The 72089-nt window shown below is 36.6% G+C and overlaps 4 protein-coding genes across 6 annotated transcripts; 3 read left to right on the forward strand and 1 right to left on the reverse strand.

Moving 5' to 3' along the window:
* Positions 1 to 10239: 10239 nt before the first annotated feature.
* Positions 10240 to 13610, forward strand: LOC149391196 (Mitochondrial transcription termination factor family protein). Of its 2 annotated transcripts, XR_016300045.1 has the most exons (4): positions 10240 to 10366; positions 11014 to 11090; positions 11376 to 12051; positions 13450 to 13610. XR_016300045.1 is itself a non-coding variant. In XM_089618777.1 (3 exons), the coding sequence occupies exons 2-3, from the start codon at positions 11016 to 11018 to the stop codon at positions 11949 to 11951; spliced, it is 651 nt and encodes a 216-aa protein (XP_089474903.1). In that variant the 5' UTR covers positions 10240 to 10366; positions 11014 to 11015; the 3' UTR covers positions 11952 to 12181. The 2 variants fall into 2 exon arrangements, 1 of the variants encoding a protein (XP_089474903.1); XM_089618777.1 differs by lacking the exon at positions 13450 to 13610 and having other exon boundaries at positions 11376 to 12181.
* Positions 13611 to 19351: 5741 nt separating this feature from the next.
* On the forward strand, positions 19352 to 21278 carry LOC149391197 (Gibberellin-regulated family protein). Of its 2 annotated transcripts, none has more exons than XM_089620413.1 (4): positions 19352 to 19590; positions 19705 to 19746; positions 20083 to 20140; positions 20808 to 21278. In XM_089620413.1, the coding sequence occupies exons 1-4, from the start codon at positions 19537 to 19539 to the stop codon at positions 20987 to 20989; spliced, it is 336 nt and encodes a 111-aa protein (XP_089476539.1). In that variant the 5' UTR covers positions 19352 to 19536; the 3' UTR covers positions 20990 to 21278. The 2 variants fall into 2 exon arrangements, with proteins under 2 accessions (XP_089476539.1, XP_089476538.1); XM_089620412.1 differs by having other exon boundaries at positions 19358 to 19590; positions 19705 to 19758.
* An 8594-nt stretch (positions 21279 to 29872) lies between these two features.
* On the reverse strand, positions 29873 to 34056 carry LOC149391198 (putative alkaline/neutral invertase D). The gene is made up of 5 exons (XM_089618620.1): positions 33881 to 34056; positions 32967 to 33382; positions 32172 to 32603; positions 30923 to 31481; positions 29873 to 30388 (listed from the first exon to the last, which is right to left on the reverse strand). The coding sequence occupies exons 2-5, from the start codon at positions 33351 to 33353 to the stop codon at positions 30093 to 30095; spliced, it is 1674 nt and encodes a 557-aa protein (XP_089474746.1). The 5' UTR covers positions 33354 to 33382; positions 33881 to 34056; the 3' UTR covers positions 29873 to 30092.
* Positions 34057 to 43858: 9802 nt separating this feature from the next.
* On the forward strand, positions 43859 to 45197 carry LOC149391199 (uncharacterized). The gene is made up of 2 exons (XM_089619955.1): positions 43859 to 44404; positions 45186 to 45197. Exons 1-2 carry the CDS (start codon positions 43859 to 43861, stop codon positions 45195 to 45197), a joined length of 558 nt encoding a protein of 185 aa, XP_089476081.1.
* Positions 45198 to 72089: the final 26892 nt, after the last annotated feature.

Below are 72089 nucleotides of genomic sequence, written 5' to 3' on the forward strand. Positions count from 1 at the left end.
TGAGCAAAAATGTTTTTCATAAGATTATAAACATGATGTGTAAGATTAAAATGTTTTGATTTTTGAAAGTTTAATTGAAATTGAATTTTTACAAAACTAGTTTGAATTTTGAAAAACCGTTTTCGCTTTCAAACTTGAAAAATATTTTGTCATCCAAATCAAATAAATTTTCAAAATGTTTTCAAAACTATATCTATATCACATATGTTCAAAATCTATATGCTCTTGAAAATTTGAGTGGGAGGTCTCCTTGTAGACAAGCCGAAAAATTAAAAGATGTGTAATCTCAAACTTTCAAGTGTTCGAGTGAGTTGAAGTTCACACTTCCCTCATGCACTTTCCCGAAATAGAAAATAGGAAAAGATCGAGTATGTACCTTGTGCCTTTATGCACTAACACTACTCTGAACATGATGATCTAGGATTCTCTTCTAGTTGTTCGCTCTGTCGCTCTCTAACTAGGAAATCCGTTTCCGAACTTACAAGAGTCGATGAACCAACTCCAAAAACTAAGTGGGAGGGTTATATTTGTTGTTTGTAACCCACGATCCCAAACACTAATGAAAGAAACAATTAACGTGGGATTAAGAGCCGCTCTTGCGACCCTCTCTTAAATGGGAGTACTCCAAGGCGTTTTTGCTTCGATCATTGCTCAATGAGCTACGTCCGAGAGTGAGACGATGATGACAAGGCCTCCCCTTGGGGGATTGTTTTTCAAAGTTGATCTTTTGGACTAAGTGGTTGGTTGCACACTTAGGCTCAATCCCTAGTAATCCTCCCTTGAGGCTCTGCGAAAGGATGTGAGTGATCAAACCAATTTAAAAGGTGGCTAGTCAAAATTGATGTATTGACATCTTGGCTAAGCATTAATGATGTGTCATTTGGAGATTTTTTGCGGCCTTCTCTTGAGGGAGTAAATTATCGTTTGGTTTATAACACCTTTGGATTTTATCAAATTCTTAAATAAAACTTAAATCCTAAACCTAAGACTAATCATAAACTTGTTTCAACTTAAATAAGCAACATGTCTCTCAACACTCTCTCGTTCATCCTTTCCTCGATCAAACTCGAAACCAAAAACTACGTTAATTGGAAACATAACCTCGATATCATCCTTACCATTAACAAGCACAAATGAGTACTCACCACCCCATGTCCTCCTCTGACGAATGATGATTCGACTCAAGAGGACAATGACGCCTTAACGGCCTGGCTTTGATCCGATGAGATTGTGAGGTGCTATATCTTAGCATCTATGAACAATATGCTGAAAAAGCAACATCGTGACATCGAGACTGCCGCCGACATGCTCTACAATCTCCTTGAGATATTTAGAGGGCAAAGGCGTCAAACAAGGCAACAAGCAGTCCGACAGTTTATGAACTGTCATATAAAGGCTAGGACTCCTGTTAGAGACTTTATGATACTGATCATTAGTTTTCTGAATAAAATGGAAATCCTATGATCTGAGACTAATGGGAATAATGTCATAGATATGATCTTAGAAACTCTCCCCGCATCTCTTGATACCTCCAAGATGAACTACTCCATAAACAAGCTAGAGTACACTGTTGCCAAGCTTATAAATGAGCTTCATACTGCTGTAGGTCTCACTAAGAGAAAGAGGAATCAAGGAGAGGCATATGCTACTGAGCAAAAGCCTCCGCCTCTGGAACTAAGAAGAGACCTCACAAGGCCGATAAAAAGAACTGTCATGCCTATCTCAAAGTAAAGGAACATAGTATTGTACTAGTTACCGAAGCATGCTTAGTAGCTGATAATGTATCAACGTGGATTCTTGACTCCGCTGCTACTAACCATATTTGTTGTTCCTTGAATGGTTTCAAGAAAACCAAAAGCTTAGAAGAATGGGAGTTCTGTTTCAAATGGGGTGATGGGAGCCTGGTGTCTGCGAAGGCTGTGGGATCCGTGACGCTGTCTTTTGAAGACCGCATTTTAAATTTGAATAATGTTTATTTTGTTCCTACCTTTGGGTAGAACTTAATATCCGTTGCTCGTCTTCTTGAGCAAGATTATTGTTTAAAGTTTATAAAGAATGGAATTCGTATTTCTTTTTCTAATTCTTTTGTCACTGATGCATGTATGAAGAATGGTCTTTTTTACATTTATCCCACTCAACCTTCCATCTTAGACACCGAAATAGATAATGATCTAATTAGGGAGCCAAAGAGGATCAAACTTTCTGAATCCTCCGATCTAACAAAATCAACATACCTATGGCAATTAAGACTTGGTCATATCAGTCTAGATAGGATTAAGAGACTTGTGAGGGACGGTCCACTCCAAGCCTCTGCAATAGGTTCACTACCTACTTGTGAATCCTGCATAAAAGGAAAAATGACTAAGCGACCTTTCTCCGATAAGGGTCGAAGAGCCACTGAGTTACTGGAACTAGTACATTCTGATGTATGTGGTCCGCTCAGCCAACAGGCACGTGAGGGATACGAATACTTCGTTACCTTCACTGATGATTACTCGCGATATGGATTTGTCTATTTGCTCAAACACAAATCCGAGACCTTTAACGTATTTAAGGTCTTTAGGGCTTTATAGTGGAAAAGCAAACTGGCAAAGTGATCAAAACCCTTCGATCTGATCGAGGTGGTGAGTATATGTCTGGAGAGTTCGATGACTTTCTTAAAGAAGAAGGTATCGCTTCTCAGCTTACCGCACCTGGCACACCTCAACAAAACGGAGTGTAAGAGAGAAGGAACCGAACTCTTATGGAGATGGTTAGATTAATGATGAGTTACTCATCACTCTCTCCTTCCTTTTGGGGATATGCCCTCGAAACAGCCGCTTATATTCTGAACCAAGTTCCGTCCAAAACGGTTCCTGGTACTCCCTATGAACGATGGACTGGCCGTAAAGTGAATCTTGGCCGCATCAAAATTTGGGGTTGCCCCGCACACGTGCTAAGGCAAAAGACTAGCAAGTTGGCTAGTAGGTCAGAATTGTGTCTGTTCGTTGGATATCCAAAGGAAACCAAGGGTTTTACTTTCTATAGTCCCGAGGACGATAAGACTTTCGTTAGCACGAATGCTCGTTTCCTTGAGGAGGACTTTATGAAGGATGCAAAACCTAGAAGCAAAATTGTGCTTGAAGAAAAGTTGGGTGAGGAAGCTTCTACCTCATCTGTAAGAACTGTTCTTACCCCAACTGAAACACAACCTAACTCATCAGAATCTCGTCAAGTAGTACTTCGATGTAGTGGGAGGGCTACTCAAAAGCCTGACAGGTACATGTCTTATGGAGACTCTCTCGTAGCCGTCTCTGACATGGATGATCCTGTTTCCTATAGCCAAGCGATGGCTTGTTCTGAATCAAACCTTTGGCTTGACGCCATGAAAGTTGAAATGCACTCGATGTATGTCAACAAAGTCTGGAAACTTGTAGACCTTCCTGAAGGGATTAAACCCGTAGGGTGTAAGTGGATATACAAGAAGAAAAGGGGTCCTGATGGGAACGTCGAGACGTTCAAAGCACGACTTGTGGCGAAGGGTTATACCCAACAAGAAGGGATTGACTATGAAGAAACCTTCTCGCCATTCGCGATGCTTAAATCCATCCGCATACTCCTATCCATAGCTGTAGCTCTCGACTATGAGATCTGGCAAATGGATGTCAAGACAGCCTTCCTGAATGGCAATTTTGACGAGCGCATTTACATGGCTCAACCAGACGGTTTCGTGGAAGAAGGTCAAGAGACCAAGGTTTGTGAGTTACTTAAGTCCATTTATGGACTAAAGCAATCATCTAGGTCATGGAATATTAGATTCGATGAAATTGTAAAGAGCTTCGGCTTTGAACAGTCAATAGATGAGCCTTGTGTTTACAAGTTAATACACGAAGTCAAAGTTGTGTTTCTGGTACTATATGTCGATGATATACTACTCATTGGTAATGACGTGGGTAAGTTATCTGAGGTTAAGGTCTGGCTGGCAAAGCAATTCGATATGAAGGATCTAGGAGAAGCCGCGTACATTCTGGGGATCCAAATCTTTCGAGATAGGAAAAACCGGACCCTGTCGCTCTCTCAAGCATCTTATATTGATAAGGTAATGGATCGCTTCTCGATGCAAGACTCCAAGAAGGGCCAAACACCCTTTAGGCATGGAGTTTCACTCTCTAAGGACCAGTCTCCCAAGACTGCACAAGAGATTGAAGACATGAGGAAAATTCCTTACGCCTCTGTCGTAGGAAGCCTCATGTATGCTATGCTTTGCACTAGACCTGACATCTGTTTCGCCGTTGGCGTAGTTAGCCGTTTCTAATCCAACCCTGGACCCGAGCACTGGATTGCTGTTAAGCATGTTCTTAAGTATCTTCGAAGAACTAGGAACTTGATGCTTACATACTCAGCTACTGACCTGAATATGACGGGATATACCGACTCCGATTTTCAAGTGGATAAGGATTCCAGGAAATCCACTTCGGGATCTGTGTTCATCCTTAATGGTGGAGCTGTTGTGTGGAGAAGTATTAAGCAATCTTGCATTGCTGACTCCACCATGGAAGCAGAATATGTGGCTGCTTGTGAAGCATCCAAAGAGGCTGTATGGCTTAGAAAATTCCTTAAGTATTTGGAAGTTGTTCCAAACGTCGACGAGCCCATGACCCTTTATTGTGATAATAGTGGGGCTGTCGCTAACTCAAAGGAACCACGAAGCCATAAGCGCTCTAAGCATATTGAGAGGAAATACCATTTGATTCGAGAGATCGTGCAGCGCGGAGACGTGGAAGTGAAGAAGATCTCAACGGTGGACAACCTGGCAGATCCATTCACAAAGGCCCTAGCGAACAAGGTCTTCGATCAACATCGAGAGGGATTAGGCATGAAGGACTACACACATCTTCTTTGAGTCAAGTGGGAGTTTGTTGTCAATGGTGCCCACAAGAAGAGTTGTAATCTTTATATTGTACATTTGATGTAATAAAGTCTCATGAAAACTCTTACTTGTAATTGCTTATCCATTAATAAAAAGTTGAAACGTTCATTCATTCTTCCGTGTCTGTTTGAAGCTTTATGATAAAACATTAGTCTTTAGTCCATAAACAAACTAAACAACTTACGAAGAGACAAATGTAGATTTGCATGAATAAACTCTTCGTAGTTTGCTTAAAACGATACATTCGCAATCTAAGGGTCAAATGACTATTGACCCCAGTATGATTGTTAGAAGAATCTATGATGCCTGGTTATGAGGCATTGAGAGTTGGAGACTCTATAGTTCTTCTAGGTATCTTCCGAAGGTACTGAATTGACCAGTGCACTTCTAGAGACAAGATAAGAACAAACCATTTAACCTCTTATGTCTCGAAGTCACTACGTATTAATTGCATCGTGCTTACCTTAATCCTGAAATGAGACATGCCATTTCACACCTTACGTATTCTCATTTGAGAAAGTCAGAGTTCGGACTCACTATGTGATTCCGAACAAGGCCTATTGGTGAAGTACTAAGTTGTGAGAACGTCATGAGTAACTTTGTGAAGTTCTCATAGATGTGGAATTCATGTACAAGATTCCTGAAATGCAATGTATATCACCTCATGCTTTGTTCCTTGGAGTGTGAATAAATGAACTGGCCAGTGTCCAAATTGAGTCTTGACTCTTTTGGATGAAACGATGTGACTTGTTAGCTCCTCGTTAATACATTGTTTCTAACTTATTCACAAGCAACAAATGAGTTGAGGAAATTACAGCTAGAAGGGTAAAATGGTAATTTTGTAAATCCCGACTAGCTGATGATATTCATGAAGGGTAAACACTGATAATATTCTATGGATCCACTCATTACAATTAGGTTGAATTCTTGAGTAGAAAATAAATTCATTTGAACCGAGAGATTTTCAGTGTCAACTTTTTAGTAGAGTCAGTTGACATTAAGCTAAACTTGGAAAATGTTTGTGAACTTTTGAGTCCAAGTATTTTAGCTCAAGCTTTGTTCATTTGGGTCCATGAGGTCACTGTCATGAATCACATCGAGTAGGAATAGTTAAACTGGAAGCTAAGTCAAAACAAGAACGAAAATTGTCAAAATGGTATTTTTGTCTTTTGAGACATAGGATGAAATGAATGTCAATAAATTTTTTGACATGGTCATTTGATGACAAGTAACACTCGGCCATAATAAGATTAATCGGGCCTTGTGGATTAATTTCATTTCTAATGGGCCTTTTTCATGTTGTCATGAACAAAATGGAAAAGCTTCTAGAAGCCTCTTCTAGAAGGTGTTAGGCGCCCAACACACCCAAGGAAAGAGAGAATATTTTGTGCATAAATGTATCAAGATACTTGCCAAAAGAAAAAGAGGAAACAAATTTCCTCTATGAGGAAACAAGTATTTCGGCCAAGGCAACCAAGAGGAAAACAAAAGAGGAAACTAATCCCTTGGGGATTGACTTGAGGTAGGCGCCCATTTTGGAGATTTGGGCAATAAGGGATTGCTCATAAAGGCTTGGAAAATAAGAGGAAACTACTTTTTTTTCCAAGGCCAACCCTTCTCCTATAAATAGGACCCTCATTCCTCTCATTCCATTCATTCCACATAAGTTAGAGATTGAGAGCATCTCTCTCTAGAACTTGTGGTTGCCGCCCCTTCCTCTCTCTCTCTAGTTTATTTTCGATTTTTTGTTTTGGCACCTAGGTCCTCATTTGACCTAGTGTTTAGCTCTGCGACTTCAAGACTCGTTCTTAAGTCGTAGTGCTTAAAAGTGCCCACTCAATAATTCCTTTATTTCGAGTGATTTAGTGATAGAAACTTTCGTGGTTGCTCGAGGTGCCGAGGAAAGAAAGAGAGACGTGCTGCGAGGGGAGACGAGCGTTGCAAACTTTCCAAAAGCTTCTCAAAGTTCAAGCTTCAAGAAAGGTTAGTAAACTTCTATGCTCATTATAGCTTTTATTTATATGTACTTGCTCTTTGTCTAGGTTAGTAAAAAACTGTTTTTACTTGAAAAGAAAATTTTAAAATTCCGCCGCTTTGCGAAGCGTTAAACTTTTTCTTAAACCCTAGATCAATTCCAACACATTCATCCACTGATCATTCATCCGGTTGCGAAGACGATTCTTCACAATAGTCATAGCAGAAAATTCTCCCTCAACTGTAGCGGTAGAAACGAGAAGAATAAGTGTCAAGTATAAAAGCATATAAACCAAAGGATACACTTGATTTTTTTTTGTCTTTGCCATTTTAATGGCACGATCGTCAATACCTTTTAGTTGTGCGAAATATGTGCTCGAGCGAATATCACAAATATAAATTTCAAGTTGATCATCGAGCTTCAATATTCCGTTAGAGAAAAGTCTGCGGGATAGTGCTTAGCAAGACATATCAATCTTTCTTTATCAAAATAATAGAAAGAATCACGTGGGCATAAACAAGCTATACAAAAAAGCAATTTCATGTTTACCTCAGTAAAACGGTCATTTAGCTCTGGAAGTTACATATCGATAATGACATAAAATACATCAACTTGAAAGTAACACATGTTTGTATGCTCTTCAGTATTGCGCCATGATCGACCTCGAGTAATGAACTTGTCATTCGTGTTTGGAATGTCTATATTGTATTTTTTTGCAAAAAGAATGGACATTACTGCATAACGGCTCCCATTCTTCAGCTCTCATCCTTTGTAGCCGTGTCTTTGTTATCTTCACAAGATTCATTGCATTCACAATATCTTGATCTTTTCGCTGTAATGCATTCGACAACTCATTTGTAGCCCCCAAGATCTTTCTCATCAAATGTAAACTAAAGACAAACTCAAACGACAAGATCACATCCAACAGGCTATTGACTTCACATCTTTGTTCATTGGTTAATTTTTCATCCACAATCTTTTTCAAGAACATCAATTATAGACGGAAACATGTGAATCATACTTATAAAAGTATCATAATGTGAACTCCAACGTGTATCACCTGACCTTTTAAAGGTTGTAGATTGATTTAAGCCTTTTCCACTTACCATATCACCACTCTTTAATGCCTCAATGGTCACTCCAACTTGTTTTTCTTGAAGTATGTCACAACACTTTGAGGAAGCTACAACGACGTTCAACAAAATAGAAATTGTACTGAAAAACAATGCTATGTGTATCTGTTTCTTTGCCATGGCTACAAGAGCTAATTGAAGTTGATGAGCAAAACAATGAGTGTAGAATGCGCATATCCTTGCTAGCCCATTAAATTCACCTTGCATATTGCTAGCCCCGTCATATCTTTGCTCACACAATCTTGATACGCTCAAGCTATGTCTAGAAAATAATATGTCAATTGCAGCCTTTAACGAGAGAGAGGTAGCATTCGCCACGTCTTCAACACTAACAAATCGTTCGACTACATCTCCATTCTTGTCTACATATCACAAAACAATAGCCATCCACTCCTTCATAAACACATTTTGAGATTCATCTACTAAAATGGCAAAAAGTGCATCACCAATATCTTTCATATTAACTTAATAGTAAAAGCAGCAACAACAGATACAATAGCTTGCTGAATATCAGGTGACGTTAGTTTGCAGTTTTCTGGAGCCTTGTCTAATGAGACATTCTTTACATCATCATTGTGAGCACTTAAAAATTTCAACAACTCCAGAAAGTTACATTTATTGATTGAATTTTCAAATTCATCGTAGCCACGAAACACAAGACCTTGTCGTAGAAGAAATCGAACAATATCAACAGATGCATTTAGGCGAGTTCGATATTCACTACATGATATCTCTGTTTGCTTGACCAAAACTGTCTTAATATGTTGATCTTGATTTTTCAAAGCCTCGTAGTTTTTCCAAGCCTTGTTATGAGCGTTGCTTAAAATTTGAATATTTGAACCCAACGAAAGAATCATCACCTGATTGTTCTCCACAGCTTGGTCTAAAAAGATAGTAACATAAACATGCTGCATCTTTTTCAATAATATACTCTAGCCAATGTGCCTTCGCCATCGATCACCGACACAACCACAACACGATCCTCCATTCGATGTTCCACATTCACAATAACAACCACAACAAAAGAAAAAGAAGGATCGATTTAAGATGTTGTCACATATCGAACAAATTAGCGAAAATAAGAAAAGATGTGGAAAATGCATAACTTGTAGCCAAATCGCGTGACAAAAACGATAAGCAAGATTCGTCTAGCTTGAGATACCATCACAGGAAATATTTCAAGAGTGGCTCCTCCTCCAACAAGTAAGTACACACAATCCCATAAAATATAGACGAGAACTAGTGAATCAATGATGTTGAATATGAGAGTTTTATTAGATATGTTTTTACTTGTTACATGTAATTCAACTTGTTTCTAGAAGAATGTTATAAAATATTTTTGAGAAAAAAATGAAAGCCACTAGAACCGAAGCGAAAAGGTTTTTATTTTTATTTTGTTTTATTTTTTTATTGATTATTTACAACAAGAGTGGTTTAGTATGATAGTATAACAAAATTAAAAAAAATGTAACAATTTAACAACATACACCATCAATTAAATAAAAAAGCTCCTTTAATTTTTTTTATTGAAAAAATGGCATGAACTAGCCAATTCAAACTATGGCTTTTGCAAAATAGCCATAGTTTCATTAGGTTAGGCAAAATAGCCACCTCTAATAGGAAGAAGAAAAAAAAGATAATCCACAGAACGAAGAAGAACGCCGGCACCGCCGCCAAATTTTTCCAAGAGCTCTTCTCTGCAACTTCGGACTCATCACTCCGAAGAAGAACGCCGGCACCGCCGCCGGAGGCAAAGTCCAACGAACCTTTCCAGCGAGGAAGCCCTCCTCGTCGCCGTAGCATGACGGAGAGTCCCGAATCTCCGTCGATCTCCTCGCCTTCGCCGCCGTGACGGAGAGTCCGACGGGAGGTAAGATCGACGGAGCGATCGGGAACATCGCGAGCGTCGAGGACGCAAGAATCGCGTCGCCGAAGAAGGAGATGTTTCGGTTCTGCTTCAGATCCTCGATTTCCAGATTGTCATTAAATTTAATCCTGTCTCGATTAATTTTAATCCAATCCTCATAAACCTTACATTATGTCTTTATAGTTCGTTGGGATTAAATTTAATCCAACCTAAATTAATCTTACTTTGGCTAATTTGCTTATAGTTAACAAACTATGGCTATTTTGCAAAAGTTTAAGTTCTATTTGACTATATAGCCGCTTGACCCTTTTTTATTTGGCTTGAAACTCCTTTGAGTTAAGAGTTAAAAGTATGTGGCGAATGTAATGGTAGAGTAGGGTCCACTTTTCCGCGGAGAAGTGAGAACCAAAGGCGAGAAGGCTCTCGCCTCGACTGTCCAACGAATTCACCATTTGTCCTCAAATCGCTTCCGCTTTCGCCAGGTACTTTTGCTTCTTTGACTTACTGCGTTACTCAGTTCAATTAAATATGGAAAAATCCCATAATTTTGGCTGCGAATTTGGATTCTTCTGTCACTTTTCATTACTCGCTTACCAGTTTTTAAGCACCCCAAAACTCCACCGACTGCCCAATAAACAGAAACCCAGAAACTGTTTTCTTGGGTTCCTCGTGCAATGAGGCTTTTGGATTGTAATTTCAATAGAAGGGGATTCAAATTAAGGCTTGAATTTGTGTATTAGGACATAAGATTTGAGATTCTCCTAGAGACTCTACTGTAATTTTATTTTTCTTTTTGCCTATGAGAATTAAGTGTTTTAGTGAGAGATTCTTTCTGTAAAAGCTATAATTAAATGAGATACATAGTTTTTTTTTTTTTTTTTTAATTGAAACTTCAACACTCGCGTAATTTCAATGATAAACCTCTTAGGAAATAAAATAAATTAATAGGAATTTGTGATATTTGAGGAGAACAGAGAATGAATTTCAACGCCACTAAGCATATTTTGTTTCGAAGCCCTGGAAGTTTCAGTGTGTAGCGTTGCTTGTTTACCTATCCACATTTTATAATTTTGTATTACTTCAATGAAGATTGTTATGCTTTATTGACTGAAAACTAAAAATATAACAGAGATGCTAGGAAAATCTTTGGCTTCTTCTCCGTTACTGACCGGCATTCATGCACCGAGGCTACCGCGAATCACCACTGTGAGTACTGTTTCTTGATCTGGCCTTGCATCTGATAGAACAAAAAAGCATGTTTGTGGTATCAAAACCCTATGCCTTGACCTTTGGGAGAAATGCTGTCAGACATTGTCAAGCAGTTTTGAAAAGAGTTGTGTTTAGGGTTAGATTGAACAAGATTTATTGGTCTTGAGATGAAGCCTAATTATACTTACCATAGTACCAGAGCCCACAAAGCTCATCTGCGAACCTTATACTTAAATGTCTGATTTTGAAGCTTTGGCTTATCCGCAAACCTTTTTTTTGCAGCTCGAAGTTCCAGCCACTAGACCAAGCCTCAGGTTACCGATCGTCAACGCTCTATCTCTGAGCACTGCTATATCATTATCTTGGAAGAAATTAGATACTCCTTCGAAGAAATGGGCACTACAGTCAGCTTCCGAAGCCGAGACAACGACGAGTTTGAGCGTGGAAGAGGACGAGAAGCCGTGCAGAGAGGCTCTGTGTAGCTTCGGTTTCAGCGAAGAGGAGGCGGAGAAGATGCTCGGGAAAGCGTTCGGGCGGGTTCACTCGCCTTACTGGGGCGAGGAGCGCAAAAGGGTCGCTCCGAGACTCGAGTCCGTGAACGAGATACTGGACTACATGAGGAGCCTAAGCCTATCCGATGAAGATCTCTACAAAGTGCTCAAGAAATTCCCGGAAGTTCTCGGGTGCGATCTCGAGGCCGAGCTGAGGAACAATGTCGGGATCTTGGAGAGCAAGTGGGGGATCAAAGGGAAGCCTCTCCGGAACCTGCTTCTTCGGAATCCCAAGGCTTTGGGTTATAATGTCGATTGCAAAGGAGATTGTATCGCTCAGTGTACCCGGTGCTGGGCTCGCTTTTAGTCCTTTTTTTTTATTACAAATATAGCTATCAAAGATTTGTATGTATATTGTATGTAATTGATTACACGTTGACCATGCAGATGTGCTCATTTTTTTATGGGTAAATTAGCAAAATAGCCAAATCAAACCTTATGATTTGCTATATAGCCAAGGTTTTGTAAATACTAAGTAAATAGCCATTCGGATGACGTGGCCCAATAATATGTTTTTTCATTTCCAAATTTACCCCTGTTGCGTTTGAATTTCGAATGTTTATGAAATTTCTGATTATATAACTTCCCGGTTTTTTTGAATTTAAATTCCTCATATAAGTGTGAACATGATTTAGTCAACTTAATGATTCCCTTTATTTTAGGAACTAATTTGGACGTTGAACCTTGGCAATTTATTTGTTTCCTATTATATTATTTTCTTATATTTACTGCATGATTTATCTTGTCTCGTTTTATTATTTAAATTTCTTGTTTCTAACGCACATATATTTCAAACGTTGTTATATCTCTCTTTCACGCCAGGTTCATCCCAGTTTATTAATGTATTTACGTATATTTACATACTGTTATAATGCAGTATATTTACATGCTGTTATTTACGTATATTTACATGCTGTTATAACGCACATAAAAGATGTTCCTGTGGCGGCTATGAGCATGATTGTTTGTTTGATCGACATCCTTGTAAATCCAAAAACACCAATTTTAAACTCATTTACAATGGTATTATGTGTAAATAATGACTTACAAATAATATGGGTCTGTCTGACATTTACACATATTTACTGCAAAATATGTCAATCATATTTCCTTCTAATATCCAAAGACACGAATTCTTCAAACACATTTACAATGGTATTACTCATACACTAACACACATTAAAACAGAATCAATACACTACTCAACAAGATCTAGATATAACACATCAAGTTTTAGACATCATACCCAAACCTGTGAAATTTTTCGGATAAATGAACAAAAATCCATTGATTCATTACACAGAGGAAGAAGAATAAGCAATACCATCTTATTTCATAACCGATTCCTAAAAAAACACTTTTTCCGTGTTTTAATGTGTAAATCGATGTTGAACATTAGTAAAAACGAGTTACAATCGGAATAAATTACACATGCATACATGTTTGAGATCCCCTCGCCGAAATCGGTAGTCGGAGAAGATGGATGCAGTTCGTCGGAGAAAGTGACGCGAGTTGAAATTTTTTTTTGGGAGAAATCCTTTTTTTTTTCTTAATTGCCGTGTGATAAGAGGTTGTGAGTTGATCGGTTTTAAATATGCAGTTATTACTCCCCTCAAATATCGGAATCACGTTTTTTTTAAAGTCAACTGCTGTGACTATGGGCGGGAATCATTTGGGCGTTTTTGTAAATTTAGGAGTGTATTAAATGATATCTGGCTATTTACTTAGTATTTACAAAACCTTGGCTATTTAGCAATTTTAAAGGTTTGAGTTGGCTATTTTGCTAAATAATTATTTTTTTAAAGCTACTCTGAGTATTATTATGCATGTGTGGAGTATTAGTATATGATAAATGCAAATGTATTCATTGACTTTTGAGAGTTACTGAACTATATCCTTTTGGGTTTGTAAGGTTGAATTGAGGTGATACATTTCCTGATAATAATCTGCCAGTACAGTTGATGCTTTGACAACTCTCTAGAGTGTTTGTTTATTTATTATTTTTTCTTCACATATTGGTCTTTTGTTATTTTTATTTAGGTGAGCTATATATTTGCAAGTTAGATATCTAAGAAATATTTGTAGTGGATTTACGGGAATATAGATAATTTGCGAAAATAATTTAATAATTTACTTGGAAAAGAAGAAATCATTAGGAGATAAAAAAAAAAAAAAAAAAAAAAAAAAAAAAAAAAAAAAAGATAACATGGAAGAAAAATTACAAGATGACAAATGATGAGTGTGTTTCACTCAAGTGAAATATAACCTTTTTACGCGAAAACTAAAGCTAGTCCTTAGGTTACTTGATAGTTTTTGGTGGTTTCAAGTTCAAGAGAGCATAGGAGAGTTTTGGTGTGAAAATAGGCAGAAATGGAATTTAACGGCCCGAGAAACGACACCCGAGAGTTAACGTCAAAGCTAGAGAAGAAGTCAACACAGCCTTGCGCGTCGCACAAGACTTAGAGCGCGACGCACTGGAGGTTTCAGCATAGCGCGACATGCAAAGTTCTTACGCGTCGTGTAGCCATACATTTGAAGGCACCTAAAGTTATTGAGTCTAGCGCGTTGGCCGCACAGACGAGAACGCATCACACGCAACAACCACATGACGCGCCTAAGAACCTTTGCGTCGCGCAAGGTGACGAACCAGATTTTTAAAGAACTCGATTTTGAGCTAATGAGGACCCTTGGATCTCACCTAATGGTCTAGGAGACTCCGAAATTAGAGAATCTAATGACATAAGTTCCTAATCTTGTCCAAATACAAAGGGAGAGACCCATTAGGAAATAGACCAAGTTTTGAGAGTTTTTGAGAGCCATTGAAGGAGAAAGAGCTTGAGTTTGGAGAAGAAGAAGAAGGAAGAGAAAAAAAGTGACAACCTCCTCTACCATCTACCTCTACCTCACCTCTTGTTATCTCTCCATCTCCATCTTTTCTACTTTCATTGTTGCTACTTTTACTTGCTCTCTAAGATTCTTGTGGTTTTGGTATTTTTGGAGACTTGATACTTGATTTAAGTTTTATTTTGTTTTGCTGATTTGAGATGTCTTTTTACTTGTAGTTGGCGAATGGGTATATGTGTTGGTTCATGGCTTAGGATAGTGTTCTTCAAGAGAGAAAAGACAAAAGAGGAATTCCATGGGTTGTGGGTGTTTTTAATTATCCTAGTTAGCTAGCTACCTAATTAGTGAGTGTTGTTCCATATTTTGAGACCACGAGGTAAAAGACATGAGAGAACTACTCAATCCATCACCAATTCACCTAGATCTATAGAAAGACTAGGGGAGTGGTGTAATCGTTTGAGCCTCGATCTTAGTGCGGTAGGTTGTTTTAATAGAGCCCCAATCGATAGGTGTAAGTTCGTCAATCTATTAGGTCCCTAGAGACCCGAGAGAGGTTAGTGGATAAAACCGAGAGGTGAGATTAGAGCTCTTAGGTTTTCCTTATTCCATTTAAACTCAATAGCCAACCGTACCTTGAAACCAACAAAGTCGTGTCCCTCATCTTTTAATATTGTTAACCTCGCTTAAATATTTGTTTGGTTGACACTTTTGAAATCCAACGTTTGAAAACCCCGATAGTGGAAATTGACAAAGTCTATGATTCGAACTAAATAGTCCTCGTGGATCGATACTCGTGCTTAGCACACTTTACTACTTGATAGGTTCGTACACTTGCGTTCCGATGTTTGGTGTAGGAAATCCACCGATCAACAACATAAAACAAAACTGGACTAAAAACCTAGTTTACAAAGAGGAACGTAAAGAAAAGGAAATTTTGTCGTGGTCCGTTGGAAGGTTTTATTGAAGCTTTATCACCCTCCCATGGGTGTTGGAATAGATTAGCGAGAGTCTTCCATGATACAACGACAACGAGACGAGCGATGCACCAAAATGATCATCTCTAGTGAATTAGAACCATGTGTTAGTTCCACCACAAACTACAAAAGAAAAAATGAACCCAATTTCCGGAGGAGAGGAAATGTTTTGATGTTGAACTTCGGTCTTTTCAAATGAGAAGTCCGAGGGTGCTTTTTAAAGGTAAGGTAAGCAAACGGTTTCAACCTTTAGACCATGCAAATAAGAGCATGCTAATGCTCAAATCCATTTGAACGTTTAAATCGCCAACGTTAAACATGGTTAATGCACGAAAGTTAGGCTCAACCCAACTGGTCAACTGGACGGCGGCGCGTAGGTGTGTGTGGTGGTGATGGACTTATGTGCATTCTAGGCCATCTACAAAACTGGCACCTTAGGAAGATAAAATGCTCATTCAAGATAATTTCTATAAACTCTACAAAGTGAGTTTTCCTAACTACGTGAGCCTTATGCATGTTCATTCTCATCTAATTTCCGTCATGATTTTTGATATTTTTCAACACATTTTGGGAATCAATTTTACATTCACCTTAGCTCTCTGATATTGAAAAATAAATAATCGATCTTATATCACTCGTAATGAAGAATAAGAATGTGCTCTAAATTTTAGATTCGATGAGAGCACACTCAAATATTGAACATAAATCAGCCACTTTATTAATAATATTGCGCTTGCTCATGGGCTTCTTCAACACATCGGCACTAAAGTTTCGGGAAGTAATATTATCGCCAAAATTGACATGTCCAACGCATATGATAGAGAGCATAGGATTTTTCTCATTCGTGTGCTTAGGAAGCATGGTTTCTCTAAAAGTTTTGTGGATCTGACTATTTTAAGTCTACTCGAGGACTGAGGCAGGGTGATCCATTCTCTCCGAGTCTGTTTGTCATATTGTGCATGATGCGTTGAGTAGAAGACTTCTTCATGAATACGCTATTGGTCGCTTATTCAGCTTCCATGTTCCCCGGCCTACATTCATGGTTAGTCATCTCATGTTTGCCGACGATATGTATTTATTTACTAATGGAGGTAAGATATTGATGCATTGCCTCAAACGGATCTTTGAAGAGTACAAAGAGGTACGTATCAGGGCAACTCATGAATCCAAATAAGAGCATGTTTATCCCTCTATCTACACTGGCCATTTTGACTGTGCCCAAAAAAGTGGCTAACGAGCTGGATCAAATCTACTCGAGCTTTCTTTGGAATAACATAAAAGAAAGACGTCATCACTGGGTCTCTTGGGACCATATATGTCGGCCTGGAGGATTAATTATCAGAAAATGACACATATGGCAGACTCTCTTATTATGAAGATGGAAAATATTTGGACGATTTTATGCGTAACAGATATAGCTCCGTTCATCATTCCAACTCTAGAAACATTTATCATTTGGAAAGAATTAAGAACGTTATTCCTGAGATGCTGGATAATTCTCAATGGAGCATTGGATGTGTGAATTCTTTCTTTTGGCTTGACAATTGGTGTGGTATCACCCTTGAGCTTTATTCTCTTGATGACTATGATTAGGCACTTACTATTTCACAAGGTCTCCAAAACCCCACCCTCTTGGATCATTTGAAACTTTTGATTCCCGCTGTTAATTGGGATCATATCACATGTAATTTGGTCTTCTCCGCAGCGGATAAACTCATTTGGCTTCCTAGTTCTTCTGGTATTTTTACCACAGGTCAATATTATACATGGAAATTTTTCCAAGATCCCCCTGACTCTACTTTTAGATGGAATAATACTACATTGTGGAGTGCTAAAATCCCTTCAAAAATTAGTTTTTTTTCATATGGAAGTTGTGGCATCGCGTAATTCCTACTAATGATCAAATCTCCAAGATTGTGTTCACCCGAATAGAATTGCTAAGCCTCCCAAAGATAAGCCTCCCAAAACAGTCTCAATGCTTTGTTGGATTCCTCCTAATTCTGGTTTGAATTTGAACATTGATGGCTCTTTTAGTGATGGGCGTGGCTCTATTAGTGGTCTGATCAGAGACAACACTGGTAAGATTATTGTGTGCTTTTCTGGTACTGTTAATGTACATTTTAGTATGGAAGCTGAAGTGGAGAGTCTTAGTCATCTTTTATCTGAAATAACTATTATTGAAAGTGACTCAAGAGTTCTTGTTGATCATCGGAAAAATGAATCCTCCTTGGATCATTAGACGACATCAATATTTTTCTCCGAGAAAGTTGTGAAGGATTTGGAACTCAAGCATGTTTTTAGAGAGAAAAAAAAAAAAAAAAATATGACAGCTGATGTGCTCAGCAAGTGAGGTCATTTGATATTAAATGTGTATGTTATTTTGTTTTTCGATTTTCCTTTAGATATCCGTTGTAAAATTGTAAGGGATTGCAAGAGGTATAGATGTATAAAAAAAAAAAATTGTGTAATCTATGCCTCTTACACTCCTCTTTTTTTTTTTTAGGAAAAATGGTATGAACTAGCCAAACTATTGCTTTTGCGAAATAGCCATAGTTTCATTTGTTTGGTAAAATAGCCATCTCTCAAAAACTTTAACCAGATAATTGAATTGGCTTCGTCCTCATCGACGGAATCGGCTTCACTCTCGCCGCCGGGGGAATCGACTTCGTCCTCATCGGCGGAATCAGCTTCGTCCTCCTCGACCACCACTCCCTCCGCGATCTCGCCGCCCTCGCCGTCTCCGTCATCGCCGCCTCCGGTGACGACGTTGCTCGGAGAATCGTCTTCGAAGAAGGCGCCCTAAGACCGTCGAGTCTTCTCCCGCAGCGATCCGGTTTTGCCGCTGCCGTCGGAGCGATCGGGAACACCGCGAGCGTCGACGACGCAAGAATCGCGTCGCCGAAGAAGGAGATGTTTCGGTTCTGCTTCAGATCCTCGATTTCCAGATTGTCATTAAATTTAATCCTGCCTCGATTAATTTTAATCCAGCCGTCATAAACCTTACATTATGTCTTTATAGTTCGTTGGGATTAAATTTAATCCAACCTAGATTAATCTTACTTTGGCTAGTTTGCTTATAGTTGACAAACTATGACTATTTTGTAAAAGCTTAACTTCTATTTGTCTATATAGCCGATTGACCTTTTTTTTCTATAATTTGTAACTACGGTGTTCTTCCACCACTAAGTGAAGGTTAATAATAAAATTTCTCGTAGTATTGGCCTCGTTTTTATATAAAAAATAATAATAATAATAAACCCTCTATAATTAAATCTTCCCAACAAGATAACACCAAGTTTACTACACTTTTTAAAGCAATTATTTTTTTTATTTTGTTTTGTTAAAAAAAAAAAATTTGCGTCCGACTGCGGTCATATGTTGACGAAAGCATGCGGTTTTTTTTTATCATAAAAGATATCTTTGATCAAATGATTCATATTTTAAAATTTTTGATGACGACGGAAATCAAATTCCACGAGTCATAACTTTTTGTTCGCTTTACATTGTAGCTATGCACGGAATGCAACATATAACACTGCTACAACGTTTATAGGGGGTTCCAAACCAAGATGGAGTTTATTGTTTCAGTTTTGAATATTACTGGTTTAACTCTTCTGATCAACTTAATTGTAGAAATTTGAAACCAAAAAATTTATGGTCTGTCACTATACTACAAATTAACTTTGATTGTTGATTGGTCGATAGTTGCAGGACTAGAAAGTAGTACATGAAAGCAAACAAAATGGCGTAATAAAGAAGATGCCAAGCTTAGCCAACTGTATATCGTGAGAGGCTTCCGAAAAGAGCTCGCTGGACTTTAATTATTACTTGTTATCACCCATTTTCTCCCATCAACTTGCCTCAATCGTTGCACGTGAATGGCCTTTTATAGCTCACCCTAATAGTGAAGAAAGAAGGGGAAATCTTTACATGTGACTGAGTGTAAAAAGATAACAAGTGGATATATGTACCAAAAGTAAACCGAGGAAAAATAGAGTCTATATAAAGACATTCTGTTCCTTCACCATTTTGCAACCAGAAATACAAAAACAAACCTTATCGTTGTATATACCTATGAACATGAAACTCTTCTTGGTCTTCGTTATTGCTACACTGCTTCTGGTGCAGGTAAATTAAATACTTGTAACTAACTCTTTAGTATCATTACTGAAAAGTATTTGTCAATTTTATTTTATTTTTTTATTATGGTTTTGGAACTAATTTGATTTACTCTTTTGTCAGGCTCTTGCAGAGGCTTCACAAGCTCAAGATGCTGGGAATTCTGTCAGTCATACTGTTGAGTTTTTTTATGTTTGACTATTTTATGTTTTTTTTTTTCTTTCTAATAAATGATAACGTTGAAAACATGACATTATTTATTTTGTGGTATTAATTCTCAACCAGCCACGCTTTTATTCGAACTGCTTGTTAGTAATTAATATTCTCCAAAAGATTGATGCTGTATATGCTACTGTTAACACATCTTTTTATGTATGTTTTATGAATTAAAAAGAACTTTCTGAACAAATGTTATCATGTAGATTTAATTCATTACGAGAAAGAAAAAAAGTGTTAAATTAAATGGCCTAATGTACATTTAATTGGTTCTCATTTCTGTAGGTTGATGAAGGAAATGCTATGGTAGCTCATCTACACAAGAAACATCATCCAAAAATCAGTAAGTGACACGTCACTTACGTTGGTCTTAATTGAGTGTGCCTGTATTGATATACAGAGCCATGTGCTTTATTATGTAACATAAATTTTTATACATGATACGGATGGGTCTCTTTCAATTTTTTTGTTTTGTTCGATACAAAACAAAACATATTAAAACAAGATAATAAATTGAGAAAACAAAACAAAAAAAGAAAGGTAAGAAGATGGGTACTTGTCGTTCTTCAAAAACTCAAAATAATATCTACAAAATAAATTAGATTAGTAAGATAAATTTTTCTATGCATAAATTAAAGTAATGAATTGAATTATTAAATCACATATAATTAATTTGAAACTGTAGTAAAAAACTCGACTAAAATAATATCTACAAGATATATTAGATTACTAAGTAGCAAGAGCTTATAAAAGTCATGGATTATATATTCCTCTTATTACCAATTAATTTTGAGATGTAACTCATGATATTTCACATGGTGTCAGAGCATATTAAGCTCAAACGGATATCCGGTCCAATCGTTAAGATTTGACCTAAGAGGAGCAAACATATTGGTTTTGAGATGGAAGCTCATGATACTTTTACACTAAGATAAATTTTCTATGCATAAAAATAAAATTTAATGTAATGAATTGAATTAATAACACATAATTCATTTGAAACTATATAGATTGCCACAAAGCGTGCGGAAAAAGGTGCAAAAAGGCGTCGAAGAGGAAGAGGTGCATGAGAGCATGCACAACGTGCTGCGCTCGTTGCCACTGCGTGCCTCCGGGAACGTATGGCCACACGAGCGCCTGCCCTTGCTACGCTCGCCTCAGGACTCACGGCAACAAACTCAAATGCCCTTGATTTTTCCTTTATCTATATAATCATGATTATTATTTATTATTATTATTATTATTATTATTATTATTCTACATATAATAATAATAATAATAAAAAGAGATGTTATGTGTTCTTTCATTATTAGTAGTTCAATAATTCTTATGATGTAATAAGATGCTGGATTGGTTGGTATGTTTACTGCTGCTTTGTGAGTGAGAAATAATATTGTATCGTAAGTACTTGCTATTAATTATTCTTCATATCTCTATTTGTAAGTTTGGACTACGTTACAGTATTATGTGAGTGTTTTATATATAGTTGGCCTTTGGTGTTCTTGTGATTTAATTCCAAATTTGAATGTTTTGTGAGTTCACTTTTTTTTTCATTTTTTTTTTTTCATTTTGAGATTCATGTTTAAAAATGCCTCTATGTTCTCCTTTAGTAACATGTCTTATTATAATGAATTCCGATAAGATAAAAACTATTATTAATGAATTCGGATCCTTAATTTCCTTTTTGTGTGAACTTCTGCGTCCACTTAATTAAATAATGACACGTTGTCATCTCTAAGCTATTTTTATTTATAACGTTTTTTTTTTCAGTTCTGCTCGAATAACGTTTTTTTTATTTGTTTATTTATAGAAAACATGACAATGTGTCCTTGTTCAGTTTGAGAAATTTTTTTAATTTGAAACACAAAGAAGCGAACGAAAATGAGACTGAGGACCGAGGGCCTGATTTTTGTATTAATAGGTAGCTTAATATGTTTCGTGTTAAGACTAAAGAAGAACGACAACAATAACAATAAGGGTCGTTTTACAACATTGTGTCGTTCACACGTTTCTCAGAAGAATATTCTGGAATGACTTGAAGATTACCGTTACCCTTTGGATAAGAAAGGATGCGTCGGATTCCTACGAGAAAGGACGATTATAACTATCAATGTCAGCCTTTAATTATGAATAAATGTTTCTTATTTACTGCCTGTTTTCGATGTATAAAAGAGGCAAGCCTCCTAGGAAATAAATACTGAATCAATTACAATGAATGCTTAGTAAAAGATTTTATTCTCTGCCAATATGTTTTATATTTTTCACATGGTATCAGAGCTTTCTTAGCCTCTATAAATGGTTTGAGCAACAAAACCAAAATCCTAAGATTTTAAATCCAAGTCATCTTCCAGCCGAAAACCAACCAGAAATACCAAACCCCCCTCTCGCTCTCAAACTTCATTAATCCAGGTCACCATGTCCTCACTATTCGCCTCTCTGAGTCAAACTACCTCCCGTGGCACCAACAAGTTTTGGCTGCCATTAGAGGATATGGACTCACAGGTTTTGTTTTTGGCACCACACCCAAACCACTCGAAACCATCAACAACCAACCAAATCCTCCTTTTGACCATTGGGAGCGTCAAGATCAACTCCTGGCCTCCTGGCTTCTTACTTCGATCAGTGAGGCTGTTCTTGTCACTACCGTTGGCTTGAACACCTCACATGAGATCTGGACAGCTCTTGCTCAAGCTTTCGCGGGTCATTCAAAGGCCAAAATATTGCAATATAAGCTGCAAGTCCAGATCATGAAAAATGGGTCAATGACAATGAGAGACTACCTTTCAAAAATGAAATCCTGCTTTGATTTTTCGTACTCTGTTGGCTCACAAAACTCTTAAACACCAAGTCCCACCTTCTGTTAGATTGATACAGTGCTCAGGCCGCCCTTGATGCTACTCCAATCATAGGTAACTAATCATGTTCCCACTCAAGACTCTTTGCCCACTCCTCACACACCACACTCTCTACATCACCAAAGACCAGCCCACTTTTCAAATCCCGATCACTCAAACACATGCCCATCAAATCCACATGAGCAACAAACAATTGAAATTGATACAACACATCCCGTTGATCCCATTAGCCACCACATGATTACTCGTGGGAAGGCTGGGATTAGAAAACCAAAAATTTACTCGGTTGTTACCACTGATGTGTTTGGTTTGTTTGAGACAGAACCTAGGTCAGATGTGGAGGCTCTGGCGACACCTCATATCAGCAATGCTTGCTGAACTTAGTGCTCTTAATCGAAACCGGACGTGGACTCTCACTACTCCTCCATCTTCTGCAAATGGGTGTATAAAGTCAAGCGACACTCGGACGGCACCATTGCACGTTACAAGCCCGCCTTATCGCCAAAGGTTTTCATCAAGTCCCTGGTTTCAACTATACCGACACCTTTTCAACGGTGGTGAAACCCGTCACCATACGAGTGGTGTTAACGACGGCTCTTGTGCGAAGATGGTCGATAAACCAGCTTGACATCAACAACACCTTCTTAAATAGAGACCTCATTGAAGACGTGTACATGGAACAACCCCCCGGTTTCAAAGACTAAGACGAGTTGCCCTCAAGTGTGCAAGCTTCACAAAGCCATCTACGGCCTCAAGCAAGCACCAAGAGCGTGGTTTAACAAGCTCAGCTCGACATTTTTCCATCTCGGTTTTGAAGATTCCAAAGCTGATACATCACTGTTTGTTCGGTTCACAAAGGGTTCGGCAATATACCTCTTGGTGTACGTTGATGACATCATCATCACCGGAAGCAACAACAACGAAATCAATCAAGTAGTAGGTGTGCTGAACCGAATATTTTCTCTCAAGGATCTAGGCGCCCTTAGCTACTTCCTTGGAGTGGAAGTCCAACACTCAAAAGATGGAATCCACCTCTCACAGCGCCGATACATCACCGAGCTTCTCACAAGAACCAAGATGATAGAAGCAGCCCCTCTTCCAACTCCACTGATAAGTAGCCTTCGTCTCTCTGCCCATAATGGAGATCCCATCGACGATGTTACTCTTGTTAGGAATTCTTGCCCACGAGAAGATACTTATGTAAATTCTCGTTGAAATTATTAATAAAATAAAGTTTGACATTTATTATCTATTTGAATTGAAAGCGTTATTTCTTATTTAATGAGATTTATTAAACATTCATTATTCCATAGCCTCCGTATCTAACTGAGTCACGTGCTGGGCACCTGAGTTCGGGCGGTGTGCTAAAACATGGTCGATGACTGATATACGCCTGGAAAACTATATCTAAAGTCATATATGTGGAACACATTGGTGAAGGCTGATCACTATGTGGGAGCATTCTACACTTGTGGTAAGTGTACGACCTGGACAGGTCTTGGTGTAGATGTGTCGTTTAAGGACCGTTACGACACACTAACCGAGGCCGCTATGATGGTCACAGTGAGACTTGATCTAAATCCTGAAGTGATCATGGACACTGGGTTATGTTACTGAGCTCTTTGACTCATTCGCTAAAAGGCTATTCATGCTAATCACAGCTTATGTCTTGGGAGTTTTCTCAGAGCATAATTCGAGTGAGAAATGATTTACAGATACGGAATCCAGCCTTCCTGAAAGAAGGTTAATGTTCTCTCACCTAAGGGTTGATTCCAGAACCGATAGATTGCGCGCACTTTCGAAGTAAGTAACGTTCGAAAGAATCTTTCGCTAGGGAAGCAACAATGCTTAGGGCTGATATGTATCAAGGGAAGTATAACGGAATAAATTGACTTCTCTCGATACGGGTTGAACCTGGAGGATCTTGATCACGAACTGACTATATCAGTGGACACTCGTCACGATGAGTAAATATAATTCTAGTATAAAGGAGAGTTCAGTCTTGGCTTACAAAGTGGAGTATTTGACCAAGATTAAACGAATCGATGGAAAAAGAGAAATGACTATTTCGTCTTTTTCATCGGATTTGTTAAGCTTCTATTACTAGGTCCATAGTCCCCGATTCGGCTATGATAAAGGCGGATAAGAACTTTTGTATAATAATGTTTATCATTATTAATCTCACTTGCTGTAATTGTGATTGACAGCATTAATTCTAGAAAACGGGTATTTGCAGAATTAAATAAATATTTATGGTAGAATTGTTTATTTATTGTTTGATAAAGTAAATAAACAATTATTAATTATTTGTTTATTGTTGGACCAAGTAAATAAATGATTAATTGGGTTTCTAGCAATTGGACCTTGCACACATGGAAAAATCGAATTGGGAATTTTGGCATAGGATTTGCGCAAATCCTCTTGGCCGTGTGCCATCAAATCCGATTTTTTCAATATTGGTATTTATCAATATTTTCTCTTTAGTTGTTTAAATAAATGAGAGAGAATAATATGATATTGTCCTATATTTCTCCTTATTTAAAGAAAAGTATTTAGGAGAATATATTTAAAGGGAAATAATATATTCTCCTTTATTCTCTCACTAAATAATATATTCTCTATTTAAATAGAGAATAATATCTCATAGATATTGATCTGATGGATGAGAGAAAAAGTATGATTCACTTGTTGAGATCCAATGGCCTAGATTTAATCCACTAGTGTGAACACAATAAAAGGAAATAAAATATTCTGGAAGATTCCATGAATATCTCCTTTTACTACTATAAATAGGGGTTCATGAGAAGGCAAAAATAAGCAATTATTTTGTGAAAATTTCGTGCATCACTAGCCTCCCTTGGCCGTGCATCTGCCTCTCTCTACCCTCGGAAATTCGTTTCCATTCTTAGTAAAATAAGAGAGAGATCTCGAAACACCTAGTTTCGTGATCTAGTGAGATAAAGACTGTGCCCACTCATCTTTCTTATTCGTCTCGAAGATTACGTTACGGAAGACTAAGGTGTCATCCTCGAGTCCTTCATCAAGACGACGCAAGGAGTACGCGATTGGATTAGGAGCGTTCTGTAGCTGAACCGAAAATCAATGTAAGTACTCGTTTACTCTTATATCGGTTGCTTGACTTATATGCTCTCGTATAATTTTAATTAACGTAAATCTAGATCTTGTCATATAATCATTGAATTAATTAGCTCATGATTAGCGTAATTAATTACTTTTCCGCATTAATATGGTTATATGGGGGAATCATCCCCGACAACTCTATATCGGAGCGTTGTTGGTGCACTGCAATACGCCACAATAACACGACATGAGATAAGTTTCAGCATGAATAAAGCAAGCCAGTTCATGCATTCTTCACTACAACCCCATTGGAAGGCGGTGAAGAGAATACTGAGGTACCTTCGAGGAACCTTACACTACGGGCTATTCCTTCACAAATCCACGTCACTGAACATCACGGGTTTCTCTGACTCGGACTGGGCAACCGACATCGATGATCGAAGATCCACCAGTGGAATGTGCATCTACATGGGAAAGAACCTGGTCATTTGGAGCTCCAAGAAACAACCAACTGTTTCCAGATCTTCAACAAGGGCTGAGTATCGAAGTTTGGCAGCAGCTACAACTGAAATTCTTTGGCTTAAGTCATTGATGAGAGAGCTGCGAATTATCACCACACAAAATCCAGTAATTTGGTGTGATAATTTGACCACGGTGCTACTCTCAACAAATCCCATTCAGAACTCGAGGACCAAGCATATGGAGCTCGATCTCTTCTTAATTTGAGAAAAAGTTCAAGAGAAATCACTCGAAGTCCGACACATACCTGCACAAGACCAGATCGCAGATATCTTGACGAAGCCCCTTTCTCACGCTTTCTTTGGAAACCTGAGAAACAAGATAGGGGTGATACTGTGGGGGACGCTTGAATCACGGGGGAATGTTAAGACTAAAGAAGAACGACATCAATAACAATAAGGGTTGTTTTACAACATCGTGTCGTTCACACGTTTCTCAGAAGAATATTCTGGAATGACTTGAAGATTACCGTTATCCTTTGGATAAGAAAGGATGCGTCGGATTCGTATGAGGAAGGACGATTACAGCTATCAATGTCAGCCTTTAATTCTGAATAAATGTTTCTTATTTACTGCATGTTTTCGATGTATAAAAGAGGCAAGTCTCCTAGGAAATAAATACTGAGTCAATTACAATGAATGCTTACTAAAAGCTTTTATTCTTTGCCAATACGTTTTATATTCTTCACATTTCATATCTTCCCCTAAAACCTTTTTTAATCGATGAAATTGAAAGTCTCAATACAAAGATCGATTCGATATCAAGATAAATCAGACTCATCAATATTAGATGTCAAAAGTGTGTTGGCTATTTCCAATAGTACAATGCTCGATATATACATGATACTGAGCACATCATCGACTCTGAGAGAGAAACATGTAATTTATGATTAATCAAGAACTCCACCATGGAACTCTGCAAGATGACTAATCCATCAATCAATCACATACATTGGAGAAACAACACAGACAAATAAATTAAAACGCAAAAAAAAAAAAATATATATATATATATATATATATATATATAATGAAAATAAATAGATAAAGAGAATATGGCATCACCTGATGAACAAGCCATGAAGATGCCCAAGACAAAAGAACACACCGAAACATAATTTATAGAGCAAATCCCTCATCTAAAATTTTCTTATGTTGCTCGAGCCCAAAATTTCTAGCCTTTTCTGACCTTTAATCTCTTGACTTCGACACTCGTCCTTGACATTCATTATTCATATCCCCAGAGAGATCATATTGATTATCAAATTAAAAAAAGAAGAGGTGGACAATGGTGTTACGAAGCAGAGTATTTATACACATCAGCGGACATAGATGAGACCCACCTGACATGTGGTTCTCACTCCCCCTCTCACATCAAAATCATTTTCGTACGTAGCCTTAGTACCCAAAAAAATATGGGGTCAAAGTTGCCTCTAATAGAATATGTAACCCAAGTGATTGCTCTACATAAGTAGATAGCATCTTGCAATAGAGTTTCTCTAAGAAGTTCATAGAGAAAATTAAGAAGAAAAAAAATTCTATTTCATTTTTTACATCACACATATAGTGTGGAAATGTTAAATTATATATATTCAAGCACAAACTACATGGTAAGTCTCCTTTGAAAAAAAAAACTATATGGTAAGTTAATTTAAATTACGTTAAGACATATACTCATTTTTAAAGTGTTTTGAACTTTTAGATCTCATCCAAACGCCCATATGGTTCTGAAAATCAGTCTTCAACCTATAAATATAATATTATACTTTACACAACACATCTTTCCTTACTTATCTCTTTGTTTGTCTTTTTAGAAAACTTTGGAGCTTGTTCTTCATCTTCAAAAATTTCTATATTCTCATTCTCTTAACTCTTTAATTATGTCTTTGTTTATTATTTTACGTTTTTATGTTTTTAATTATGCATTAAGTTTTTTTTTATTGGGGCTATATACGCTGATGATTCTTTGGCTTATTTATATGTTGTCTCGAATCTATACATGTTTGCTTGATTTTAGTCGTGCATATTGTTATATTTATTAATTGGCTACCTTTGAATTGTAATTTGGGATTGTTTAGAGACCGAGAAGTGATAAATAATCGTGTTTTTACTATAATCAACATGGATGATCTAGGTTATTAGAAAACTCTAGGCGTTTTTTCAATCTTATGAATTCATGTGCTTAATACATGTAGTTTTGATAAGACTTGATGCCGAGAGGTTATAGCTCGTCAATTATTTAGGATAGTTATTCATTCGAGAGAGGTAAGCATTTATTTTTGTGAATTTAATTGGAAACATAGGAAACAAGGCAATGACAAATAAAATAGGGATAATCATCGTAGTCCATATGTGGAGTAGTTCCAGCCATGCAAAAATTTTGTCGTCTTTTATACTTGTTTTAATTTGTCGTGTTTCAATTTAATTAGCCCTTCTCTCAATTATTGTGCATTCAATTCGTGATATGTGTTAAAGTAATTTGTTGTTATTAACTAGTCTTTGTATGATCGATACTCGTATTCGTTTATACTATATTACATGAGTCACACACATACACTTGATTGAGTGGAATTATCGCAACAATCCAAAGACCACGACTCTGTAGAGGCTGAAGTGGAGGAAACACGGGCTTGCCAAATAAAAGGCTCAAATTCGTAGACGGATGAGGCAAATACTCTCAAATGGCGAGAATGATATGAATCCATATTAAGAAGACATTTGATCGGTACATAAGCGTTACTAAAAAAGATAGACATTGGAGCTGGAATTCACAAAAGACTATTAGATATGAAATGAAAATTACATATAATCACGTGTGTGTCTATATATATATGTATATATATATATATATATATATATATATATATATATATATATATATATATATATATACATACATGTCGATTATTTTACAAAGATGTTGATTTTTTTGGTAAATGTCGATTTTAAACCAGCACCCGGCCAACAAACCATCCCGTCGATAAGCCAAAAAAATTAATGTTTAATTTTACCGTGAAATCAAAACTGAGTCATTCGAATGGAAACATAAAAGTATTTGATACGCATGCAGCAACTGACACTGAGACCCATAACAACTCAAAAGAATAATTTCAAAATTCAAATGACCAGATAAGTAAGCATGATGATGATGTCTTTTGATCACATAAGCAAGCATGATTATGGCGACTTTGGTATAATAGTTTGGTTTGGTGTGGTTAATTTGTTCCGTGTATTTGATTGATATTGTTGGTTACTATAATTTAATCCGATTAACAAATATTTTGAGCAAAAGAAATTATACAAACGTCAACTATTGTCAAAAACAGAATAGAATAAATAACGCATTAATTTAGAATTGATATATTTTTAAAGAAACAACAATTGACAAACCACTATTTTTTTTTTCAAACATCCAATACAACGAATGATCTAAATGACCAATTTAATTTTAAATCATTTAATTTCAAATGTTCGTTTAAATATGCCTAATTCGGGAAACTATAATAAAAAATAAAAAAGAATGAGTAGTTAACCGGTATATATATCAATTGCATGGTAAACAATTTAAACCTCTCCCGAATCAAGATAATTAGGCAGAAATAAAAATAGAAAAATAGGAGAGAAATAATCAAAAGATGCATAAATATAAGCGTATCTCTTATTTGAAGGACAAAATAGAAAAGTAGTCTGAGCTCGATCAAATACACAAAAGCAAACCTCAAAATCATCAAAGGACAAACCCACCAATAGTTTTTCACTTGGCAACCAAAACACTTTCTCACCATTGGAATTTCCACGCGAGTCTTGGAGGGAGAGAGCTTTTTCAGAAGAGTCTCGGCTCTCAACAAGTCCAAGACGCGGATCTCTTGAGAACCGGCTTCATCTGTTTGTCCTCTTCGAGGGAGATCATACCCAAGTGCGACGGGTCCTCGAGCATCATCTTCGCCACGAGATACCCTGCGATCGACCACGTCTGATATTTTCTCGCTTGTTTTCCGACGTACCTTCCGAGCTTTCCGTCGTAGTACTCCGGCCAGCTGTCCTTGTGCAAACGGCTCTCGGCAAGCTCGATGGCTTTCCGGGCGATCTGAGGACGCCCCGTCTTGATGCACGCCGCCGTTAGAAGCCACAAAAGCACTGCACTCGCAGAAAAAAGAAAGAAAAATCGTTGCCCGCAAGAAGAAGAAAAAAATGGCCATAACTAAAACGAACAGAAAACACTAGACTAGTCGCGGATGATATGGCTTCCCATAGACAGGAAAACAAGCTTGTTCCTTTGCTGATGGTAGGGCTGGCGAATAATGAATGTTGAGTAACAAGCAAAAAGCCGGTTAAATACTCTAATGATGAAGGTAAAGATGGTGTATAGTGAACGTTGGGTAACAAGCAAATCACAAGTGGGTTCAGTCCTGCGCTAAGGTCTCAGTGGTTCTTTGGCGACACCTTTATTGGTTGGTCTAGTCGGTTTAGTGACGTTAAGTGTTTTGTGGAATTCCAATTCTTCGTAACTTTTCTCATTAGTAGCATTTAGGACCGAATGGATTTTCTTGATGCAAAAAAAAAAAAAAAAAAAAAAAACACGAATTTCGACAGTGTAAATAGCAAGCATATTCAGAGAAAGAGTAATGATGATAAGATATCATTATGAAGGTGAAGAAAAGAGGGTGAAACCTGGCCAAGATCCTCCATTGTGGTAACTCCATCTGGTATTCTTCGGGTCGCAGCCAGTAACGATTCTCCACTCGTGACTTTCAATCGCGGGATAAGATATCTTCAAAGGCATTTCCCCGACCAGCTCTTCCCAGCGGGACTCAATAAGATCCATAATCGCCATCGACTGTTCCGGCGTGGCGAGAGAGGACAGGATCGCTACACAGTTACCCAAACAGAACCAACGGAAATCCATTCTCGCTGGACTGACATTACCGATAAAGTATCCACCGCGAGTCGGCATGAAGTCAAAGACCCAGTCAGGGATCGAGTCGGGGATCACGTTAAACTTATTTACTGCCGTGTGCGAGTACTCCTCTGTCTTGTAACGGTATATGTCATTTAGTTGTTGGAAATCGAGCCAGAAGTAACTCCGCATGTGATAGCTTAGAGCGTGCAAACGCTTAACAATTAATTCTATACAGTCTTTTCCTTCGGCATCATGTTTTAGCAATTGCAAAGCACATCTCAGCGCCATGAAGAAAAGAGCTTGGATTTCAATAGGATAGCCGTATATGCCCTGAATGGAATCATTCCGGAAGAAACTTTGGTTAGAGTAAATCAATAAAATAAATTTATCAAAGGGCTAACTACTAGGGTGCCTAAACATTCTCCAGAACCAGCATTCTCAACTCACAATCTCAGCATAGCAGGGTCAAGGAAATGAACACACATGAAAATCATAAGAGAAACTTGAGAAGTACTAGTATGAAAACAGTGATTTTCGATGTAATGTTATAAAATATGCATGGAGACACATACCCATTATCAACATCACCAAAATCATGTCTAAAGCTAATACAGAAACCATCACTACCTAAGAACCAAAAGGGATAAACCCGTTACAGAAAATTTAACAGGAAACATAAATTTATGTTTATCGTTGAGATCTTCTCTTTGAGAGACTGTCTGTATATGTCGTAGCGAAATAAAACAATTCAAGAATAATACCGATCAGCTAAATGGGAAAAAAACAAAATCATGCAAAATAGTCGATACTCTACCACTATTGAAATAGACACACAGTGCAGCAAAAGAAACAATTCCAAATCTGACAGACACTGAAAGTATAGATGCTCTTTAAAAGGTATTTGGTAAAAAATATAATAATAAAAAATAAAAAGTTGATGAAAAGATAGGGTAACAAGGTTGATTAAAAGATAGTAAAGATTCCGAGAAATAAAACATAACAGTTTATGGAATATCTCACCATTCTTCGATCAATCATAGAGCATCCATCTGCACAAAGCAAAGTCGGGAAAGTGTCGAAACCCTCGGACAGACAGAGAGTCAAGATTAGCTTCATTCCCTTTTGGCACTCCGGCATTTCCGCAAGAGTCATATCCCCAGTGGACTTGGTGTAAGCCCGAAGCAGGATGATCCACCAGAAACCCGAATCCACCGGAGCAACTCTTCCGATCGCACTCTCACCGAAATCCGCAGCGATGGTGTCCGTTTTCCGAGCAGGGTCGTGAAGGACTTTGAAGCTAGCCGGCATAACACCCTCCCCGAGCTTGAACCTGTCCACCTTCTTCTCCCAGCTCTGGAGCTGCAGCGTCTTCAGCAGAAAATTCTTCACTATCTCCGGCTCCCCGTTGATCAGGAACGCCATCGCACTCGGCACAAAATCCCTCACAAATACCTGCAAAAAAAAAAATCCCAAACCAAACTCTATATTAAAAAAAAAAAAAAAAAAAAAGACTGTGCGACAAAGACCAGACCTAAGAGATTTTGCTCTATTGATCAGGCCGAAATGTGAGGGAAATTTCAATCATATTTTTACCCCTCAAATTTTCCAGGTTCCAAAATTATCGTATCAAGAAAATAAACAGACTTTACAGCACTAGCCCCTCGAGGCTAGTGACAAAGACCAGACCTAAATATTGTTGGCCTATCGGTTAATTTCCAAGAGGTCCCGGGATTCTAGCCTCTCTAAGGCTGCGCTCGGAACACGGAATTTACAATGGAAAATGAAAAAATGCGAGGGACACTAATAGAGTCGGACCTGGTCGTAGTTGAGGACCTCCTCGGAGGCGTGGTCGTAGGCGGCGATGGTTCCGACAGGCTGGCTCCGGAAGAAGACCATGGAGCGGCGCAGAGCCTCCCAGGCCTCGCCTATCATGGGGTGGGGCTCAAAGGAGTTCCGGGCCGACGAGGCCGGGGTGTCGAAGCCCGATCGGTAGCCGGGAGAGTTGTCGTGCCCGTCGAGCCCGGCCCGGCCCAGCCCGATCGACAGCTCGCTCAGCGATCTCTCGTCGAACGACCTCTTCCGCTCGATGTTCAGCCTCGGCCGGTCCAAGAGCCGCGTCAGATCGTAGTCGTCGTTGTCCGAGATCGAGCACACCGACCCCACGTTCCTCATCCCCATCGTCGGCTCTTTAGTCCCCTCCATTTCTTCTTCTTCTTCTTCTGATGCCAAACCTGACTCCGTAAAGTGAACAGAGCTTGTTTAGTACATGAGAAGAGATGACAAATTAGGGACATAGCTTTGTTTTTCCTTTTTTTTTTACACCGAATTAACAATCTAGGAGATGAGATTTGTGAGTTTTTTTTTTTTTTTTTGGAAAGGTCAACTTAATTAGAGTAAGACAAGCACAGGAACGAGGTTGAAATCTAAAGCTCCATTAACTCGCAATAAAGTTTTCGATTCTGTAACTGTAAGATAATTCCTTTTTTTTCAAGTATGTAGTGATTTTCAGACAAGAAAGGGACATTATCCAAAAATAAAATAAAAGACACAAATTGTGAAAAATTTAAACTGCGAAATTAAGATTCGAAAAATTAAAAAACGAGAGAATATTCCGACGTATATCGAGATCTACCATTACGAACACTCTTGCAAAACTAAAATAAAATAATCCAAAAACAATTATATTAAGAACGCAGATTCATTTGAGAAAACAGTAAAATAGGTTTTACCTTGCAGAAACAGAGTGAACGGGTGAGGATTCCGACGGCTAAGATTTCTCCGGCGAGTGATCCAAAGGCCGCCGGAGAATTATCTGCGGTGAGAGATGTGAGAACTAGAGATTTAGAGAGAGAGGAGCGAAAAAAAGAGCACTTTATACGAGAGCTTCTATTTATAGAGAAAAAGGAGAGAGAAGACAAGACAGGCAAGAACTCAGAAGGAAAAGGAAGTGAGTTTTGTGTAACCGGTAATTGCCGGTCAGATCAGCACGAGGAAATTGCTTACGTGGACAAAACGATACAGTTCTGAGTTTTGACCTTTATTTATCGTTCCTAGTTGGGATTATGAATTATTATTTTTACATAATTATTACTAGTTTTAAAATGAAGAGAACCGGTAATTGATTGATAAGCGCCTCTTGGTTAAAAAAGTTAGGTCATTGTTTGTAATTATAAAAACGAAGAAATGGCTACGAAGTGCGTGACATAAATATATATATTTTTATATTACACAAATAAGATCCTATATTATATGACTTACCAAGTTAATTTGAGAGAGAGAATCCAACTATTGTATCTTGAGAACATAAATACATGCAATAGGCTTCCGATAATGTGTACTTGGAATATTTTGATACGTGCATATATACATATAAAGAGAGAGAGATATATATATATATATATATATAAAGAGAGAGAGAGAGAGAGAGAGAGAGAGAGAGAGAGAGAGATTATATTCCATGCCTAAAATCAAATTCAAAAGATCGGGAAACTATATAAAAACAAGCAATTGTTTATATAATTGACGTAAGTATATAATTTACAATATGATCTCTAATCTCTATTGCCCTAATTTAGGTCACATACAAACAAATACAAATAATAGTCAACTTGCCCTCTGTAGTGGTCCCCTCGTTATACGGTCTCTTGGTTACATTATTTATCATACAAGCCAACGAACCTCACGTGTACTGTAGTTATTTATTGTTATCTTTATGATTTTATTTGCGTGTGAATAAATCTAATATAATGCATTTGATACCAAGTGCAAATTATTCGAGAGGGGCCTAATGAATTCAATTTAATTTTTGCGGTGTTAGGTAGGTGAAGTTATTAAAAAAAATTGAATAAATAAATAATTAAATTATTTACACCCGAGTGAAAACTAAAATGTTATGTATGTCTTGAAGTTTTACTCTCTACATATTTATTAAATAAAGTGACTCAAATGTGTCAACTAATTAATACTACACACACCTAACGGCTAACGTAACGTTGTTTGCAATTAAAGTTGAGAGTCCGGCTTTGACTTTAAAAGATATATATATATATATATATATATATATATATATATATATATATATATATATATATATATATATATTGCTCTTCAAAGTAGACATAATAATTTGGGTATGTTAAAATTTATTTGCTTGCTTGGCGATGAGTTGGAATGCCAATCCATATACCTGTTTCCCGAAAAAATTCACGTTTAGTTTTCCGGGAAAGTATTTAAGAGTGGAACAACATTTTATACGCATAATGAACTTTTATTAATGACCGTACGATGCAAATCTAAGGGCGGGGAGAACTGTCAAAAATATAAGTCTTGATAATATATACTCGTAGACCAAAAAAACTCATTTTTGTTTGAAGTTACCAAATAAATGACAATTAATAGTTACCGAATTCATCTTCTTATGTAGAAGTTTTTTAATTTCTTTTGCATCATTTTTGTAATCTAAACCTCTATGTTTTATCAATATATCTCTCATTTACAAATAATTGGCAGCTTAAGCCACGGAATGTGTAGCAATTTATTTTTTGCCAACGTTTTGTTAATAATCCGTAAATAGCCTAGTTGCTTACGTGGCTGCACATTTATGAAGGATTTTTTTACAAATTTGCCCTTGTATACTCGGATTAGTAACTTCTTATTTTAGGCAGTTTTTTTGTTTAAAATTTGAAAATGAATTTGGCAAGTATTTGAATTTTTGGGCGTGTGGATATGGAGAAATTTCAGCGTTGACTTAATTAATTTGTTTCATTTAGGCAGTTTTTTTTTTTTTTAATCAAACCGATTAGGAAAGTAGTTAACCTGGTTTTTTGAATTTTGGACGTGTGGATTTGGAAAATATTCTTCATTTATTGATATTATTTTGTTTTTCATATATTCATAATTTTAGAACGTCCAAAATATTTCCAGAATTTTTTCCAGTTTATTTACACGAATATACTGTAAATATGCTTTGTATTTACAATGAATATACTATAAATATGCTTCTTATTTACACGAATATACTGTAAATATATTTTCTATTTACACGAACATACTATTAATGTGAGCAACAACCAAAAAAAAAACTGTTCTTCGCGGTGTCCATGATTCCGATCGGGACCTTGGACGTAGATCGCGGAGAGGAGGACGAAGTGACGTTGGACGGCGGTGTGACGTGGTGGTGGTCGTGATTAGAAGTGGTGGCGGCGGCCTGAAGGAGGTGCTGCCTCTCGCGAAGCTTGGAGGCTGGGAGAACCATTTCACACGCACGCACGGCCAGAACCATTTCACATGGCCAAGACCAAATTTAAACCCAAGCTCGTCCAAAAATGAAGAACAAACAATCTCAATCCAAAAAGCCCCAATTTCAAATTCATAAACCCCAATTCTCATTTTTCGGCCAAAATCAAATCATAACCACCAAATCCAGCAATTCACAACCCAAATCTAACCTCTATTTGAAGATTTACGCTCGGAATAAGAAAAAACCCAATCTTGAACCCTAAATTTAAAACCCATTTTGGAGAAGAAGATTTATCACCTTTATGGCTGTGAAATCAACTCTCCGGTGCTCTCTGCGTCGTTTCCCGGTGTCTCCTCTCGGTCCGGCATCCTCGGCGGCTCGTGGCTGTCCTCGTCTTCTCGGCTGGAACACGCGCGGGTGGTGCTCGGTCTCGGCCATTGATGGCGCGCAAGGAATGAAAAAGAAGATAGGAGAATGAGATGAAGGAGACGATGACGATGAGAGAGAGGAGGGGGGTGCTCGGACTCGGCCATTAATGGCGCCAAATCCTTTTTTTTTTCTTCTGAAAAGCAGTAAATAGCGTGTGAATGCAGAGATACGGTTATAATGACCTTCCTCGATTTTAGCCATCATTAATGACCAAATATTTGAGCTGATGATATTTAATAACCGTGATCACAAAATGGGCGGGAATAACAAAGGGCAATCTCGTCCCATTTTGACTGTAAATAAATCCCAATGGCTATTTACCATTAATTAACTAAATGTGGGCTAAAAATAAATTGCTTATTTTCGGGAGGTCATTTAGTAAAATTTGTATAAAATAAACAAAATAGTTACACTTAAGATAAAATTCACAAATTACTTGTGTCAATTTGCTCATATGCTTAAACTGGTTTAGTTCGGTACAATTTTGGTCCATTTTACGAACCGAAAACCGAATTTTCGGTTTTCAAATTTTTGGACCAATAACCGAACCAAATTGGTCCAAAACCGAAATTTGGTTATACAAATTTTTGGCTAACCGAATCATGAAAATCGATATCCAGTTGAAAACCAAATTTGAAAAGCGGTTATATCTAGTTATGAAACTGGTTATCCAAAAAATCGGCTATCCGTTTTCATAATGGGTTATCCGGATCAAACCAATTTATTTTCTTACAATTTTGTACTACTTTAGAAATAAAAAAAAATAAAAAAAAATTGATTAATAAGTTTCAAAATTGGTTGTCCGATTGAAATTGATTATCCGGTTTTATAATTGGTTATCCGGTTCAAATCGGTTATTCGGTTTCAAAACTGGTTATCCGTTTTATATAATAATAAAAAATTGGTTAAATAACCAAAAACCGAATATCCGGTTATTCAAAATCGATAACCGATCCAGTTTTATAAACCGAATTGGTTAACGGAACTAAATTTTTGGTTTGATGACGTGGCACCAAATTTCGGTTTCGGATCGATTTAACCAATTTTAAGTTAATTTTTGAACACCCATTATAAATTTATGTACGAAAGAAAATGTCTTATATACATGTGCCAATATTTTCATAGACATAGTTCACCTTTGAACATTAATTTCTTAAAGAAAAACATAAATCTTAGCTATTTTATTTGTAAAAATATCACTTTGTGTAATTAACTATATGAATACATAGTTTGTATAATTTATCTCAAGTTTATCCACGCGTTATTAAAAATGTACTATCATTGATCTATAAATATGTGATGATTAACTATCACGTTTCTGGTATCATGTTATTAATAAATTTGTTAAATTGTCACGCATCAGTAGTATTTTGCTGACTCAAATAAAATCTTATGTACACAACTTAAATCAAGGTTATCCGAAACAAATTTAATATTGAACACATGTATATGTGTTGAACAAATATATATGATACCATTATTCCACGCAAAAAAATCTACGATATCATTACAATCTATTTTAGTTATGGAAGGTTGGACTTACAACGCAGAAAAATTCCTTTCTTTACAATCTTTCCAAACACTACATATATAATTATTAATTTCATATGCTGAGTAGGATAAATTGAGTAGGTGTTGAAATAGCAGTGTCTTTAAAGAAAAATGGTTAGGTGAGAAACGATAGACAAACATGTCAAAATTCAAACTTAAAAAAAGTGTGACAAATTTGAATTGATCCAACCAGCTTAGTTATGTTGCTTCCTCGCCAGCTTGATTAGTTCATAGAAACATGACTTCTAAAACGTACGATTTGTTGCCCCATTCTTGGAATTGATTAAAAAGCAAACTTTTAAGCGGGATATGAATAGGACAATTCTTTGGGAATATTCCATTCATGGATAAGAAGCTCTAGTTATTTGAGATTTCAAGGTGGGAAAATAACACATTTATACCCTATGTTTTAGTGAAATGTCGAGTTTAACCCTCGGTTTTCAAAAATGTCGAGTTTATACCATCTGTTTAACTAAAATGACGAAATTATACTCTATGTTTAACTAAGATGACGAAATTATACCCTGAAATAGACAACAGTGTCACAAATACTCTTTTTATTGATTTTTCATTGACGCTGACTATAATATTTATATATAAACACCAATTATCTTTATTCATTCGCGCCATATATGTAATTTATTTAAAAACTAAAAAATAAACAACAATCTCTTAATCGTGAAGAACACAGAAAGAGACAAATGGGTAAACATCGATAGTTGATAGTCATCAAAATCACATATTCGAACAGAGAATCCAGGATTTAAAGTTACAATTCGAACGCGGAATGAAGTCATTTCTTAGGAGGTACGAGTTTTATTATTTAATTTCAATTTAAGGCTATTTTTATTTCAAAATTGAGAATTTGGAAGTTAGAGCATTGATTTAGATTTGATTTGGTTTTTCTTATATAAGAGTTAATATCAATGAAAGGGAGATTTGTGACGCTGTTATTCATTTCAGGGTATAATTTCGTCATTTTAGTTAAACAGAGGGTATAATTTCGTCATTTTAGTTAAACAGAGGGTATGAACTCGACATTTTTGAAAACCGAGGGTTAAACTCGACATTTCACTAAAACACAGGGTATAAATGTGTTATTTTCCCTTTCAAGGTTGTGTTTGGTTTTCATTCCAAAAACTGTTTTTCACTTTTTGAGTTGAAAAAATTGAAAACAAAAAGTGAAAATATGTTTGTTCTAATTTTTCGGAAAAAAATTTCAAAAAATTTTGAAGTTGTTTTGTAAAAAAGTAAAGAAAACTGAAAACAAATAAAAGGTGTTTTTGGAAAAAAAAAATTTATTTCTCTTCTCTTCTCCTTCTCCTCATCTTCTCTTTTCATTCTTTCAAAAACAAAAATGAAATCTATACCAAACACTTTTTTCAGTTTTTTCACTTTCTCAAAAACAAAAATGAAAACTGTACCAAACAGCTTTTTTAAAACAACTGCAAAATAATTTTTCAGTACAACTACAAAAATTAGAAAATAGAAAACAAAAACTTTTTGAGTTAACTACCAAACACAACCCAAAGTTCTCTAATTTTAATGTCTAAATTGATTACATAGGTAAAAATCTTGCGCGTGTTTCCTTGTTTACACCTCTTTTTTTTTTCTTTTTTTTTTCCAAAGCAGCATGTTGCTTTCCTTCGACTCTCTTCGAATACGAGCTCGACAATGGGTAAATGAAATTTTGCCAGTTTGCCCTAGTTATAAAGGACGAATGAGTTCTCGAGGAAGCTCTTTAATGAAATGTGACATGTATAGAGAAACAAAATAAAGATGGCTCACAAGGTTGCATTGGTTGCTTTAAGCCGTTATTCTTCCAAATTCGATGTGTTTTGTGTGTAGAGTTTGGCGGGAGACTTTGTGGCTGAAACGTCATTCACAATGCGGCAAAGCTCTAGTTAGGTCTATTAGCTCAGATTGTGCACGTCACGGGTTGGTCCGCAAAGACAAAATTATAGATTTTGGGACTCGCTTTTTTCGTCATTGTGACTGTTACAAATTTGCCACTATCCATCGACTTGCTTTTTTCGTCATTGTAACACTAAACAAATATTGTTAAATTTTTATATAGATAATGTTAACGATCTTTAATTTTTATATAGATAACGTTAACGATCTTTTACTCAATTGATGGACTTCTATTGTTTGGATCTGTCCACTAACTTTTAGGACAATTTTAAAGAGACGTATAAATACTCATATTCACTACACTCCTTGATGGTTTTCTTTACTATGGAAGCTTCACACTAGTCGTACAATTATATCATGTGATATACTTTATCACACTCAGGTTTAATGCTGCATTGTAAAAAAAAAATGTTTGAAATTTGTACATATGGGTATTTCACTATGAATTCTAATAGAAAGTTGCACTAATTCTTTTTTAGAAAGCTAAACTTAAGTGTGCTAATTGAAACTTATTTTACTTGACATAAACTTTGAACTCACTCCGACTATTTTTTTTTTTCTTCTGCATTTAGTAAAAGAAATATCACGGATAAAATTATTAGACAATCCTTTAAATAAAATAATCAATATCTATTACTTACGATATGAATGTAATAGTTCTAGTTAATATTACACTATTTGAATGTGACAGGTACAGTTATTCATTAAAATTGGATGATGTAAGATTTTTTTTTAAAAAGCAACTTAAAATAGTGAAACCAAGTCAAACAGTAGATTCCAAAAGATCGTAGTGGTTAAAGCGCATATCTTTCCGCCTACCCGGAAAGATTATTCTTGCCCAACAATACTACAGGAAAAAGTAAATAAAAACAGAAAATATATTGTGCGTTTTGATCTTTGACAAAACTTTATTTATACATTAAATACTGAAATATTCGGCCTCTATTGTGGTTAATAAAGTACCTATAATATATTTCTAGGAACCTATCACTTTGGTTTTGATAAACAATCACGTATATCAAGTAGACTCAAAAGTACAATGTCTTATATGCTACTGCTTCTTCGCAGTTTCCTCTGCAGTCTCTCCTTTAATAAATAAAGTTAAATTGAGTTGAGATTCCATCAATTTAAATATGTATATAAAATAAATTTTTATTCAATTTTTTTGTATATATATGTATATATATAAATCATTCAATTTTTTGTATAAATTTTTATTCAATTTTTTATATATATATGTATATATATGTTACGGGATAAATTAGTCGGACACCGAGTAGAATAGTCGGACTCCCGAGCAGTAAGAGGAATCCAGCACCGAGCTCAGGCTAAGTAAACCCAAGGGCCATCCATTGAAAAGGAACGAACCGTTCATAAGTTAAGAACGAAACCCACCGATCAGAACTTCGGAGAGAAGAGAAGAACGTGGGTCAAAGACTAGTCAAAACCAAAAGAAAACATGTTTCAAACTATAAAACGCACACCCCGACGGTTCAGGAACCATACGAAAAGTATTAACCGTCCACCTCAGCGAGAGGTGAGAGACAGTTACCCAAAACCGTCCAGAACGTGGGATTGATCACCCCACGTTCCCCAGAATAACCGCCAGAGACACGACCACGAGGCCACACCAGACGAGTATAAATAGAGGCTGCGACACAGAACTAAGGGCGAACTTTTACACACACTTGCTTTCACTTGAAACCTCTAGAAAACATCGCTCTCTTGTATTAGATTCGTCTGTATAAAGAGAAAGTCTTGCCTAAATCATCTCTGTACTCGGAGCCTTGTACTTGGAGTCTGTGTATTTTCGTGAGATATTGTTGTACTAATTTTACAGGTCAACAGTTGGTGCTAGAAGGAGGGAGACCAGCTGAAGAATATGGCTAGTTCGTCTGCACCCGTGAACGCTGTCTCTAACCAGGAAACGGAGATAGAGCACCATAACCGCACCCTGCCTCTCACCTCGGAAGAAATAGCTGAACTTTTTCCGGAGCCCAGCCTTGAAGAACGATTCAGACAGATGCAAGAGCGTCTCTCGGTCTTAGAGGCAAATAACAGGGAATTGAAGAGAAGGCTGCAGGCGAAAAAGGTCACACTGCGAAGCGCGATAGTGATCCCAGATGAAGAGCCCTCACACCGATCAGGGAAAGAATCCATCGAGCAGGATCCGCAGGTTAAGAAACCTCGGAAACATGCTAGAGATCGGTATGAGAGGATGGAAGATGATTCTGAGTCCGAGAAGGAGCAGTACAGTCAGGAAAAGATTCCTGATCGGTACCAGCCCATCATGGACAAAAGTCATTCAAGCACTTTCAGGCACAGCTTAGAAAGCTCGGAGACTGAAGACAGTGCAAGCACCAACAAAACAAATCTTAGAAGATTAGAACGTCGAATCGAAGAGGTAGCCCTAGGTCAGAAGGAGTCTATTTCGAAAGTTGGAGAAGCTGTCTCCCCTTTCACGGCACGCGTGTTAGAACACCCGTTGTCTGATCGTTTCAGGATGCCAAGCATCCCAGTATACGATGGAAAGACCGACCCGAGAGACCATATAGACACCTTTTCTTCTTGGATGCTGCTGTAAGGAGCCGGACCAGAAGTTATGTGCAGATCTTTCTCTATCACTCTAACTGGCTCAGCCAAAAGGTGGTACAGAAAACTAAAGCCAAACTCCATAGGATCCTGGAAACAGCTATCTAGAAAATTCATGGAACAGTTTGTCGGCTCCAGCTCAGGGAAAACTCCCAAAGAAAGGCTGCTAGCGGTGAGACAAGCCCATGACGAGTCTCTAAAAGATTTTATTAATCGCTATTCGGAGCAAGCTCTTCAAGTTGACGATCTGAACGAAGATTTTAAGCTCTTCGGGATCTCCTCCGGCGTCCGAACATAATCAGAATTCTGGTGGTCACTTCAGAAGACTAGTCCAAGGGATTACAACGATTTTCTGAAAAGAGCTCAGAAGTATATCAACGCGGAGGAAGCAAGGCTGGCGGCAAGAAAAGCAAAGCCACCAAAGAGCTACCGAGAAGAGCACAGGGAACGACATTCTGAGGACAACCGCCCACCGAAGAAGAGTCGGTCGGGAGCGGGACCTCTAAAACCTTTTTCCAGTAAGTTCGATAAATATCATAAGCTCAATGCCCCGATAGAGGAGATATTTAGTCTTACACAGGACAAGGAAGATTTCCCTAAGCCAAGGCCGATCAAGAAAGATATCTCAAGGAGAGATAAGACAAAATATTGTGCTTTCCACGCGGACATCGGTCACCGCACTGCCGACTGTTTCAACCTCAAAGAAGCCATAGAAGCTCTAATCCGAAGAGGAGCGTTGAAGAAATTCAAGGCCGAGCAAGGAGAACAAGAGGAACAAAAAGGCGAGGCGTATGCTGAAATCTCACTCATAGTCGGAGGACCACATGTGGGAGGAACTTCAAGGAGCACTCAAAAGAGCTATGTAAGAGAAGCCTACGCAGGACCCCGACAAATCTTATTTACAGCCGAGCAGAGGCCTAACAAGATAGCCAAACCTAGCTCGGAGCCTATCACCTTTACGGCAGAAGATGCTCGGTGGGTGATGTATCCTCACAACGATCCATTGGTCATATCGGCTCTTATCGGTAACAGGAATGTACACCGAATATTGGTAGACACTGGGAGTGCTGTCGACGTACTTTATGAAGACACGTACGACAAAATGGGTCTTAAGCAAGATGCATTAGCCCCTTCTCCTGAAAATCTTTATGGTTTCACAGGAGACTCAATCCAGCCAAAGGGAGTAGTACCACTCCCAATAACTGTGGGAGAAAGCCCGAGGAGCAAAACCATAAACACGACGTGGGTGGTGGTCCCCGGAAAATCTTCATTCAACGCGATCATCGGCAGGCCTACCTTGCAGTCCCTCGGAGCTATCGCCTCCGTAGAATATTTGAAGATGAAATTTTCTACCGAACACGGGGTAGGCGAAGTAGTCGGGACTCAGGCTATCGCGAGGAGCTGCTATGCGAATTACCTCAAAGAGAGTCAGGACAAAGATGTCCACAAAGATATGATGATCGACTCGGACCTCGACCCACTCCTTCCGAGCCGAGAAGAAATTGGCCCAGGAGACGAAGTCAAGGAAGTCGCTCCAGATCCGAAACAACCTGAGAAGAAGCTCAAGATTGGGAAATATCTTGAATCAGGTACCAAAAGTAACTTAATTGCTCTCCTATCTAATAGCTTAGATATATTTGCCTGGTCACAGTCCGACATGACGGGGATAGATCCTCAAATAGCATGTCATAGGTTAAATATAAATCCTAAAGAAAAACCTATCAGACAAAAAAGAAGGGCTTTAAACTCCGAAAGGTATACAGCCCTAAAAGAAGAAGTAGACAAACTGATTTCTAACGGATCAATAAAAGAAACTAAATATCTTAAATGGGTAGCCAACCCTGTCCTGGTCAAGAAACCTAACGGGAAATGGAGAACTTGTGTGGATTTTACAGATCTGAACAAGGCTTGCCCTAAAGATAGTTTCTCTATGCCGAGAATAGATCAGTTAGTAGACGCCACAGCAGGCCATGAAATCCTAAGTTTTATGGATGCCTACTCTGGCTATAATCAAATCCCTATGTATGGTCCCGACCAGGATCACACGGCATTCATAACTGATCGAGGGCTATACTGTTACACAATAATGCCCTTCGGGTTAAAAAATGCTGGAGCAACATATCAAAGATTAGTGAATCGAATGTTCGCTGAATTACTCGGGATTACGATGGAAGCATACATCGATGACTTGCTAGTTAAAAGCCGAAAAATAAATGAGCATACGAATGATCTTAGAAGATCATTCGAACTTCTAAGGCAATATCGCATGAAACTAAACCATCTAAAATGTACGTTTGGTGTCTCTGCAGGTAAATTTTTAGGATTCATCGTTCATGAACGAGGCATCGAAGTGAATCCAGAGAAGATCACAGCCCTATGGAACATGAGACCACCACGAAACATCAAAGAAGTGCAAAAATTGACAGGATGCATAGCTGCATTGAGCCGTTTTATCTCACGGTCTACCGATCGAAGCATTCACTTCTTCAATGTACTCAGAGGCTCCAAGGAATTTGAATGGACCAAGCAATGCGACGAGAGTTTCGAGTCTCTAAAAGAGCACTTGGCATGGCCTCCGACTTTAAGAAAAGTGCAGGAAGGAGAGCCCTGGAAATTTACCTAGCCGTATCGGAGCATGCAGTAAGTTCAGCGCTGATCAAGAATGAGGGAAAACACCAGGCCCCGGTTTATTATACTTCTCGAAGCCTTAACGAGGCAGAAGGAAGATACCCGGAACTCGAAAAGCTAGCTTTCGCCCTCATCACTGCTTCTCGGAAGCTAAAACACTACTTCCTCGCGCATCCGATTACCGTCCTCACCAACTTCCCACTGCGCCAGGTGCTGCAAAAACCTGACGTGTCCGGAAGGCTTATGAAATGGTCGATAGAGCTGACACAGTATGATATACGCTTCAGCCCCCGACCAGCAATCAAAGGGCAGGCAGTTGCTGAATTCATTGCAGAATTCACATACAGACCAGTTGAATTCCCAATTTGGGACATGTATGTAGACGGAGCAGTCAACGAAAAGGGGTCCGGGGTCGGAATTGCGCTATCCAGTCCAGAAGGAGACAAGGTAAAATTCGCTTTAAATTTCGATTTTAATGTTTCAAACAATGAAGCTGAGTACGAAGCCATGATACATGGGCTACAAATAGCAAAAGATTTAGAAATCAAAAAGCTCAAAGTATATTCGGATTCTCAGTTAATTGTTAATCAAATGAAATGTGAATTTCAGGCAAAAGGCGAAAAGATGTCGCTATATGCCGAGAAAGCTAGAAACCTAGCAAGCAAATTCGAACTATGCGAAATCACCCAAGTCCCCAGAGCCATGAACGAAGAAGCCGATGCACTAGCAAAGCATGCTACTCAAGGATCCGGCTCGGAATCAATCCCAGTAATCAAAATTGGGCAACCTAGCATTGAGCAAGCTCCCCATGTGCTTCAAATCGATCGACGAAAGTCATGGCAAACTCCGATCAGGGAATACTTGCAGCACGGAACTCTGCCCGAAGAAAAAAATGAGGCTAGAAGCTTGAAGTTCAGAGCTGCTCGATATTTCCTAGAAGGTGAGAATCTCTACAAAAGAGGATTTTCTCAGGCTCTACTCAAATGTCTAGACGAAGACGAAGCCGAGTACACTCTCAAAGAGATCCACGAAGGGATATGCGGAAGCCACATCGGATGCGAAGCATTGGCACAAAAAATCATCCGGCAAGGACTCTACTGGCCAACAGTCAAAGCCGATGCTCGGCGCATGACACAAAAATGCGTCAAATGTCAAAAGTTTTCTAACATCCCGAGGCTTCCACCTAATCCACTCATCTCCCTCTCATGCCCGATCCCATTCGCAGAATGGGGAATACTAATCGGAGCTTTGCCAACAGGCCGAGGCGGATGCAGTCAGACCACAGTCCAACGGCTTGGTGGAAGCAGTCAACAAGACAATAAAACACGGCTTGAAAACAAAGTTAGGTGAGCAAAAGTCAGAGTGGGTGGATATGCTCCAAGAAGTTCTCTGGTCGTACAGAACCACCGAGCACTCCTCAACTAGCGAAACACTTTTCTCCCTCGCATACGGTTCCGACGCGGCCATACCGACCGACGTCTTAATACTAACAGTAAGGAGAGAAAATTATTCAACAGAGGTAAACAACGACATTCTAAAAATTAACCTAGACCTGTTAGAAGAAAAAAGAGAAAAAGCCAGATTAAGAAATCTAGCTAACCAGCAAAAGGTTACTCGGTATTTCAATAGGAAAGTCCGACCAAGATCATTCAAAGTCGGCGACAAAGTCCTCAGAAGAGTTTTTCTCCACATAAAAATCCACCAAGAAGGAGCCTTCAACGCAAACTGGGAAGGACCCTACATCATCCGAAAAGACTTCGGAAACGGGGCCTACCGACTACAACAATTGAGCGGAGATATGGAGAAAAACCCCTGGAATGCTGAGCACCTTCGTTGATTTTACGTTTAACTTTTTTATCTTTCAAACATTCAAAAAGCGGCTTGGTCGCAAGTGTCGTTTTTACTTTTCAAAAAGCGGCTTGGTCGCAAGTGTTGTTTTTACTTTTCAAAAAGCGGCTTGGTCGCACGTACTCTAAAAAATTCATAAGTTATTAATTTTTTGCTCCAATACCCGGTGTTTAAATTACATAATTTCTGTTACTCTTGGAAAAATAAACTCGGCGGCAGGATAATCAGCAAACACTTGTTTCAATTGCTTTAAAAAACTTAAAGAAAATCTACTTAGTTATACTTTATTTTGCCAAACTTCATAAACACTTTTTACTCTTTTTTTGCCAAAGACAGAAACTATTATAAATCCAACCACAAGTCAGCTAGTTAAAACCCGAACGGGTAAGACAAAAATTACATAATAAAGATCCGACCACGGATCAATCGTTCAAAACCCGAGCGGGTTAACAGAAAGTAAAAATAAAAAATAAAAGAAAAATCCTAATCCTGGTCGCCTCCTCCACCCAAATCATCGCTAGCCCTTGACTCCGAGTCGAGATCGAGATCCGTCGCATCCAGAGTAGGATTCTTCTGACCAAGGAGCCGAATAGCCTCGGTCATTCCAGCGGTATAGAGATCATCGCGCATGTCGCGATAGTCCTCGGAAGCTTTGTACTCTTCCACCGCCGCTAAGCGAGCAGCCTCAAGATCTGCTCGGAACTTCCGGGTTAGCTCTGACCGAACCTTGGCTGTCTCGTCCCTGGCCGCATCTCTCTCCTTGAGGAATCGATCATTCCGTTGTCTCAAAGAGGTGAGCTCGGAGCCTAGCAGTCCGACAAGACCGGTCATGCTGACAAAGCTCTGTGATAAACAAAAGGTCAGTCACAACAAGTTGTCAAGAAAGGGAAAGATGCCGACTAGATGAGTAAAAACGTACCGAAACCACCGAATCAGTAGCCTGGTTAAGCCTTTCCAAAGGCTCAGACCCGAGAACCCCCTGGACCTTCTCGGCAGGAAAACGCTCGTGAAGGAAGGTAACAACCGGAGCCAGAGGGTCGGAGGCAGAAGAAGGCTCGGCCAGACTTTTCACCGGAGAAGAGCTCGGAGGCTCCGAAACCTTCGAAGCAGACAAGGCCGCCCGCTTGCTGGCAGTCGAAGCCTTAAAAGCCTTAACACGTTTCGGATTGGGAGGGATCAGCTCGGGAGCGGATTTCTTTTTCGCCATCTGGGCAATCTCTGTTAAGAAACAAAAAAATGAAAACAAGAAAAGATTGGAACATATGCCAGTTGATAAGGGACAAATAGAATACTCACTCGAATAAGGGTAATAATAATATTGGTCGAGCAGGTCAGGGTCCGACAACACAAATGTCGACCGATCAGCTTCTGAAATATCGAAGATCTCTGAGTGGAGTGGTCGCTCGTCCTCGGGATATTGTGGAAGGGAACCTGGAACCAAACAGAAAACATATGAGGAAACCAGAACGAAAACCTGGCCCTAGTTTATCAAATAAGAATTCTGAACCAGAGTCACACCCAGTTCCAAAAACGAAGCCCTTATGGGGCACCTCTCATAAGAAGCGTTCCCTTCAACCCAAAAGAAATAGTCTTTCCAATTCTTCTGGCTGGTCGGAAGGCGAGTAACCACCTTAGACTGGTCATCATTAGCCCGAGCATAATAGTAACCATGCTGCCCCGGAGCCGACTTAAACGAATAATACTGCGAAAAATCTTGCAAATGGACGGGGCGATCATAGACTTTCGCTCATAACACGGTCATCCCAACAAAAATCATATACACGTTGGGGACGAGCTGAGTATGGGAACAACCCAAGTCAGAAACAAACTAGGAAATTAGAGGATGCATTGGCAACCCTCCGATCACGTTCAAAATAGCCTTATTGAACGCTATCTTAGCGGCAGGAGGCTGATCGGCCCTCTCATGTTCTAATGGCGCCGAGATAATAATGCCCTCAGCTATCTCAAATTCCTCCATCAGCTCTTGTATATATTTCTCGGTAACCCGAGAAGTCCAAACCTTAGCCGAAAATTGGCCCTCTTTCCGTTCAAAGACCAAGGCCTCGTCCTCTTCCTCTGGGAGATCGATCCCAAATGTCCTCCCACTCGGACCCGGAATGCCTTGAGAAGAGCCCTCTCCTCGGTCTTGCGAAAGAGATAGGCTCGTTGAATCACGAGATTCCGACCCGCTCTCCCTCGAAGAAGCGGACGAAGACGATATCTCCACAACCATGGAATCCCTACACGACAGGGAAGACGAGTCAAAAACCTTTTTTTCGTTATCAACCCCCTCGGACTCAGGACTGGGATACACGCATGATTCATCGAAAGCCATTACGGGGCGGTCCCATCCTATCTCTGGAACGTGGTACCAAACGCGACTCCTGAGGAAAGGAAATGAGGACCCATCCGACAAGATAACACTATCAGGATCAGGCTCCGACCGTCGAACGACGCGGGAGTCAAAACTCAGATCAGGACGCGCAAGTCCTCCCATAGCCCTAAGGAAGGTGAGAGACTAAGATCCCTAAAGTCCAAAGGGTCCGAATACGAGAAATAAAGGAAGATACAGATCACCGAATAATGATCTCAAAAATGTATCAGATCAATGATAAAAAAGCCTTACCCGCGAAATTGAAGGTCGGAAGATCCGAGCAAAAAGCGAGAAAGCTAAGAGCACAGTCTGAATAAGCAGATCAAGCCGAGAACGCTCCGAAGCAAAAATTTAGAAGAAAAAGCAAAATGAAGCCAAGAGTTGAGAAGAGGCCTTATATAAAGACCACATGAACGGCGAGGATTAAGCTTGTCCAAGAAGCCAAACACATCTGACCGTCGAAGCAAAGGACGCCACGGTTCAGCAATACCAAAAGACAAACGACGTCGTACGATGTCCTGCAAAAAAGAGAAGAATGTAGAATTCTACTCGGAACATCCCGAGACAAACAAGCAAAGATGAACACGGTCATGAGTAAAACCGAAATAGTTCCTTACCATTTTTGCTAATAATACTAAGAAACTGGAGGGCAGCTGTTACGGGATAAATTAGTCGGACACCGAGTAGAATAGTCGGACTCCCGAGCAGTAAGAGGAATCCAGCACCGAGCTCAGGTTAAGTAAACCCAAGGGCCATCCATTGAAAAGGAACGAACCGTTCATAAGTTAAGAACGAAACCCATCGATCAGAACTTCGGAGAGAAGAGAAGAACGTGGGTCAAAGACTAGTCAAAACCAAAAGAAAACATGTTTCAAACTATAAAACGCACACCCCGACGGTTCAGGAACCATACGGAAAGTATTAACCGTCCACCTCAGCGAGAGGTGAGAGACAGTTACCCAAAACTGTCCAGAACGTGGGATTGATCACCCCACGTTCCCCAGAATAACCGCCAGAGACACGACCACGAGGCCACACCAGACGAGTATAAATAGAGGCTGCGACACAGAACTAAGGGCGAACTTTTACACACACTTGCTTTCACTTGAAACCTCTAGAAAACATCGCTCTCTTGTATTAGATTCGTTTGTATAAAGAGAAAGTCTTGCCTAAATCATCTCTGTACTCGGAGCCTTGTACTCGGAGTCTGTGTATTTTCGTGAGATATTGTTGTACTAATTTTACAGGTCAACAATATATAAATCATTCAACTTTTTGTATAAATTTTTATTCAATTTTTTTGTAAATATATATATATTTTTTTAGAAATGCGTGAAATTTTTTTATTAGAATAAGTGTAAAACACCCATTGATACAAGTGAATAACATCTCAGACACGGCTACTAAAAAAAAAACATCTCACACACGACATGGACTAGGTCAGAATGAATCTAACACTAAGTACATGTGTTCGCTCATTTTGTGTATACTTCCGACAATTGAAAGAATATAAAACACATTACAGTTCGAGCACTCGTTTGGCTCTTTCAAAAAAACTCAAAATAGTTGATGGAGAAATTCAAACAATCGTGGTCCGATGATCATGAAAAAGACGAATCTTCAGCCTGTATAGATAAAATTCTAACAGAAAATTCACACGAAGATGGTGAAAGGCGGCTAGTCCGTCTCCAATCTAAAAAGCATAACAACACTTACATAAACAACATATAATTAAAATCAACTTGAAACTATGGAAAGATAAACAAAAATGAAAATTGATAACTGAAGATCGTTGCCGCATATTTTTTAAATAGAAGCAAAGGATTTGAATAGTACATCTGCAAGAGGTTTTTAGAATCACATTCCTAGCTTTACACCATTAAACTTTAAGTAAAAACAAATAAAAAAAATACAAAAACAAAGGAAACTTTAGCTAACAAATATGGGTTTGGGAAGAGACAAAGAAGATACATTGGGAAAAGACGGTTGGAAAGAGCGAGAGCCGAAAAGAGGTTCTGATTAGTGAGTCCAAGTAGATCAACAAATCAATTAAAAAGAGTATTCTCATTTTTAATCTCCAGCTCTTCCTACAACCACATACAACTTCTTATAAATCTATAGTGAGGCACATTAAAAGCAACATTAAATTATACAATTTGAGACACGTCAATGTATATTAGAGGAGAGACCAGACCTTAAAGCACTTGTGCAAACAAAGTTAGAAAAACGTACACGTTCACGAGACAAATATATTTTAGAGACATTTCAGAGTCAACATCGCAGAATCTATATCACAAACTAGAAATTTCGGAACAAAATTAATAGAATCCATTCAACCACAATCTCAAACAAGTTCCACAATTCAAAACCATGCTTCAAATTGGAGAAGAAAAAAAAATCCGAAAACCCCAAATTAGATAACAAGTTCGGACCCAAAAAATTAATTGTACAACTCCGACGAGGTCCATTCCTTTTTCTTCTCCACGGTATCACCTCGAATCCAACGAATACCAAGGAAAACCGAGAAGGAAAGAAGAGAAAACTCAAACCCTAGAAATTACACTTGAAATTCGAAGAAGAAGAAGAGGAAGACCATGAGACCTACTAAAACAAACTCCGGTGGTTGAACAATGCCCTCCGACAAATTATCTCTTTCGTGCTCTCTCTCTCTCTCTCTCTCTCTCGGCATTTCGTTCGCTCGCATCCATTCTCTCTCTCTCTCTCTCATTTGTTCTAGTTTTTCTTATTTGTTCGAAAGAATCAGCGAACAATATAATTTAATTAGAGTCTAAAAGTTAAAGTTAAAATAAATGAGGGAAAAATTGACGCGCTTAATTTTTGCCAAATTTAGAAGCGATGTCGCTTCTAAAAGACAAAAAACTTAGAATTGATATTTGTCGTTTTCAATCTCAAAATTTTCATTTTTGAAAGACCGTCGTTTTAATACCTCGTTGAAAAACTTAGAAGCGACATGTCGCTTTTAAAAGTAAAATATTGCTTCTAATTAGAAATAACTTGTCACTTCTAACAGCTGTTTTTTGTAGTAGTGTACATAAAAACCCTTGGTTTTATTTTGGGCGTTGTTTCAAGAGAGAGCCTTTCGTAAGTTTTATGTGTGAATGTTTGTTGTAATATTTCATGCAAGTATGTGATGGAAGAATGAATAATGAGAAGAAAATAAATGTATAACGTTTGTAACAAGCTCATAAGCTTCTTTTGGAAGAATTGATATTAAAGAATATTTAATATCTACTGTGGTTGATTTGTGGTAAACATTCATGAAATTCTGATTAGTCACAGAGACAAGATGTCGCACACAATGTGTGGACAATGTGTCCGACAACTTGTTTGAACACAGATTATGGATAAACAACAAACAGTGCAGTAAACAAAATACACACGATATGGTTACCCAGTTCGGTGAAACACACCTACGTCTGGAGGCACTCTGCCAGTGGAAAAGATTTCACTATCTTGTAGTCAATAGTACACAGAAGGTTTATATATGATTACAATCGACAAATCAATAAAACCTAGAGACTATTACCACCAGTGATCACCTAGACAGGGACTCCCCCTGAATTTGAGCTCCGTCTCAATTCCTACCTTCGAGCAACCGCCTGGCTCGGAAGACCTTCAGTCTTCAGCTGTTCGTGAACCTTCAATCACGTGAACACAAAACCCAACTCTCACAGACACTCAATCTTTGTGGAATAGTGTTTGAGAGAATACACCGCGATCAACAAAACACAAAGTCTCCCAGTCCGCCGGTCTTGCACGTCTAAGAGCTCTAAGTGTTTTGTCAAAAGCGTCGAGGCTGCTAAGGGGAAACACATGGCTTTTATAGCAGCTTTACAAGCCTGGAAGTGAATCTCGGGTTTCCTTACCCAGCCTCCAACGAATATCACATAATCAAGTCTCCAGCGAGGCAAATATCTTGCAATGAAGACAGCAGCGAGGCAGATATCTTGCAATCAAGTCAGCAGCGAGGCAATATCTTATAATCAAGTTACCAGCGAAGCAATCTGTCAATACTGGAAACTTGCCTGAAATAAAGACTGCACACGAGAGGAAAGATGTCACACCAGAAGTAGAAACATAACAACCGACATCTTTTCACACAACTTGCACTAAAAAATAAAGCCAACAAACAACGTAACAACAATTCGAATATGATCTATTAATCGAATTTGAAAGGTTAGAGCATATTCAAAATTCTCGATTTAAGGATTACAAAATTGATTATTAATTTACGAAAATTGAAGTTAAGTTGAATGAGAAATTGATGCTCAAAAAAGTGGATGTGTTGTGGTTGGATATACGTACAAAAGTTTTACACGAAAAAAATATGTACTTTTTGTTGTGATTTTTATATGGGAAAACAATTAAAATAGGCCGCTCTTTTCCGACTCACCCCTAGGAGAGAGAGAAAACAGATATGGAGAAAAGATTTCTCTCTGCAACTTAGGACTTTATAAAACAAACCCAGTTTTCAAAGTGCTTAGAGTACAAATAAAAAACAAATAGGGATCAATATTCTAAAAATGGGTAAAATTCAAGAGCCATGAGTGCATACATAAGCCTCATTACTAATAATATATTTTGTGTATTTAGTAGTTCTTTTCTTACACATTATTAAATCCAATAAAAATAATAACAAGTAGCATTATTCTATCCACTTGATTCTATCACAAATAAATAAAGAATACACCTCAAACTAAAGTAAGTATTGTTTTATTCATAAATGAACTTACAACGGATGCACCAAGACAGCAAAAACTTTATGAATTATTGTCCGTACCCATTAAAGTATAATAACCTGAACAGTTGATTTGTGTATATCAAGTGCCCGATAATACCATGCATGTTGAGGCTAATCTCATATTAAAATTCTAATACCAAAATTCTTTGTTTTAATTATATAATATAATATTATATAAAAAAAGCCCATATTTAAATTTAATTGCTTTTGTCTATAACTTCTTTCAAATTTATTTACTGCAACTTATTCATAAGCTCTCTATCAGAAAAACTAAATTATATGAAGAAAAAAAATAATAGTAGAATCATTCCACAATGCTAGCCATAGGTCTTTGCCGTATTAAAAATTGCGTACCATGAGATCACTAGATAATGGCGTTTAATTAATAAAAAAAAAAATTAACAAGATTAAGGCTCGGTCGTGGATGATTATTGCCGTGCAGGCTGATTTATGTGCTGATTAATAATACTCATCTACCAAATGCAAATTGGGGTTGTGACGTGTCATATGCCAAGACAAATTCATAATGTTTTGGATGGCAGATTGCCCTAGAATGCGTGTATCACGTGGTCCCTTTTTTCATTGGCACCGATTGACTATTTTGCTTCACAATATATACGATCCGACACGTATATTAAGTTGCACTATGCTATATGAACATTATGCATTTATGGCAATGAAAGAGCTGCATATTGGTATGTCCCTCCAAAATTGAGCTGGCCATGATTTATAATATTAAATCTCCACCAGCAAAAACTAGTCATTTTCAAATTACCATTATCAATACTATGTCTAAATACTTATACACGCTAATTTATTTATACTATGTTTTGATACTTCATTATCCAATTTGGATAGATAAAATAATAAAAAAAATGACCTAACAAGGTTCATGAAAGTTTTTTTTTTTTTTTTCCTCCACGAAGAGTAACGCATTTTTATTAACACGTGACGATTTCTGCACAAAGGTATGAAAATGACAGGACGTTAAAGTTGAGATAGTCACTTTGATACGACACTATACAATATAAATAAAATTTTCACGTGTTTTAAAAATATTATTATTATCATTATTATTGTTTTGAGATAAGGTTGTTTGGTTGCTTCTGTATAGTTTAGACATTTCGCGGCTCAATATCCAGGTCATTACTTGGCAATTTGGTCTGGTTGGTGAGAGGGATGATTTGGCTTCTTATGTGAAACTTCCCATTATGAATTGTTTATTCCAAATTGCTTAAGAAAAAGAAAATGAAGTCGCGCTTAAATATATATAAGATGTTATCATAAATTTGTCGTTTTTGGAAATATATCAATTGTTGATAACCACGGAAATAAAGTCTATTTTTTTTTTTTTTTTATGAAGCGTAATTGGTACTACGAAAATTTCATTAAAAACTCTCACTTAAACGACGGAGAAATACCGTAGTTGCAAGATAGTCTTTTGATCATTCAAGACCTCACGCATAGCACATGACATGACAATCCCCAACTGTCTTACATCCGAGTTAATACTAAGAACAACGAGCCATATTATGGGTCATAGTATTACCAGAGCGAGAGCAATAAACAATGTCAAATCGTCCCGAGCTCTATAGGCGGAATTTGACCGCTTTTGATCGCCCCCACCACCTCGAGGCAATCGAGTGCATAACTACTTGTTCCCAGCCGAGGTCCATGCCATAGCGGCACCCCCAAAGGATCGCCACCACTTCAGCAGAGGGGAGACCACCATAATTTATGGCCGAAATCTCTGAAGCCACAACAAAACATTTTGTTATTTGTCGATAGACGTTCAAAATAATATGAATATGGTGTCAATACTTTCTTACAATTTTTTTTAACTAACTTACGTAATTTGAACGTTATACCATGGCTGCGTCAAAAGTGTGGAAATAGGACATCGGATTCTTTTGAAATAATCAAAGATCATTTTTATTTGTAATGATACGGACCGAACTTATGGGATTTGGACATGTAATGGTGACAATACAACCCATAGTAGTAGCGAAGAAGAGGTCATTCACGAACTAGATGCAAATGGTTTTGGGGAATACATCGATGCTCTTAATACTGTTGAAATGGCTTAGGCTACCAAAAATCTTCAAGAAAATAATTCTTCCAAGTTTATAGAATATATTGAAGATGCACACTTTATGAAGATTGTAATAAGTTTATTAAGTTATCTACTTTAGTTAGATTATACAATCTTATAGCCAAATACGAGTCAAGCGACACAAGTTGTGATGAGTTGCTGAAATCGTTGGGAGACTTGTTTCCGAAAGAAACTCAATTGCCCAATTCTTTTACGAGACCAATAAGACGTTGTGTACATTAGGTATGCAATATCGAAAATATATCATTGTCCTAATGACTATATTCTATACATGAAAGACAAAATTGATTTAGATGTATGTCTTGTCTGCGATACATAGGTGAAAAGTCCCAAAAGCTCCAAGGATCCTAAAGTAGTTGTGCATAAAAAATCTTATGGTATTTCCCACTCCTCCACCGCCGCCGCGCAAAGGTCCGGGAGCTGCCCTGGCGCCGATGGCAGCCACACCTGGAGCGTGTCGCACCAGTTGGTGGCCTTGGAATGGAACAAGTCCAAGTTGGAGAAGTACGACACGCCGCTCCCCATCTCCCGCCGGTACGCGATGGACCGAATCTCCGGCAGCTGCTCGTGGAAGGCCCCCACGGAGGCGATCGTGCGGGATAGGGTCTCCGGCGGGACGTGGTTGACCACCTAGAAGAAGCCAAATATATACATCGAAAATAGCCAAAGATTTGACTTGGCATGCCAGTGAAAAGTCAACAAATATTTGATACATCCAGCCAAACCCGACCCTACTGCTAAGCCACATAAGCGGTTGTGTAAGGCCTCCATGTTTTAAAAAAATAATAGGCCAAAAAAGAAGGTCTTCTTATTGTTTTTTTTTTCAACTTCATGTTTTCCTTTTTATTAATGGATTTTTTATATGAACTAGCCATTTCAAACTTAGTGTTAAGCAAAATAGCCAAAGTTTCATAAGTTAGTGCATTTTAGCCATTTATAATGTAAAAATAATGATATACCCTTAATTATTTTCAAAAAAATTAATCTAAGTTTCCAAAATTTTAATCCACGATACTTTCTTATTAATCCACTATTCGATAAACTAGAAGAAGAAAAAGAAGAAGAAGATTTCAAAAAGTTTAATCCTTATTTCAAAATATTTAATCCATTCTTCGATAAACCAGAAGAAGAAAAAGAAGAAGATGTCAAAAAATTTAATCCACCGTTCGATAAATCAGAAGTAAAAAAAGAAGAAAAATGTGTCAAAAAATTTATTACCGCTTTCCAAAACTTGAATCCACTATTCAATAAACCAGAAGTAGAAAAAGAAGAAAAAAAATGTCAAAAAATTTAATCCTGCTTTCAAAATATTTAATCTACTGTTCGATAAATCAGAAAATAAGAAGAAGAAGAAGAAGAAGAAGAAGAAGAAGAAGAAGAAGAAGAAGAAGAAGAAGAAGAAGAAGAAGGTGGTGATGGCGATTGACGATGAAACTATCTTTCCGATTGTCGAAAACAAAATTTCTCAATATTTGACAGAGATTTCTTTAATGTATCGCTATTTTTTTTCCAAAATCTAGGATTTTGGCCGCCGGAGATCTGGTGATTCTCTTCGAGGCGACGTCGAGCGAATCAACGATGACCATGCGAGGGGTTTTAGATTCGAAGCTGAGCGAGGCTCGGGATTCCCAGCTGCTTCGATGACGTGTACACCACCGTCGAAAACATCGTCAACACCTTGTTCTTCACTCTGGTTGCGGCGTATTTGGAGCTCTGAAAACATCGGAGCTCCGACGTGTTTGGGGCGGCAACGACGGAGGACCATCGGATAGCACATCGAACGATGAAGTTGAGGGATTAAGGTTTGACTGAGCAAAGAGAAGATAAGGATAGTGAATAACGGAATCAATATGAAGAGCAAGATTGTGTGTGGGTATTTTGGGGGGTTTTGTCAATTTTTTACTATTATGCCTCAACTTTAGAAATTTGGCTAGTTTGCCAAACTCAAACTTTAAAATGGCTATATAATCGCATCACCCTTTATTAATTTGTTTTTTCAACCTCATGTGTGGGACCCCATTTTTAATACCTTTTTTTTTATTAATTCCTCTTGTAACGGACTCTCTCTCTCTCTCTCTCTCTCCCTCAAACACCAGCATCCATCACACATGTCCTAGTATCTGAATAAAATAATAAGATAATTTGGTTTGAAAATATGTTAAGCTATTTAAAGTTAAATAATAATAAATAAAAAGCAAAATGCTATTAAAATAATAAATTATAAATCAAAATGATCCCAAAAAAATTTAATGATGGCTAAAATGCTACAATGATAGAAAGTTATGAAAATATGAACGAATTGCATTAAAAAAAAAATTAAGCCTAATTATTTATTTTCGCTTAAGGCCTCGTTATGTCTTAGGCCGGCCCTGCATCCCGCAGATGCAGCTTCCTAGAAATTAATAGATCGCAAACGGGTTGATGAACTAAGAAATCTTCGCTTGGCTCTAACAACTGATGAGATAAATTCATTACATTATTTTAGTAGTCGGCATAATGTGTGGCCTGTTACGTTGGTTACATATAATCTTCTTGTGTGGTTGTGTATGAAGTAGAGGTTTATTATGTTAACATTATTGATATCAGGTCGAACCAGCTTGGTAATGACATTGATGTTTACTTAGAACCGCTCGTTGATGACTTGAAATTGTTATGGGCCACAAGTGTCGACAATTTTGATACCCAATTCAAGAGAAACATTGCCCTTAAAGCCGTACTACTATGTACGATAAATGATTTTTTGGCCTACGAAAATTTCAGCGATTTCGTTGTAAGAGACTATCATGCTTGTCCTACTAACTTCATAATCTAAACTCAAGCTGGCTATCGGACGGTACCGGCAATACCATGTCTGACGACGTGACTTTTCGAGTCGAAGTGGAAGGAAAATTTTCGTCGCTTAACGACGGAATTACCGTGTTATCGGTAATGGTATTTTCGTCGCACAATCAAAGCTTCATGGAAATAAGAAGAAAGCAAGCTCTCAGCAGTCCATCAATGGTAGACAAATTCTGGGCCGCTGGATTTTACATCCAGCGGCTCAGATTAAAAAAAAAAAAAAAAACCGGGATGAACTTGGCCTTCCGTCGTCTTCCGATCATACGGTCTGCCACTTCCGCCTTGTCATCGGAAATCGTTTCGTCATTTCCGTGCCACACGGAACTCGGAATTTCCGTCAGGCACTCAGCCAGCCTCGGAAGTCCTTCCTTCCGTCGTTCTGTTGCCGAATGCGCATGATGAATCTAAACCATAGGGCTCCAAATGGAGACATATTCAGAGTAATGTTACGAATTGTGTATGACCCGGAACTATCAAAATTTGAATGGTACGTCATCTTAACGTGAAAATTTTGGAATGATTGTATATAGCATGGTGGCTGGAAAACAAGGGGAAACCCGGTTGTTTCAGTAATAAAAAAAAGCATGAGGTATTTTGTGAACTTTCATACTGCAAACTGCATAGTCATGAAACCGCCATCAAGGCCAAAAACTGCCATGCAGAGATGGACCCCAATGCCATGAGGTATGGTGGTTGTAACCGTGGACACGAGAATACATGAAGAGAAAAATTAATATAGTACTTATCGAGGTTATAACTCGACGCGATGATATAATTTTTCGTCTAACTCAAATTTTTCCTTATTGTAGAACTCTGTAATTCAGTTTAGTCAGAGACAACATGTGGCACACAATGTAGAGTCAATATATGCGATAATATTTTCCGACGCAATAGATGGATTAAATAAAAGACAGTCTGCAAAAGTAAATGACACAGAGAATGGTAACAAGTTCAGTGCAATGTCACCTACTCTGGAGGGAAGTGTTCCTAGTGGAAAAGAAATTCACTATATGAAAAGTAGTTAATAGTACAACAATGCACTTATATGAACGATCCCCGTCCCAATGCCCTTTTTCTATTATTACCCGTGAATTTCAACTCAGGCTCCCCCTGAATTTGAGCTCCCCTCACTTCCACGCTCAAACACTCCCCAAGTGTTTGGTAATCGCCAAATATCAACACACGTGAATCTTCAATCACAAATACTTTAGAGAATTACAACACACACATCACACAAATATTTTGTCAATCTGCCAATCGTGCATGTCTAAGAACCCTAAAAATATGATGGATGCGTCGAGATTACTAAGGGTGAAGCCCTTGAATTTTATAGTAGTCAATACCTCTGTAAGTCGATCTTGGGCTTCCCTATCCATTCACACGAAGAGAACCAATGTAGAAAGTCTTCCGCGAAACATTCTGGCATAAACAAAAAACTTTCCAGAAATATAGTTTTGCTTGCAGTGGTCATAATGTCACAATATATCATGGGGCATGTTGTTAGATATCTTACCAAATAAACTTGTAGTAAAAAATAAGCCAACCACACACGTAACAACAACCTGTACGACTAAATTTTACCGGATGCTTCTGTCCTCCAAAGACTCATACGGGCAAAAACAAAGAATTTCAAGAGGTGGCGATCTACAAGTTATAAAACACTTTTACTAGGAGCATACAGTCGCCAACAGAACAATATTATCACGAAGACAACCATGGAGATGAAGTCACTTCCATGGTGTGAAATTTAAATTCATTTTGAGGCGCTATGTAACAAGTCCGATCATTGTTTAGCCAAAATGTGCTCTTGATTTTTATAAGTGTATTTTCTTGGAAAATTGTGGTCTTTGGAATGTCATTCAGGCTATGTTTTTTAAGGGTATTTGCTGTTAGTAAGGATTGAACTCACAATCTTCACTTTAGAGGTGGTGTAAAATTATCACTAGACCAATCTCGGTACTAATGTCATTTAAGCTATTGTACACGAAATAAAATCGTAAAGTTGGCTAATACATGCTTTAAGTGGTAAGATTGTTACCCTGTACTTAAAAAAAACATTACTCTGGCATATTGGTATCCCTATAAAGATTTGGGTGATTAAATAGCCAAATTAACAAACAAATAATAAAATAATTATGGTGTTGTAGTAATAATATTGGGGAAATGTGGTAATTTCTTGAATATCTCAAATCTTAAATATTCTATTAATAATTCATTTGTTTAATTATAGATGACTTTACTCTAATTTTAAATGAAACTCTAAACAATTAAATTAAGTATAACTAAGAGAAAGTTAAATAAAACCGTGAAGAAGGAGAAAAAAAAACTGTAGAAATGACATATTCTCGTAATAATAGTGAGTAATGATATATGCTCAAAATACATTTTTAAAATGAGGTACTTAAGCTAATATTCACAATATTATTTCCACTTCTCTATTCTTGTCGACTTTGCGTTTGGGCTGGTTTGCAGCTTTGGACATGTTTTGGCCCGCGTATTGTTTTCTCCTATACCGTGGAGCATATATTTCTACAATATTTATTTTCTAGAGTGTGATAGTGACACGAACAAAATTTTCAACCGGAATATCACTCCATGGCCACTAGTTAAACCGATCTAACGTTATATTGACTGTGTTCATCCCCTTCAGTTAGAAAGATGATTTATAATATATAAATTGATTTTGTACGTGTATGACGGATATTCAAATTCACTGATTTCATGTCCAAATAAACTAAATCAATGAAAGAAAATAATAGTTTATGTATATAATAAATAATTTATGAAATTAATTTATATAATTCAATATTACCATGTTTAAAGGGAGTTAACACTGTAGATACAAATTAAATAAGAAACCGTGGTATGGATCATTAATAAGCTATTATTCTTGAATATTTGAGTTTTAAATGGAAGTGAGAGAGAAAACAATTAATTATAAATGTAATGTTAGAATAAAATAAACGATTCTTTAGTTCACGAGTGATTTTCAATCGAAACTAAAAGATTGACCATTCGGCTAATAATTTTTTTTTAAAATGGTACAAAATAGTCATTTGAAACTTATTGATTAGCAAAATAACCAAAGTTTCAACTTTTCAGCAAAGTAGCCAAATTTTACGTTTTCAAAATTTTTTTGACAGTCAAGATTAAAATTTTTTGCGATTATTATAAGCGATTTATCACTTAAAAAAAAATTAATCTTGGGATTAAAATTTTTTTTTAAATCAGATTACTACACATTTTGATTATTTTACTAAATTAAGACAAACTCTGACTAGTTTACAAATTCATAACTTTAAATTGGCTATTTAACTACATCACCCGTTTTTTTTAATTGTCTATATAGTTAACAAACTTTTTTTCTCATATATTTTCCAAAAATCTTTTATTCATTTTTCCACAAAAAGAAAAACATCTCAGTCTTCCGATTTTCTATCTGCTACCCATAATTTTCTTTTAATTAACATCTCATTTGATTTCTTTCAAATTTATATAAATTATATATTAATATCTACACCTCTTCACCGACGCACCTATTTTCAAGTGTCATCTTTATCCCCGCATGAAGCGCAACTAGTACTCCACTGTGCAACAAGTTGAAATTATATTTGAGCAAATCATGAACATTGAGTCAAAACGACTTTGACATGTTTTGATGGTGTAAGACATTCACCTTGTATAGGTAATTCCCGATTTGATTTTATTTTCCAAACACGTACGAATTTCAAGTGTTTCATCTGGGATTCAACTCCACAAGGAAAATAATAGATCTGTTGACGATGTTTTAAGTCAAAATTAGTGAACAAACCAAGCTATCCGAAGAAGCAGTAAAAATACATTTACGCGCGCAGCGGTTGCAACATCGGCTATAACTAACTCGAGGTTTAGATATTGTAGATTTTTTTTTTTTGTTAATTTCCTTAATATTAAGTAATCACGTAAACAATTATCTTATCAGTTACGAAAACTAATCTCATAAAGCATATCAAATAATATAAAACAAACTATTTAAAAAACTATAAACAAGGTACACTAAAATCGTTTAAAACCTAAGATCAGCTAACCACACACACAAAAACACACATAAATATATATGTACTATATATATGGAGATACCTTTTTAAAAAAAAATTATAAAACTAACCCACTTAGACTTTCAAAATTACTGTTTAACTAAAATTTAGTAAATATTATGTAAATAGCCACATATAACCTGACGTATTTAAACGTATTTACACATTTTTATTTTTCTTTTTGTTGTTGCTGTTAAAATTTTTGAATGTGTAAATAATGACTTATAATTATTTACTATAAACTTATTAAAAGTTGGCTAATAACAAATCAGATATATAAATAAGGTTATATATCTAATGGACACTACTTTTTAATTAGTGAAGTACAAAAGACTAAAACTTTGTCTCCTTCATGTAATGTAATGTAGTATGTAATATATATATATATATATATATATATATATATATATATATGTATGCATGTATATATTTATGTGTACGTGTGATACATAATGTTATGATCAGAATTATCGTAACACCGAATACCCATAAAACACCGAACGGGTACGTACATAAGTTAAATTCCGAACACCGACTGACAGAACCAAAAATATCGAAAAAAGCACTTGGTACAAAAGAGACTAGTCGAATTAAAGATTACAATGACCACGTAAGCACTATAACCGCTCGAATAGCAAACGCTCAGTCATTCGAGCACTTACGATACACAATCAGAGTAGTTACTAACTAAATCGCAAAGAATGTGAGAACTGATCAACTCACGTCCACACTTCACCCCGTCTATAAAAGACATAAGACCCCAGTAAAAAAAAAATTGAACACTCATTTTTCACAGCGCACTTCCGCTGCACTCCGTCATCATCTTTATTTTAACTTGTATTTTGAATCCCCATTATAATTTATGCTTCTTGTATTGAGATTCATCTAATATAAAAACAATCCTACATTTGCATTCGAAATACCACCAGATCTCTTCCGCATATTCGTGTTTGTTTTATATATTTTCAGACATCGACACATAATAAGATTATCCACAATGATGATTGATGCCCCACAGTTGCAACGTTTAAAAAGAAATTTATAAAAAGGAACAGTGCATATATCATATACAATGATATCCTCTACTATATAAATGTATCGGATAAGTAAAGAACTCTTAGGTAGATCCCGCATAGTTAATATCATAAAAAAATCGTTGGTCCTTTCAGTGCCTGACGGGCTATGTGATCGTATACAAGCGGACTGTAAGTCCCTTTTCAAGTTTGAATGAAAGCTTTTAACTAAAAAAAAATGATACATTTTATACATATTTTTTATATAATTGCGTCTCACACTCTCACTAATGAATGATGATAATTAGTTTAAAATACATGTATAGGGAGTTAGAGGATGCTATATAGATTATCAGTAGTGTGAGGAGACATGTCATGATCTCTCTCTCTCTCTCTCTCTCTCTCTCTCTCTCTCGGCGTTTAAGTCGTTTTCAAGCTTTAGTTAACCCTTCTCTTTCTTTTAGCCATATATCTAGAAGGGTTTGTTGCACAACATATATATTATTATGTGAAGAAAGTTGAAATATGTTAATACAATAATAGATACAATATCTGAGCAGTCCCACAAACCGCCCCAAAATTGACAACTTGCTTGGTTTGCACTATTCTTGTTTTTTGATGTATAATTGAAAAAGCAATTACACAACCCCACCACCACCACCCCTTTTAACCCTATATCATGACATACATGAGTTTTATTATAATGTTTATTGTTTTGTGGCTTCCAAAGTTGCTCCTTCAATTCTTCCTCGGTGTACATACTTTAGTATACAGTTAAATTGCTGGTTTGGTACAATTTTTTCAATACACTCATGATTGAGCAGTTGATTTATGCTTAGAAGATGAATAGGGAGCTTGTAATTGGTAGTGTAATTGGGGTGAACTATGCGCAATGTCCATGATAGAGGCATATCGATAACGGCCCTAGTAATAAGAAGATTTATGGACTCGATCCGACGGTTTTTGAAAATAATGTTGACTTTTTTTTTTTAACGTGGGAATTGAACTCACAACTTTCAAGGTGATGTAGAATTATCAACTTACCTATGCTAAGTACCACAATAGTTATTTTTTTAAAACTAAAATTATATAACAATAATAGTAAATATTACTTACAAGCTCTAATTGACGTAAAGGCTCTATAAAATTTACAAAAATTAACGTGAAACACAAAGGTAAATATGGAAATAAAAAATCATCCAGAAGATGTCACGTCGCTATTATGGCTATTTATTTAACACTTATAGAAGGTTGGGTATTTAGTAAATTTTTTAGTTTAGGTGGCTAATTTGTAATAAAAATCATAATAATGTTGAAAAAAAACGTTTTTATTTTATAGCCAAATAAAACATAACTAATATGTTAAGGTAAAGCACCTAATCTGACCTAACTGAAACAATTACTAATAGTATAAAAGATAAAACAAAGACACAAATTTATAGTAGTTCATTCTTGACGTAAGAGCGGGTACAATTTAATTTTCCACTATATATTTCACTATAATTGAAATTGGACAGTTGAATTTCTGTAAATCCCTCTCATAAGCTTTACAATAAAAAAAAATATGGTGCCCACAGGGTACAAGAGAGCTGAGCTACAGACTACTACTGCACTTAATTGTAAAATCAGGATTAATTTTGGAGATCATTATATTTCATTTTTCTTATTGAAATATTATGTATAAATTGATTATAAACGTAGAATTCTATAAATAATAAAGCATTATAAATAGCTGAGCTACAAAGATCTTTGGAAATTTATTCGAATATATTAGCTGAATATAAAATAAATTAACAATCAATGCGTTGGAATCATAAGATGATAATGTGAACGGAAAACTGCCCGCAACAATGAATGAAAAGAGTGATTCGATTAATCATGACGATCACAAGAGCGTAGCATTCTATTTGAAGTCTTTCCAAAGTTAAAGTTCTAAAAGCAACTCCAACCCATATACTAAATTTGGTGTTAAAATCACACCATTTTTTTTTAATACCAAATTTCACAATAAAAACACAATTATCCATTATTATATAATTAAACTAAATAATGTTTTTATAATTCATATTTTTTAATTAACTGATTAAATTTATTTTTTACATGTTAATATTTAATAAATATTAAAATATACTAAAGTTTAAAATAATAAAATTAATATTAAGTTACTTAAAATAATATAATTCATTTAAATAATTATAAAAAAAAACAAATTTGAAAGATAGATTGCATAATGCTAATTATCTTAATGTCTATTACATTTTTTTTATCGCAGTTATTTTGTAATATTTGATTTAAATATACGTATTATAGGTGTGTATTTTCATCGAATGTGTTGCCTTATATATAGGCAGTGGAAAGTACAAAACGTATGAAATAAAGGATAATACCAACTAATAAATTCCTGATATCAAGAGAATATCAAGGAAATAAATGATAAAACAATTAATACTAAATAAACTTCTATTTACATACTAACTAATTGTTGATTGTGGTGTGTTTTCTTTTCGGCTATTAAAAAAAAAAGACTGTTATAAAATTATTTGGATATTTTTAATAATGACTGTTCAAGTCGTTTAGAATAGATGCGTGTAACACTAACAATATATATAGATATATTTCTCCGTATTATTATATGATCTAATATATATATATAGGGATATATATGTACCTATTAATTGTAAAAAAAAGTTTTTTATTTAAACAAAAAATAAAAAATTTCCGTGTATACAGTATCACGGAAAATTTATCGTGATACTGTACAAACGCTATAATATAAGGGTTGCAGTACGATCGGAAAATTTTTTACATTATTTTTGGTGTTTTACCGTTGCATTATATATATATATATATATATATATATATATCATCTTGATCATTATTATTATTATTATCCTTTTCTTTGCATTTTTGTTTTATTTTCTTTCGGCGTATAGAAAATTCACATTCAGAAACACATTTTCCTGCTCGAAAAGACCGATTTGAACGAATTTCATGCATCAACAAAAATTCATCTGAAAAACGTGCATTTGTACTATTTACTTATAGGCCAATATGTAATAATTAAAGACAAGATACGTGCCATATTTGAACAGAGAATTACTTTCTTTTACTTACATATGTAATTTTATTCAATTACTACGTTAAAGAAGGATTTAACTAAAAGGTTTATTTGCACATGCAGGTTATGAACTTCGAGTATTTTGACAGATTGACTCTTTTTTTTTTTTTTTTTTTTTTTAAATTCTTGGCTTTAGTAGTCTCTAAAATTTGAAATTTTTTGCACACTGTACTATCCCTTCAAAATTTTGTCAATTTTTATTTATTTATTTATTACAGAAGATCAATTGTGCAACATGCTTGACCTTTATTTTTAAGATAAAGTTGTCATTTATGTGAAATAAACATCACAAAAGTAATTTTTGGACAAAATCTTAATCTTTAATGAATTTGCGACCCACGAATTTGTTGTTGGAACTAGAATATAATTGATTTGGTGTAGTTTCACATGAATCATTGATTTACCATTAAAAATAAAATGACGCAGCTCACGTTTGAGAACGTAAAAAATGGGTACAAATTTGGAGAAAGGACTGAATATAATTTTCAACGTTCAGGCCATTAACGGGATTATTAATATACACTATTTATGTTAAAGGACTACTCTTATCAATAAAAAAACATTACGAGGGTCAATATATATATATATATATATATATATATATATATATATATACATATATATGTATATATTTAATAAGTAATTCTTTTTTTTAAAGCTTAATTATTGAACAAGATATCAATTGAGTTAAATATTATAACGTTCTATCTCAAAATTAATTGATAGAGAAATGAGTAATCCATAATTTTATAATATAAAATTGTTGTTAGTATTTTACCGTTTCCGTTGTATTTTATTTTTACTTTCATTTTAAAAATTTATGCTATCAAGAGGTAATTTATGTTAAACTTCACACCTCTCTATTTAAGAAAAACTCAACTTGAGGAGTCCTTTGTTGGTTCCTTTTGTGGCATGGTCTTAGTTTGTCAAAATTGTCTATTCTAAGTTGTTCAAGACAATGGCGCAACTACTTGTTCAAGACCTGGGTTGTACAAGTCACGTAACAGCCTGCACGAACATAACTAAAACCATAACAGTTTTACTTCCGATTTTTATGAAGATACGATCGAATTTGAGTTCCTGATCGATTTAATTCGCTGAAATTCTGTTATTGACCCTAATAAAACTCGCATAGGGTTTCATTAGGTGGATTTGCACTTTTAGGTCAATACACGCCGACCTTATTCTTGAACCAGTTTCTCTACCTTGGAGATCTACATCGACAACTGGTTCAAGATTTCTTGTTGCTATTGTGCTCGATTCGTACAGAGGTTGTGATTGCGTGTTTTGTGTTGATACGCTGAGAAGATCTTCGAGAGAGGATTGTGCGATCTTCGGGAGGAAGAGTCGCGTGAAAGTGAGAGAGAGTCTTAGATCTGAGGGGAGCTCAGATTGCAGTTCATCAGAGATCGGAGGAGACGGCTGTTTGAAAGGGACTCTGCAAACTTGAGTCCTTCTACCGTTGATTATTATAGTGAATTGTTTTCCACCACCGAACTTATTAGTCATCTTGAGTAAGTGCTTTATCGCCGAACATGGTTACAAATTCCGTGTGTCCTTTATTACTTTCTATTTACATGTTTGTTTGATTGCTTGCATAAATTATTTTTGTACCAGCAGAATAATTATTAAATTAGTTGTTCAAATCGACATAGTTAAACAATCTTCACAGTATACATTTACAAACTAAAGTTTGAGACTCTAAAATAAAGCTATAGAAAAAGAAGAAAAACATATGAAGGTTTTATAATTATGTAACACTCACTCTTGGGAAGAAGTGTCGTTTTCAGACAAACAGTTCAACAGCAGAATCTAGCACAAGATCCCATTTTCAAGAAACTCGCTTCTACACGCCAACAATGATAACACAATTTCATAAATACTCTCTTTATCCGATCATATGCAAAATATTTAATTAAGTATTGGGATTATTTATTTATCCAGTAATTTTTTGCTTTGGGTTCTGTTTCTATTTTCCCAATGGATAATAATTGCTACTTTTGTCTTGTTATGTAATTAGCTAACTAATTACACCAACTTTAGTAATTAATTATTAAGGGGCAGTAGTATTAGTACTAATTTGATTTGAGAGAGTGTCCAAAAAGAAAAGGGGTCATTATCTTTGTACCATAATTTGACGAAGACTAGCTAATGTCATGCCAAATGAAATTATCACTTCGATTTCACAATAAAATAGCCAATGAAAAGGGAAAGTCGGTAGATCTCATCAGATTGTGATCATTTTATCTGATTCTGCTTATGTAGTTAATTAATGGGTCCCACATGTTAGGGAAGTTTTGTTTTTTTTGTCTTCATGTTTTTTTTAATGGGTGTGACTGGCTCTGAAATAATAGTCTTACAATAGGTCTTGTTTATGAATAATTAGTGACAGTTGTAATTCATATTTATTAAAGTAGTAACCACATATTATTACCAAAGATAGTTGACGGCTTTTTCCAATAAACATCACCATATATATAACATGAGATAATCATCCAAAAAATGTCACTTCTCGATCTTATATACATAACTCAACAGTTTATGTGTTTAATTTTCCTTAAAAGTATTTTTCTCTCACCAGCAAAGTTGCTGAGACCTAATAGGTATTTATAAGGTTATAGACCTTCTTATTGCAATTTAGTTTTGAGATAGAACCCATATATATATATATATATATATATATATATATAAATACATACATATACATTGTTCTAGAATCTATAATTATTTTTTAAAAACATCAAATCCGTGACTGAATATATACGCTATAATTATTTTTAAGTGATAATTCGTACTAAGAAACATAAAAAATAAAAAATAAAACTATGAAGCTAGTTCTATTGGCTAATTTTGCAAGTGTGGTTTGACTCTAATTTGAACTTTCGGGATGCAATTTCTGGTGTTGCACCGACCAGCCAAGAAGGTTTTGACCAATATGTCGTAATAAGGGATTATAACTAACTAAGTTATCTTATTTATATACTTGTATGTGTGTTTCATCCTCTGATGGTCTATATGTATAAAAGTCAATATAAGATTGTATAAAACAAAGTCAACATAGGATGGCAATTTTACTATTCCACTGTGGTAGATAAGTGCGGGTGACTAATATATCCACTGAATCAACTAGAGTAAAATGGCCTACAAAAGGACAAATAACATATCATGAAATAATAGTATCCAAAATATCTACCAAATGAATTAATAACCAAAATTTCTACATCACCAACATTCTTTTTATCATTTGCATATATATATATATATATTAATATTAATCTATATATATATATATATATATATATATTCACACACACATTAATATATACCTATGTATATATAAGGTCCATTTATGAGGAGGTCTAATAATTATAGTTTTATTTTTCTCCTTCCTGAATAATAGTACTAGAAAAATATTTCATGGTTTGCTACTATGAGCTTCCAAAGTTTGATTTGGATAGCCTTTCTTCTAATGATTAGAGGTAATCAATGAAGGCATGGATATATTTCAGCAATATATCTTGCCCAGAAGTTATGGAAGAAGAGAAAGAAACCCATGAACCTAAACAGAATTGTACTATTTTTATTTATGAGCTAGAAGTCCACTTTTGAATGTACTAGCAGTTACTTCTGAGCATCATGAATAAAATTTAATCATTATTAAAAAAAAAAGATGAAGGTTATGACTGCTATTATTTTCTATATTGCTTTCATATATGTATGGTCTTTTTTCCCTTAATTATCACCTAGTAATTTAGAAAGAAAAAAAAAATTAAAGATCCAATATACTGAGAGAACAGGGAAAAAGTATGGTACGTAGAGATACAGCAAAGCATGGATGTGGTGGTGAGCACTGAAATAAATAATGTTTAAGAGACAACTCCGTAATAAGATTACGTACTATATGTTATAAATTCGAAGTTAAATTGACGTATAATTAATCCATTCCTTGATACTTAATTTAAGATTAGAAAATAGCCTCTTCTTTATTCTAACCCACTAAGCAAGGAATTTGCTCTCCACTACAGATTTTTTTTTATTTTTTTTATTTTATAAAACAGTGTATAAATTAGAAGTGTAATGATGAATAAACCGCAAGGCTTTGGGTCATAAAAAAAAAAAAAAAAAAAAAAAAAAAAAACAAACAAACAAAAAACAAACAAACAAAAATCAAAAACAACAAACAAAAACAAAACTTCTAGTGGTCTCCGCTAGGACACAAAAATCAGTTGTGGAGCCAAGTAATGGTTTGCCAAACCACGCCCTGACAGACATCTCCGCTATGATGATCAATATTTATTTCTGTCATGCTTGACCAGAAACAAAAAGAAGAATTTTTTTGTCGGAACAGGTCATCTTCCCCGTGTTGATACTAGCCTACAAATTCTATTTTTTTTTTCTTCTTCACATAGTATTTATTTATTTATTTTATAATATACAATTTCA

The sequence above is a fragment of the Urtica dioica genome, chromosome 7 (genome assembly GCF_054948205.1).
Source record: "Urtica dioica subsp. dioica isolate 48M chromosome 7, U.dioica_male_clone48M_v1_H2, whole genome shotgun sequence".
Taxonomy (NCBI): Eukaryota; Viridiplantae; Streptophyta; class Magnoliopsida; order Rosales; family Urticaceae; genus Urtica; species Urtica dioica.

Coding starts and splice junctions, on each gene's coding strand:
- LOC149391196 (XM_089618777.1), top strand. CDS start 11,016: ATGCTAGGAAAATCTTTGGCTTCTTCTCCGTTACTGACCGGCATTCAT. Junction 11,091..11,375: donor GGCTACCGCGAATCACCACT/GTGAGTACTGTT, acceptor TTTTTTTTGCAG/CTCGAAGTTCCAGCCACTAG.
- LOC149391197 (XM_089620412.1), top strand. CDS start 19,537: ATGAACATGAAACTCTTCTTGGTCTTCGTTATTGCTACACTGCTTCTG. Junction 19,591..19,704: donor CTACACTGCTTCTGGTGCAG/GTAAATTAAATA, acceptor CTCTTTTGTCAG/GCTCTTGCAGAGGCTTCACA. Junction 20,141..20,807: donor GAAACATCATCCAAAAATCA/GTAAGTGACACG, acceptor GAAACTATATAG/ATTGCCACAAAGCGTGCGGA.
- LOC149391198 (XM_089618620.1), bottom strand. CDS start 33,353: ATGGAGGGGACTAAAGAGCCGACGATGGGGATGAGGAACGTGGGGTCG. Junction 32,604..32,966: donor AGGTCCTCAACTACGACCAG/GTCCGACTCTAT, acceptor TTTTTTTTGCAG/GTATTTGTGAGGGATTTTGT. Junction 31,482..32,171: donor CTATGATTGATCGAAGAATG/GTGAGATATTCC, acceptor GATTCCATTCAG/GGCATATACGGCTATCCTAT.
- LOC149391199 (XM_089619955.1), top strand. CDS start 43,859: ATGTATCCTCACAACGATCCATTGGTCATATCGGCTCTTATCGGTAAC.